General features: G+C 35.9%; 2 protein-coding genes across 3 annotated transcripts; one reads left to right on the plus strand and one right to left on the minus strand.

Annotated features, from left to right (window-relative positions):
• The first annotated feature begins 12,184 nt into the window (after positions 1 to 12,184).
• On the plus strand, positions 12,185 to 30,776 carry LOC131062874 (uncharacterized). Of its 2 annotated transcripts, XM_057996612.2 has the most exons (9): positions 12,185 to 12,626; positions 12,708 to 12,818; positions 12,918 to 13,740; positions 14,268 to 15,586; positions 16,054 to 16,319; positions 28,429 to 28,495; positions 28,614 to 28,664; positions 28,820 to 28,881; positions 30,446 to 30,574. In XM_057996612.2, the coding sequence occupies exons 1-8, from the start codon at positions 12,531 to 12,533 to the stop codon at positions 28,838 to 28,840; spliced, it is 2,754 nt and encodes a 917-aa protein (XP_057852595.2). In that variant the 5' UTR covers positions 12,185 to 12,530; the 3' UTR covers positions 28,841 to 28,881; positions 30,446 to 30,574. The 2 variants fall into 2 exon arrangements, with proteins under 2 accessions (XP_057852595.2, XP_057852594.2); XM_057996611.2 differs by lacking the exon at positions 28,820 to 28,881 and having other exon boundaries at positions 12,186 to 12,626; positions 30,446 to 30,776.
• Positions 30,777 to 67,345: 36,569 nt separating this feature from the next.
• Positions 67,346 to 69,471, minus strand: LOC131858515 (uncharacterized). Its single transcript, XM_059211769.1, has 3 exons — positions 68,724 to 69,471; positions 68,400 to 68,621; positions 67,346 to 68,196 (listed from the first exon to the last, which is right to left on the minus strand). Exons 1-3 carry the CDS (start codon positions 69,469 to 69,471, stop codon positions 67,346 to 67,348), a joined length of 1,821 nt encoding a protein of 606 aa, XP_059067752.1.
• Positions 69,472 to 72,089: the final 2,618 nt, after the last annotated feature.

Genomic DNA, 72,089 nt, shown 5'->3' on the forward strand with positions numbered 1-72,089 from the left:
TACATTTAGTGTATGGTTTTATGTGCTTTAGATGTTCAGAATCTTAAATCTTTGGCACATCGCCTTAGCTAGTTTAATTTCAACATTTTCTTTCCCCTTTTCCCTTTTCAAATGAAGAGTTGGCTTTTAAAATCTTGAAGGTTATTTAGTGATACGCAATAGGTTCCCCACTCACTAAACTTCCCATAAGGTTGTTGTTCTAAAATAAATTTAGGTATCAACATTGCCAATGAGGAATTTCATGCGAATAAGTTGGTGATTTGGCACTTTGGAGATCGTGTGCCAGAGGATGTTAATTCCTTGATGAGATATGATAGGAGTCATGCACGAAGTGTCCAATTCCCCATTATTCTATGATGTACTTATCAGTCTTGATATTCATTTCCATTATTGTGTGAAGTTGGGTGGAGGTAAGGAGAATTTCCATATTTTATTTTTTTCACCCTTCTCACGCTTTTTGGGTGTTCATTGCATTGCTTGTGTTTGCCCTAGTTCTGCTCCACCTAGCCCAAACTATGAATTTTAGTGACTATTTGAAGATGGATGGAGAAAGGAAGAGGATTGAACCCATAAACTACGAGGAGTTCAAAAACAACACAACAATATGGAGAATTCTAAAGAGGGTAGGTGTTTCAACCTACCTTGAGAGGCTCCATGGTTTCGACCCAAAAATTATAGCTAGATTTGCTAAAGGTTGGAAATATGGGAGGATTTCTCTCTTTGGACAAATATTTGACATTGATGAGTAATTCAACGCTCAAGTCACTGAGTTGTCTACTGAAGGGGCCAATGTGTTTAGGGGTCCAAGAAATTCTCAGAGGTGATCATCGATAAATTCCCCAAGGAGGAGAAGGAGAGGAAGAACTTGGTTAAAGCATTAGAGGTTGTGCTTAAATTACTCATGCAATATTTTTCCATGGATGGTCATTACACTAATGCTTTTTGTCATCATAACCATTTTAGACATAAAGTGAAAATATATTTTCCATTCTATTTGCTTTCCTCTGTTAATGCTGATATTAAGGATCACATAAAAGATCCTAAGAAAAATCTAGTGCTCCATGAGGGGTTGTTGCTTTTAATTTTTGAACATTGCAAATCCATTCTTTCCCCCTCTAAAATATTCCCTATCTCGTCTAATGAGGAGATGACTTCTGAGGAAGAGGAATCTGGTATTCACTTCACCAAAGAGGACGATTGGCAAACGAAGGATGATGATGCTGAGCCAGTGTTTATGCCCAAGAAGAAGGAGTCTACTTTGTCTAAACTTGTGAAGATTAAATCCCCTATTTCTGAGAATAGGTTTGTGACTGATCCTTCCATTCACAACCTTTCTAAGGAGTTTGTGCTTGCTACCAATAGGGAAGGGAGAACTAGCTTCCCTAGGGATCTCAGTGCTACTCCTCCCCTCTTTAATCTTGATCAGGAGAACCCTAATGATGTGTTGGCAATAGCTCGTAAAGTTGTTGTCATAAAATTCAGAATGAACAAGTGGATATTTCATGAAATTAAGGACATCAACTTCAAGCTCCATCCAATTAGCAACAAACAAGATAGAAGTAGTGAGGGGCTGTGGAGTGAGGATGAAAGGAAATCTATCATCGATTCTCTATAAAAGACTGTGAAAAATGTTGAAATTATGAAAAATGATTATGAAGGGATAATTCAATATTTATAAAATAAGTTTAAGAATATAAATGATAACCTTATCTCTCTTGTAACCTTTAGTCATAGAGTGGTCAAGAATTCTACTAATATTTTCAATACCTTGGTAGAGAAACTGGAAAAATCTTAGCATAAAGGGACTATGGTGGATATTGAAGCATTCAATAAGATGAAGATGTAGGAGGAGGATAAAAGCCCGTGCAAGCGTACTAGAGCCAATCTGAAGAGATATGTGGAGCAACCCTCCCAAGGCATCTAGGACCTAAAGAAGATTGCCCTCAGTATGACTCTTGATTGGAAGTTGAAGCTACCGAGGCTCATAGAAATTTGAACTAGGCTATTTTGGTCTTTTGTTGTTCAATGTTTTTTGTATGATCTTTTGCTGATGGTTTGCTATCAGTTTGCTGGGTTTTATCTCTTTGGCAGCTCAATGTAAAAAAGGTTTCAGGTCCCTTCGAAACCTGTTTGAACCTTAATAAAAAACAACCCAATGAATCAAGTACCCAAATCAATCCTGCAATGGCTCTCATAACTAGACACAAGAAGGAATCACACATCTCAATGCAACACCATCATCAAATCACCATGAAGTTATCGAAAATATCATTGGTCTAGAATGGTCCTAAGCATATATATCAAAGTATGACATAAGATAACACTCACGATCACATACAATGCATCAATGAAGAGTCCAAAGCAAGATCAAGCACCATAAATAGATCCACATCCAACTTCAAAAGACACAATCCATGATCACAAAGCCAAGTCCACATAAATAAGTATAAAATGTAGAAAAAAAGACGATAGGGACATTACATAAGTAAGCAAGGAGAGAGAGAAATATTTGAGAGTGATAATGGATTAAAGTGTTGAGATTTCATTATGTAATGCTTATAATCAAATAGTTGAGGCCTAACATATTGGTAGCCCATTATATCAAATTATAATTTATTATTTTGTTGTTTCATTGAATTCTCACTGTGTAATTTTGTGTTGTTAATTTCACTACATGGTTGAAAAATCCTTCATTAGATTTTTTGTTCTTGTCTACATCACCACATGAACAATGTGATATCATTTATCACATATCAAGTTTTCAAAAAACAACAAACATAAGAAATGAAATATTGAACAATGTTATAATAAAAAATATGAGATAAATTTAACCTAAATTTACTATTTTAAAATCTCTCATCCCATTAGATTTAAGATAATATCCAAGACAAGATGTTAAATCTGAATCAAACAATATGATGATAAAAGAAACATAATTCCACAAGGACCACTACTTCAATGAAAAATTAAACTAATACTATTACCAATAAAGAAAATAAAGCACTATTCATGCTAATTGAAATAATGTCGACGACATTAAACCATCTTTAAAGATGCATGTTGACACATGAACATTTATTTTTATTATATGATCTCTTTTGTTTCTTTTTTCTTTTTTCTTTTTCTTTTGCATTTATTTAAACATTTCCTCTAAGGATTTGGAATGATGTATATCAAAGTGAGTGTCTTCATCAAACTTCACTTTGTGACCAAAAATGTAGATCTATTTAATTTTTTGACTAGATTGATTTGTCATTTATTATGTCAAGATTGTGGTGGTTCTCCTTTAAATGTCATTTTACCAATCTTAATAATTTTTACATAGCTTGCTTGGTATTTTTTTAACTACATGTCTTGTTTGTTGTTTTTCATTTCACATTCATTTCTTATTTTTTCATTCATTTTTGCATGGGTCTTGCTATTACAATTTATTTTCTTCATGCATCTTCTTGCATGCTTACTTATGTCTCTTTTACTCTTATGACACTTTCCACCATTACACACAAACACATTTCTTGGCTTCCCTGTTTTGGGAGCATTCATTTGGGGATTAAAGAATAGATCTCTACCCCATAGGTGAGATATCTTTATTTTATCTAAAATCACCTTTTTAAAGAATTTTTTTTATTTAAGTCTAAACGGTTTCTATCTAAGGGGGTTCAGTTGATGGGAGTTAGATTAAACCCCCTTGGATATAACTCCAAGGCTTAAATTAGACTCTCGATGGAATCTCATTCACACCTATCAAACTACTAACAAAAAAATGATTTTCCTTCACCTTTTGGGTGATTAAATGAAATAATTTAAAAATATTATTTTGCAAGTATGTAGTCCTCGTTGTTAGCTTTTTAAAAAGTATATGGTGCGTTATGGTTTTTTTATATTATATGTATATTTTATTTTATTTTAGAATGAACACAACACCATCACAAAAAAATGATGACCTTTATTCAAGACACCAAAAAAATAATAAACATTGCTAGAAAAATAAAAATAAAACACACTATTCTATATGTGAAGGGCTTTTTGGTACAAGCCTGAATGTAAAATCTACAAAAGTTCATTTGTAATCTATAGTTTATTAGGTCAACTGGACCAATGGTCCCAGGCAAGGCCGGAGGTTTTCTCCTCTCTGCTCTAACAAAGATTGTAACTTTTTCTATTAGTAAAATATGGCTATGACCTTTTTACCGAAAAAAAAAATAAAACACACTAAACTCTACATGAATGATTCTATCTCAATGAAAGAACTTTTTTTTTTTTAATGTATACACCAAGACAAATGTGAGATAATAAAATATAGGTGAAATTTTTGTTAGTATCAATTCAAACAAATAATAAATAAATATTCATTAAAAAGCTACAAGGCAATATCTATGCATGTTAATTATCTAATTTCAAGAAATTGCAAAAATAATTTATTTGTAGTGAAAGCTATGCTTTTCATCAAACATAATTATTGTTAATATTTTGGACATAAGGTGATACAATTAGAATAGTAATTAATATATTGATAGTTGACTTTACATTTATTCTGAATTTAGATTATTGATCAATTACTTATTATGTGTATTTAGAAATACATGATTTTTTTTTATGATGAATATTGGTTTTTGTATATAGATACGCTGATGTAAAAATTGAGTTTCATGAATTGATGATAAATGTGAAGTCAAGAACATGGTTGAGCTATTCACACACACACATAATTCATTATAAATGCAAGCTTGATCTGAATGGTTAACTAATATTGAATTGTGAATATATTTTTCTTTAGTAGTTTGATTTCAATTATGCATGCTTTATTAAAAATTGAATGCTAACCAAATGTTGTTTTGAGAATTTTATTTCTTGTTTGGTTAGATAGAGATATTTGCATGATTAAATTGTGGAATATAACTTAAACTAGATAGCTAGAAATATTTTATTATTTTACAAAGTTAAGATCAAGAAATGAAAATGGTTTGATTTAAAAATGATATCTTGTTAGAATTATAAAACTTGATTAAATTAGCTTAATTTTTTTTTTTATCGATAACCAGGATATTATATTGCTTAAAAGAGGAAAGTTTACATCCAAAAGGTTGGTAAACAACCTGCCACTACATGGGGTCTCGCCCCTACAAAATCAATTGAACCCGAATACGACACCAGACCTACAAGACCAGCCACCACAAAAAAAACCACCCATACATTCACCTAACCCCCACAAACCCGATAGTCCCGAAAGACCTATCTAACAAAACCATCCCAAGCCCTCTTCCCTTGAGAAGTTCAGAATGTCCTGACTGGGGCCTGTGCCATGCAACTCCCTCCCTCCACCTGACACTGTACCCGGTCTGCCACCCCTCAATGAATCGCACTCCACCATCTTCACGTGCTTCCGTGGAATCTGATGGCGAACCAGAGGCCTCCCCTCTTCATCTAGAGGTGCTTCAGACTGAATTGGGGTCTTCTTCCCACATATCTTTGCCCTCTTAGTTGGCCCCAACTCATGCACAAAATTCACCACATCCCTCCAACCCTTCCTTGCATTCTCAAGTTGAATCTCAACGGGTCGAGACACCGACCAAATCACGAACGACTGCAGCCCCCCCATTTCCACACCAATCCTCCCCCAAGGTTCTTCCAGCATCCTCATCCCTTCACCAACAACAGCTCGAGCCACCACACCATCCAAACCACTCGACCATTTCGATCGCAACACCAAGGACGCAACTCATTGCATCTCCTCCGTTGACCCACCCACCAACAAGGCCAAAGCAACAAACAACAATGAAATGTCAAGGTTAGTTCGAGGGCGACAATCAAACACCAAAAATTCCTCCTCGACCATCAACCGCACTACCATCCAAAAAACCTCCCCATCCACCCTGAACACATTCCTCAGTCGATTACTCAAAATCAAACCGTGGAAGATTGGCATCTGTCCATCAGTCAACAGGGAACAATTAGCCTCCATTTAGCCTCTCACCAAAACCTGCACACACTAGCTAGCCAAAACCCAACAACTTTGAACTGCCAGGGAAACCACATCCAAAGCCTTTAAAAAGCCAGCTCCATCACATGGCATAATTACTCCACACGAAGCACACCAATCCATGCATCATCCCCAAGATAGCTCGCCGATAGCCTCCATCATCACTCTGTCGCCTCTAAAGCCACTTGCAACATGATCGTAGATCACAATCCATGAGGGACATTACATCCCACAAGTCTAGTGTCAAAATTAACCACTTCAAACACAACTCGGGTTCTCTTCCCTATCTTTAAGCAGTTCAACCAAATTCATGAGAACATATATTTTGAAAGTCCTCAAATAAGCTAAAATTGTTATCCAAAGACCCATTCACTCCCACATTCGAAAGCTTGTCAGCCTCGACATTAGCTTCCCTGAGAATGTGTGTCACTTTAAAGTCTTCAAACCCACACAGAAGAAATTTCATTCTTCTAATATATTTGTCTAGATCCCACGCCTCCATTCGACCTCTAGCTATCCCATTCACCACAATCTGAGAGTCTCCCTCCAAGTGGAGTTTCTTCACTCCCAATTTCTTAGCCATCAGAATAGCTTCTAATGCCGCTTGACACTCCGCAACATTGTTTGACCCATCCACCAATCTTTTAGCTCTAATGGCTAGAATGTTACCATAGTCGTCCCAGGCTATGACCCCAGCACCAAAGACCCCGGGATTTCCCCTTGAAGCGACATCAAAATTGACCTTAGTCCAACCCATCTCTGGCGGATTCCACTCCTGTCTTACCTCGTCCACCCTCTAAGGATTAACCCTCAAAAGCCCATTAGCAGGCCTAATTAGCTTAAATTTTATTGGTTTAATTCAGATAGAAAAAGAAATTAAATGTATATGTATTGTTTTATATAACTAATTATTATTTTTTGACTAATTACTAATATTAAATAATATTAGTAAATAAAAGAATAATATATTGCCCTTTTTATACTTTTCACATGCTAGATTATTTTCATGTTTTAGTTATGTCTCAAAGTTTTTTAGTTAACAAAATGTAGAACACATGGACAAATCGCACCATTTTTATTTCAAGAGCGAGAAAGAAAGTCTTGCATTCTTTGTTCACAAAGTTTTTCTTTATATTGGAAAATGATTTTTGACAAGGGGGAGGCCTCTAAGTTGAGAAAATTTTACATTCTCTGAAATTTCAACGTAATACTGGAGGGATAGTGGAAGGAGGCCGATCTAAGGAAAGTCGCAATAAATTTTAATGCACCAAGCTTGGGAACATAATTTTTTGAATTGTTGAAAGATTGAAGGCTATGCAAATCAGAAGAGAATTTCGATCATAGTGGATGATCATTTATGAAGAACAATAACAAAACGTTGCCAGGTTTTCAGTTGACCATACTATCCTATTAATGCGTGGTTGTTTTGAAATAAATTTAATTCCATACTTATCTTCCAAAAAAAATCATTGTAATTATTAATAAAAAAAATAAAAAAAATCCACCTTCATTATGCTTCGACAAATGTTCATACCTTGTTCTTTAGCTCCTGTCATACTAACAAAGGTTGTGGAAATTAGACTTCATTTGCTTGAAGTTTTCTTAAGCATTTTAACCCAATCAATTTAGTGCATTTTTATTTTTAAGAACATCTTTTGATTATGATTAGTCCATGCTCCTATAGAAAGAAGGATTGGTGCCACGTATTGATATTCTTAAAAGGAATTATTTAAAATAAATAAAGTTTTAGAGTAAAACCCATGGTAAGGGGAGGAGGGCGCATCCAAATTCCCTTAGGAGAGGAATCTAATTTTTTTTTTAAAGCTTAGCTTTTTCTTATAAATACTATTTCCCTCATTAAGTCTAAACTAACAAAGGAAAGATTAAATGAAAATAAAGAATGATTATTTATATGTTAGAAATTTAGCATTTATCTTATAATTTAGCTAACTTTTAAATTATCCCATTTTTAATGGACTTACTATTAGTTATAAAAATACTTTTAGATTTAGTTTTTTTAATATTATTTTATGAGAGTTAAAGGTAGAATAACTTAAATAGTAGTATCAAAAGTTTTTAATTAATTAATTTAATTTATATGAGTTATAGATCATTTATCATTAAATGATTAATCATAGCAAGATTATAGCAATTTGTATATACATATATACATATATATGTATATGTATGTGTATGTGTATATGTGTGTGTGTGTGTGTATGTATTGGATTTATTTATTTATTTATTATTAATACAAGAGTATATCAAGTAACTAATGAAATGATCAATTATTTTGCATTGAAATTTGAAGAATACAAAATGGAAGCTTAAGGATTTGCTTCTTGGAGTTTAGTGATTGCTTACAATTTTCTTATCCAAAGATAGTTGTCAAAATTTGTCTATTATTAATGTTGCTTTGGTTTAGTGGTAATTGACATTGCATGAGATGTGACTTAGAAATTAGCTTGCAACTTATGTAAACATACCGAGAAGGGTAGTTTACTTTTCTTCCAAAAAAAAACACCATTTTTACATGGAAAATGATTTAATTTGTATGTTTATGGATGAATGCCAAATATGGGTAAACAGAGAAGGATAGGTCGCTATTTTAGATCTACCTGCCAGTACTCGGCTTAAGAGATGCTTTGGCCAAAGCTTATGAAATCATATTGTGATTGATTGTGTTTCTTTTACTCTCTGCCATATCATGATGATAGATGCATATATTTTTTTATGTGTGTGAATTAGCATGTTAGATGCATCATGATGCACCAGATTCCATCTTGCCTGTCGGTTCTAAATTGGTAGGTACCTCATGCAAGGTCAAGTATTCTTCTAGTTGAGAAGAATTTTAGGGATGCTTATGCTTCATAGTTGGGTGGAAACACCACCTAAATCATGTTCTCGGCTCACGAGTCGCATGTGAAGGAGAATTTGTGGCAACCAGAGACCTTATAACCTTTTTGTATCATTATATTTATTTATGTGACGAGATGGGCTTAATGCCTAGATCACTTGTTAGATAGTGATGAGATGGGGCATAATACCTAGGTCGTGCAAGAAAATAGTTAAGTGTATGAACTTTGTGAACCCAATTATTATAATACCTTTATGGAAAGATGAGCTATGTAAATATATGGAGATGAAATTATATTTTACGTTGTATTATTGACTCATTTGGAGAAAATTATGAGAAGTATGAATTGAAAATTTCCAATCTTTTACATTAAATTGTTCACGTCTTTACATATGCAAGATGGTAAAATGTTGGTCATTAAAAAATATAAATATAGAAAAACTTGATTGAAAATATGATAAAATAGTTAGTTTAAATTTAAAAAAATTGAATCCACATAAAAAATACCACAAATAATTATTTTATATCATCCTCAAATTCTCTATTGTTTGTTTATTATAACTGAGATAAATTCAAAATTACTAAAAATTTAATTTAATTTAATTTTGGTGTCTCAATTATGTTGAAAAGTGGAATACAACTTCATGATATCACCCTTGACCATCAACATCCAAGACAAGTAATTGCTAATCTTCCTTTGGAGACATAAATAGATATTGTACTTACATACTCATATCTTATACACTATTACTTGTCTTGCTCTCCAAAATGAAACTTCTAGAACATGACCACCATATTCATGTTAATGCACACTAGGAGTAACATTTGGGGCTACTATTTGTCTCTCATTACATGATAATCAATGATCACACCATACAACTTATATCTTTGGCTACCATACTTGACAAACTTAGTAATTACATCTTTTCACATATCCTCAAATCCAATCCATGACAATATCATGCACTCAAATTGGGCAAGGATGTACTATCTCTTGTCTCTATCATGTTTTTGCACTGTTTTATGCTTGGATACATCGTAGGGGTCAACTTAGTCACAACTTGATGATTTCACCTACATCTTAATTTTATTCTTTTCTTTACATAGCTTTTTGGTTACATACATCACATGGGTCAAATCAATCGCAAGCTCATGACAATATTTGATGCCATAACTCCATTTATTAATTTAACATGGCTTCATGTTTACACACACATGTGATCAAGTTTGTCACAACTCTGTGATTGTCTCATACATTGCGATTCAATTTATTAGTCTTAAGTTTACTAGGCTTCATGATTGCATTTGTTATGGGGAGCAAGTTGATCACAACCCCACAATTACCTCATGCATCATATTTTTCCCATCAAATGTCATACATGATGTATATATTGTGGGATCCAACTTATTCACAACTCCACTCTAGAATAAACTACACATCAACTTTATATGTTATCCACTTCATGCTAATAACATTGTGTTGTTTAACATGATCATATGTTTTTTGTGCACTAATACAATTATATAGGCACACTAAATAATGCGTGTGTAGGTATGGATGACATCTTCTCTATAGGAGCATGAAGAATCACAAGACATCACCCATAAACTATATCCTAGATCTATTTTTTGTTTCATTTACTACATATCTTACTTTGGCATGCATGATGATATGTACTTTCAAATGCAAACCAAAAGGGAGAAGTTATAAATGATAAAGTTGCACACACTACACTTTTACACCTTTATTTTACATTTATTTGGTATTTTCATAGGTGCACATTCATTGTCCTCAAATTAACATGTTTGGCACAACAAACTAATCTTATTCTTGAATCTATCATGAATTATCCATTGCCTCAGGACTAGATGATCTTGAAGGAATCCTACCTTCTTAAAATAGGCTACATGTAGTCTTATCCTTGGGTTTGGGTTTACTGTGGTTTACTCCACCCAAATTCCAACTTTAAATCTCCCATGACATGAAGTTGATTTTCCTAGAATTTAATTTTTACTTAATTAGATGATATGTCAAATATATTTAATTGAGTGACAAGGATCTTGTTCAACCAGTGGAACCATCATTAGATAGTCGTGGAATCACTCGTAATAAAGTATTTGCGCTTGAATACTATATTAGCACCACATCAATAATTAATCATAGTCACTGCATCATCTACTTGGCATGTCATAGTATATTATGTAAGGACTTGACTTATATCAAGGAAATTGATTATCTTCCCTCTTGCACATAGTAGTTGCCATTGCACTTTTTATCACAACCCTCTATTTTAATGTAGGTATCAAATACAAGAGTGCAATATAACCACATTAGCATTATACATATCTATAAAAATACTAGATCTTGTGCCAATAAAAATGTCGACATTTCTTGCTATTACATTAGTCATATCACACTCATGATACATCACATATTCCATATTGTATAATGATAGTCAAATTTCTAGTTATTATTTTTGATCACAACAATCAACATAATCATCATTCATAAACACAATCAAGAAGAGTTAAACCCTCTTTATCCTCTAAATTTAATTTATTAATATATTTTAGTTTCAACTTTATTAATTTAATTGTTATTCCATTTGTTTCTATTTATTAGATTAGATTTGGATTAAAAAAAACTAATGAATTTATTTCAATAAGATAATAATAATATTAAACTGTTTAATTAAAAATTGCAATCTATTTTTAGAGTTTTATAGTTTATATTATTTAGACATAAAAATTTACTAGATTTAAAATACTAAAATAATAATATTTTTTTTGTAGAGAGAAAAGTATCAAAAAATTCTAGAGAAAAATAATAACACAACATTTTAATATGATTCTAAATAAATATAATGAATTGATTACACAACAAGTTAAGTAAATTGAAAATTAAAATAAAAAGTTAGAAAGCACTTAGATTTTGATAATGGTACTAGTTGGTATCACTATTTGAATTGTACATGAGTGTGAATATTATATCTAAATTATATCTCTCATGTACTAAATGAGTCCTTTAAATGTTTGCAAGAGTGTTGGACATAATCATGTCTTACTATGTTTAGAGCTCTCATAGATTGTGATTGATTTGTCTATCTTTGATAGTTTTGTTTCTATTGAGATATTTGAATTAAGATCAAGGTAATGCAAAAATTACTTTTAAGGGAAAGGTTATAGCTCAACAACACAATTGATGAGAATGATGGCACGTGATAGAATGACCATTCATCAAGATTCATACCTCTAAAAGCACTTCTTAACCAGATATATAAAGATTGAAATCATTTAACCTTCCCTTAATCACAATTTCTATATAAGATTTTCTTCCAAATTTTGTTATCCTAAGAGATTTATAAATTAGCTATTGCTGAAAATAGAAGGGAAAAACAAATTGAGACCCTGCTGTGATCATTGTGGCTTTAGGTGTCTTCTGCCCCATGATTTCGATGCAATGGAGAGAGGACATATACAATTAATTAATTATACCCATTCCGAAGGAAATCATGAAAGCAAAGCTGTCATTTCAATAATTTTAATTTAAATCATCATAATGGCATCGAGAAAGGTGGTGAATGCAGCAGGATTAAGCATCACATGACACGACATTACTGGGTAGTGGAGTAGAGAATGTGAATTGTCTGTGTAAAAATCGAAACCCTCACACTGATTCCTCACTGTGTGACAATGGGGAACGAAAAATTTAATAGAGCTCTGAGAGCTATGAAGAATATTGGACTCAGCAGTAATACCGTCAGTCCTGTTCTGAAGCGTCTTTTGAAGGTTTGTCCCCTGCTTTTTCACATGTTATTGCCCCTCTTATACAGCGCCTCTAACTTACATTACCCTCTTGTGTTTACACAGTTGTATAACAATGAATGGGAGCTTATAGAAGCCGAAAGTTACAGGGTTCTTGCAGATGCCATCTTCGAGAATGATGAGGTTGAAGAAGAAGAAGAAGACGAGGAATTGGAGGTTCTGTTACCACTGCATTGCATATGAAAATTCAAGCATTTAGGGTTTGAATTGACTGTAGTAGTCTGTTTGTATGAGTTTTTGTGAATTGTGTTTCAGGTACAAACAAAGAAATCAAAGACGAAAAGGAAAAAATGTAACGTTGTGGTGGATAGCGACAGTGAGAATGAAGACGAAGGGGAAGTGCAGAACGAGTACGAGTATGTGCCTCCTCTCACTCGAGCTCGAAGCGTGGTGGTTACCCGTGTGGTTCGCCGTGAGAGAGAACGAGAGTCAGAGCCGGAGCCAAGCGAGGATAAATGCATCGATGAGGCTTCTCCCTCGAGTAGCAACAGAAAAAGATGCACTCCCGTAAAAAAGAAATCTAAAGCAGAGCCTGAGGTGGAGCTCGTGGATAGCAAGAGAAAATTGGTTGATGATGAGAAGGGTAAGAGAAAATTGGTTGACGATGAGAGGGGTAAGAGGAAATTGTTTGACGATGAGAGGGATAAGGAGAAATTGGGTGACGATGAGAAGGGCAAGAGAAAATTGGTTGATGATGAGAGGGGTAAGAGAATTGCAGACGAAGAGCCTATGTCTCCTGCTATGCCCCTGGCTCTGCCACCCCCTTCGCCTCCGCCTCCGCCTCCGCCTCCGCCTCCGCCTCCGCCTCCGCCTCCGCCACCGTCGCTGTCGCCGTCTCTTATTTTGAAAAAGCCTAAGATGGAGTATGAAGTGGAAGTAGACCCAAATAGTGCCATTACCTGTTTTGGAACCCCCATTGTTGAAGACAAAAGTATGAGTACTGAATGTGAAGGTGAGAGTGAAGCGGGGCTTCCCAAGAGACAGAATGAGCATGAGGATGGGGAGAGCAGGAGCTTTGGCATCATCAGTGTGGCTCCAATAGCCGCCGTGAACATTGATTTCGGTACCCAACAAAATGGTAAGTTTAATTTTCTGCCTTCATGTAACTTGCCTTATATGCAGCGGTGAGGGACTAGTCCCGAATGCCACACCCATATGCGGCACTGGCTGCATGTGTTTTCTTAAAAGTACTTTTAAAACAGCTTAAAAAAATGATACCTTTACTTAAGGCGTGGGTTGGATTATTCATAAGTGTTCTAAAGTTTGTGATCGTTTCGATTTTGTTGGCCTTGCATTCCAACTGCCAACTTTTATTCTAAACATTCAAATGTAATTTAACATCATTTTTGATTAATTTATGGGGTATGTAATTTTTTAATTAAAAAAAAAATCGCAGAAGTAGAGTCATTTGAATGGGTTTCTGAATAGTAGTGAGTATCTGCAATCAAGTCAAAATAAGGGACACATTAGTGGGTGGTGCTTACTGTTTGAATATCCGCTCGTCACATTTGCAGTATGTTGTTTGCTAGGATAAGTCTCTGTTTGCCTTTATCCTTGGAGGTGCATCATTCAATATGTTTCTGACTGTATTTCTTTCATAAGCAGTACAGTACGTCTGTGATTCTGAACAACTACAAAGAAATGAGGAGGAATCGCATGAAGTACATGGTCGTTCAGAGCAGTGTGACGATGCCCTAGAGGCACTCGCTGAAACATATATGGAAATGGACAACGAAGAAGATTTGACTTCAGAATTTCTCTCAGAAAGACCAGAAACTGGATTTTCAGTGATCAATAACGTTGGAAATGCACCACATCTTAAAGAACCTTTTTCACCTTACAATAGCGACCTTGAAGGATCAGGTCATAGTCATACACAACTTTGTCTAGAATACAATAATGGCATTGAAAAATCAGGCCATATGCAGCCATCTCTAGGATGTCATAAGGATTTTGAAAAATCAGAGCTTGAAACGGCATGTCTCAAGTGCCTTCAAGCACCAGGAAATGCACAAACAAACTTTGATTTAAACACTGGTGTCACAGAAACAGATATACCACGGCTACTAAGCACAGACCGGGTCCTCAAAATGATTGAAGTCCAAACACAACAATTATTCAAAATTCTTCTACCAAATTTTCCAGCTACAAAGTTGATGGAAATGTTTGGCCAGCAGTTGTTGAAAAGGAAGGATGGCCAAATTTGCATTGAAAACCATACTCAGGCTGTCTCAGTGGCAACCAATCATTTAATGCCAAATGACGAAGACAGAGTTTGCAGAAGTCCAAGAACCATTCAGAAAAGCGGGGAATCTCCAGTATCCTTTGAAGATGATGATCATGCCGAATCAAAGGATAATGCTGCCACGTGCACAACATTAATAAGTCTTGATCGATGCAGAGTAGATGATGAACAATCCAGACCAATGCATGATCCGAAGGACATATCTAGGGGCGAAGAGGTCATCCCAATACCAATTGTGAATGAGCTATCCAGTGAGAATGTCCCCACTCCATTTCAGTATATACAAAGGAGTATTGTTTATCAAAATGCATATTTGAATGTTTCTCTAGCTCGAATTGGTGATGATGATTGCTGCTCAAACTGCTCTGGCAATTGCTTGGAATCTCCTATAACATGTGCATGTGCCAGAGAGACAGGAGGTGAGTATGCCTACACAAGGGATGGTACTCTGAAAAAATACTTCATTGAGGATGCAATGTCTTTACATATGAAGCCTAAACAACATCAATATTTTTACTGTAAAGATTGCCCTACTGAGAGGACAAAGAATGAGTGTAAACCTGATCCTTGTAAGGGGCATTTGATTAGAAAATTTATAAAGGAGTGCTGGAGCAAATGTGGTTGCAATAAGCAGTGTGGAAACCGTGTGGTACAGAGAGGAATTACTTGTAAGTTACAGGTAAGAATATCATGTGAACTATGCAAATATTTTAACTATCTATTTATGGTTGGAAAAATATAATTACTTGCTTTTTTAGTGAAGGTAGTGTTAAGAACACTATGTGGTGATATGCCTATTTTAAAACATAGGAAAAGACAAAATTATCATTCTTTTATAGAATGATTTGTTTTTTGAGAATTTTGCAAAACAAGGTGTACCTTTTCGTGTTTTAGCATGAACAAAGAATGGAAAATACAAAGTGATATTTCTATTATTGGTGAATGAATACAGCATAAGGTTCAAAGCATCTAGCCACTGCATGAATATTTTGGTTGGGTTTGTGAGTTTGGGAGTTAGAGAGAAGGATGACCTAGAGACAAATTTGGAGATTTTGTTAATATTTTTAATTATTGTTATGTTAGTTTTGGGTCAGACACATTAGAGAGTAAGGAGATTAAGGCACTGCAACTTCAACTTCTGTGCAGGTTTTCTTAACTCCAGAAGAGAAGGGATGGGGTGTTCGCACTCTTGAAGAAATACCTAGAGGTGCCTTTGTGTGCGAGTATGTGGGGGAAATTATAACAAACACTGAGCTATACAATAGAAACAATGAAAGAATGTGTGATGAAAAGCACCACTATCCAGTGCTCTTGGATGCAGATTGGTGCTCTGAAGGTGTCCTTAAGGATGAAGAGGCTCTTTGCTTGGATGCCACTCATTATGGAAATGTTGCAAGATTTATCAACCATAGGTAACTAAGCTTCATAATATGTTCTTTTGCATTATACAAAGACCAACCTTTCTGATTTTGTTGGTTTTCAATTAAGTGATCCGACCTGAAAATGAAATCGCTCCATATAATAGAACATAATGATGTTTACACACGAGTAATGTGAAAAATTATTTATAGCAGTGTTAATTGTTGTTTTTCCCGTATTAATGTTTTGTAACTTGAAGCCTATGACCTTTGTCATGACACAAAGGTTTTATTAATTTTCACCAAAGTGAACCTGTCCTGAAAATGAAGTTACTTCATATAATAGAACATGATGATGTTTATACACAAATAAATAGTCTGAAAGGTATTTACAAACAATCTTAATTGACATTTTGAATTTTTCCCTTATTCAGTATTGTAACTGCAAGCCTCTGATCATGGAATGCTTGCTTATTATCACTTTCTGTGTTTTCTAGACATTCATTTGCTAACACTGCTTTTGACTGACTTTGGTGGATTATTATTTTCCACATGATACCAACACTAGCCTTTCTAAGTTGATGTCATTTTACTCCATTGAAAATCCAGAAATTAAAAGTGGATTCTTATCAAGTCAACAGTTTAGTAGTTTTTTAAGTAGTAGTATCTTCTGATCTTATTTGTCATTGGAATCTAGTTAATCTTTTTGATTCTTCTCATGTTTATTACCTTTATTTCACCACGACTTGTAACTAACTTTGGGAGATTGTCGTCATCTGTAAGACTGCATGAAGTAGTGTTGCTTAAATTGCAAACTCAGACTATTAAGTTCTTTGCAGAAATTCAGAAATGGTCTGAGGATACATAAGATCTTGTCATTTGTTAAACAATTTTTAAATGTCAAGAAATGTTTTTATCTATATCAGTAGATTTCCACAATAAGAAGAGGTAGAGAGAGAGAGTGTCTGGTCTGCAACATTTTTTTCATTTTTCCTTGTGCTCTCTACTTTCATTCTGATGATGGATCACAGAGTGTGATCTGAAACGTTGATGTAAAAAAGCTCACACAATCAAATCCAGAAGCTCAGAGACATGTTTTTATCTGTTTATAACTTTATCCATTGAAGGGTCTTCTGGTTTCACTTCTTTGCTATTGATCAGTTTGATCAAATGATGATCTGACTTCTTTATATACCTAAGTTCAAGTGGTTGATAGTGATCTATGTATGATATAGGAAAACATCTTATAACTCATTTTATTAAGTCAGATTGATGGTTGAGTCTTTTTGGATGATCAAACTCAATAATGGATTTTTCCGACCCCCTTTGACCTTGAAGAATGAAATTTTAATGGGGTCTGATATGGATTTTATGTTTATTTTGAAAGGTTTGTGATAGTTGGGTGTGACTATTTACTGAGTTAATTACAATCACTTACTAGCATACATATTCTTGTAAATGTTTCTTCTACACCTTAGATGAACCCGAGTTATTCTGACTAGACCTTAGTTGAATCACTAATTAGTAACCACAGAGAATAACTAATTTCAGTGAATGCTCTTTTGCGGTGAATTATTATATCAGTTAAATACACCTCATGATGACGGACTATGATTGAATGCTAATCCGTAATCACACGTGTATGGCAATGAAACTCCTTTGAGTTCAAATTTGTCTTGACAACAAATTGCTGGAAATTTACAGTCCGTTGAAGCATTGGAATCTCAAATAGTTGATGCTAAAACACCAGAAATTGGATTACAAACTCTTGAAGTAAGTGTTTTTAGTACTTGTCATATAGCGTCTTACTCGCTTTCTTGAATATGTCATTCTCTAAAATCTGTTTTTTTCCCTCCCATTTTGCTTCACTACCTTAAATCTTCCCATAACATCTTTGAATGGGCTGTATACTTCCAACATTGCTTTTGTGTGAGTTCCATTTTTTGTATGAGACAATTGTTTAATTTTAGGATAATAAGATTTGGTTCTCAGTACTTTTTTTGGCTGAAAGTTGTCAATGCCAAAGTCTCTTGAAATACAGAACAATCTGGTTAAATTACTAATTTGTTTCAACTTTCCACACCTTCGCAATAAACCTATTATAGAAAATTTTAGGTTATTTTAGTGAAGCAAAAAAATTATAATTGTTCCCACATGTATTATGCCACTGTATGACTCTTTTGCTTTTTCTACCTTTTAAAGCAGGTGGTTATGTTAATGTATGTAATTCTTCATGTTTACGTGTCATAACTAGTTTTGGAAATTTTATCTTCAAGAACTCTTATATATTTAGAATGGAACCGTGCGACTTGTATCATTTAGGAAATGTCAAATCACATGATTAATGTTTGATGCATCAACATGAAGTGTCCTTTCAATCGTTGAAGATATTATTGGGTTCCTGCCTTTTGTAGAGTATTGTAAATTATGTTTCCTATGTAGAGATTGACTATGAATCAGTACCCACATTCGAGTGAGGTGCAAAAAGGAAGCACTGAGTATGGTTTGAGTAAATACTTTAACTAAGTTATATAAATGAGTATGATTTGAATGCATAAGTGTTCTCCTGTTTCTGTCTTTTGTATTTTCACATTTTAAATTATATATATTATAAATCAAGTCAGCACACATAATCATTTATGTTCAGGAGTTCTATCTGCAGTTACATTCATCTTTTACTGTAGTGCTTAATTCAGGTGAAATAAATTTTTAAAAGTATATGTGCTTCTGTTAGCAAAATAAAGGACAGAGTTTTGGCAAAAGATTCTTTAAGAAAATTATCAGCCATGGAGCCCATGAAAAAATGGAGCTATGAGGACTTTATTGGTGTTCACAACATAGTGTCAACTTGAACAAGACAAACAAATCCGATTGAAGGAATATTTTGTAATCTTGTAATCAAATACAACAATTTGAATTCTTTTTCTGAAGCTTGGTAAATCATGGCTGAGGCTATGGGCTACTTTTAATATAGTGTGAGGAAGTTTAGATCATATTTTTAAGACATGTCGACATTGTGCACACTTGAATGTTTCCCGTAATTGTTTTAATTTGAACTAGACAAAGGAATTCATTTTTGGGAAAGGTTCATAGATTTGTATCAAAAGGCAATGACTTAAACTGCTATTTTTCTTGGTAAATATTGGGTGAAGATATAGGCCACTTTTAACATGGTGTTAACACGAGTAAGTTTGGACCACATTCTTGAGATTAAAACATTGGGTACGCTCATATATGACCCTAATTGTTACACTACAACCTTGGCATGTGTCAACTGAACTTATGGGTCACCATCCTGTGATGGAGAGATTTGGAATTGGGTCACTATGATTCTCGCACCGATTACCAGTACTACACAAGCCCTTATACAACTATTTAAACATGTTTAAAGTACGTAATAGTTAGTGAACTCATCCATTTCATAAAATTAAGATTTTAAAATTAAATTCCAGTAGTTGATAAAAAACTAAAACCGTGTAATTTGCTATTAGTAATTGTCTAGGTTGTGGAATCAGAATTAGAATTGGGTATGGGTACAGGTATGTGTGTATGATATGTTGGTACAACAGATTTTTTTAGGAGGGCTGGGTACATTACAGGTATGTCTGTACAAAAAGGTCCATCGAATATGCAGCCGGATCTGGCTTCTGTGGAATATGCTGCTGGATCTGGGTACATTCCATCAGGGGTTGACAGACAGTCGGCAGGCTTGTCTCGGACAAATCTAGGACAACCCAAACCAAACTTGGGGGAACATTGACTAGTCCATGTGAATCCACAGAAAAAAAAGCATTTTTGAATTTTTTTCAGTCTGCAAATAATTTTTATTTAACCTGCATATTATTTCTTTTGGAAGCAAATGTTAGTAGCTATTCATTTGGTATAACAAGAGGGGCAGGCATGTGGATTACTAATTTTGTATTATCCTCGGAAAAGAAACCGCAATCTTTATAAATACAAACTGATTACAAATTATCATTTATCATTTCATATTTATGAAGATTACTGTTTTAATATTTTCTCAGTTTATTTAGTAGAGTAAAAAGGTAGTGATTTTTATTTGGTAATTGATATGCTATGCGGTAATCAATATGATTATTTAAACAATATATAAATATTTATTAAATTAATTTTATAATTATAATATGTAGTAATTTAATTAATATTTTATGGAATAATTATTTCTCTGTGTAAAAAACAATATGAATTATCTATTTTGTTCATAATATCCCTATTTTTAGTATATATATATATATATTGCTATTTAAATGTTGCAGATCAGATAATAAATTTAGACAAATTTAAACATCAAATCAAATAATTGTTGAAACAGTCTAGATGTGTTTTTTGAAAATTTGAAATGCCGATCATTTGAATCATTTAATATTCAAGAGATAATAAAAATGCAATTGTACATCATGATCACTTTTTTTTCTTTACATGATCACTAAGATAAAGAAACAGACATCATTGACTATGGTCAAATAGCATGTGCCCAGTCCTCTTCCTTTAGGTGACTCAGTATCGCTTGATATTTGGTGTCTCTATCAATATCATCGTTGGCTTAATATACATATTTTAGTGTCACAAAACTAAGCCTTTAGTAGGTAAAGGTGCTCCTTTGATTAATGAGGCATCTTTCAAGTCCACATCCTATCGCAGTGCCAGTGCTCATCCATTCTTTTATCTCATGAGTCTTTTGTGAGTTTGAAAATGAAGTGCTATGTAGAGAAGCGAAGCTTCTCTCCTTTCTTTGGTAAAAATATGCTTCTCTGAATAGTAAGTGAAGTTTTAGGCAGAGGTTGCCTTCCAACAATATGGGAGTAAGAACCATTGGACAAGGCAAGTAGAGAAGCAAAGCTTCTCTCCTTTCTTTGCTAAAAATATGCTTCTCTGAATAGTAAATGAAGTTTTAGGCAGAGGTTGCCTTCCAACAATATAGGAGTAAGAACCATTGGACAAGGCAAATGGCAAGCTGTCAAAGCTCTAGAAATTTATCTTTATAGGTCTCTGCCATCCAATCAGATTGACTATGGGACCTTAATAGCACTTGTGATGTTGATGAATTCTCCAAGTTTTGCCGTAGATACAAACACTTGGTGAAGCACACTACCCTCATCTGTTGTAAACATCTTTGTGGTGAGCTTGTCCTTTACTTCTTGGTCATCAGTCAAAGGTACTATCATAGGCTTTCTATATAGAAGTTGTGCTCAAATGTATGGGTTATGGAGAAACATGCTTTTCCTTTCCCACCTTCCCTCCATAATGGTTTTAAAGTTCACTATAAGTATCCAAGATTCTAAACTATGATCCTTCTCACAGATGATTGACTGGATATGCATCAGCTTTATTTTCATATATGTTGTGTCTCTCTAAGACTAAGAGGAAATGAGGGTTACATTATCACCAACCTTCTTTACTGGGGTGTTGGGTGCAACCTTACAATTAAATTTGCTTACATGACCTTATCGTGCCGATTTCCAGATTTTCTTTTCATCAATTTAATTGTAATTCTTGTATTTTAATTACTCACTATAGATTGTTTAGTCTAGAATTTTCTTTATTATAGATTGTATATTTTCTTGCATCTGAACTATCTTCTGATTCTTCTCCAATAATATCAAGTAATTGGCATATGTTTCTGTAGGTTTGATGAACTCTTTCTTTGATAAGACCTATTAGCAGCTTCTAAATGTCCCTGTTGATCACAATCAATTTGAATTTGTGAAATCCTTCTAATGTCCAATAAACATGATATTACTTTCTCCTGACAATCATGGCTGCTTAACAGACAGTAGCTGTAGTGGTGACTGTCTGAACTTATATTGGACGTTTTGATCGTCTTTGGCACCTCAGAAATCTGAAATTGCAACTTTTATTATTTTTATTTTCACTATTATCAAACACTCAATTTGAAGGGATTTACTGGATAAGAGATGTATAATGTTTATAAATGGATAATGATGGATACTATCTTTACCCAGAACATGCATAATTATTGTTAAGGCCTTCAAACTGAAGCCTTAGTTCCATAAAACAACAAACATGGAGTTGCATTTTATACTTTTCTCTGTGAAACGATTTTTTTTTCTATTGTCTCCAGAACTAGACTTTCCAATCGTTTGTTTGATAAGCTTTCTAAAACTGACTTTCACTATTGTGTTGAAGTGGACTGGGAAGGAATGGGAACTGTTTACTGATAATTTAGCTGATAATAGAGGATGTAGTGAACATGGCTAAACTTACTTCTTGATGATTCCAAGGTGGTGTATTTCAGCCCAAAATGCTTTGGTGAAATTGTTTTTCACAAGAGTGGCAGATTCATATATTATCCTGTTGTGACATATTCACACATCGCCTCATTGCAAATGGGTACCCCTCTTTTTGCTGAATAAACCAAGTCTTTTGTACTTCATGTCAAATTTTGAACCTAAGGAATGAGTTATAAGGTCTTGTTGGTCTGGATTCTGGCCTTTGGAGGTGATGAAATGCCGAAGTATGGAATGGATTTTAAAGAGTATAGAGCCTTGACAGTTGTCAAGTCAAGAATTAGGATTTTCAAAATATTTTTAAATTGCATTGTATTTATTGATTATCCTTTGAACTTTGCATTTTGTTAACTTATGACTTGATTGATACTTGTAAGATTACAATGTTTTCTTGTCGTTTTAGGACTGATGCGAGAACAAGACTTTGGATGTTGAGAAGAGGACTTCATTGAGTGGACGATATCATCATCCAAGGAAGAGATTGCAATTATAGAACAAGGAATTTACTAACAAAATGATGAACTTATGCAAATTTGGCTAAGTATGGGACAAAATCCTCCTCAAGGTCTTATTTGCACTCTAAGAGTCTGTGCAAGGTAGGAAGTAGGAATTTCTTCCAAAACAAGGAAAAATCCTTCATGGGGCTTGGTGGCGGTGCTTTTTCGGTGCTTCTGGTAGAAGTTTCTATTTTTGCAGTGTCTATTTTTAGCACTTACTATTTTAAGTAAGTTTCAGCGCGTCTTAGTTTTGGCCAATTTGGAGTTTGGACATGCTATTTTTAGTAGTGGCTATTTCTAGTAAGTCTATTTTTAGTAAATTTCATTGGGTGCCCAATTGGCCTAATTTTGAGTTTGAACAAATTTACTATTTTTAGTAAGTTTCATTGTGTCCCCACTTTCCTTAATATTGTGTTTGGAAGAACTTACTGTTTTTAGTAAGTCTATTTTGGAAGTTCTATCCTTGGCAATAGGAGAAGCACTAACTAGGTTTTGAGCATCCAGTTCTAAATTCGAAAAAGCAAATGAGCAAAGCAGGAAAAGAAAATGAGTGAGCAGGTGATCAAATTTTAGCTGTTTGGAAATCCTCCTTGGGAGCACTAAGCACAATGAAATCTATTCTTGGGCACAAATCCCAAGATAAGGAGGAATTTTCCAAAAATCCAAAAATCCTTCTTTGCCACTCTAATGCTCCAGGAAGACCTCCTTGGGCGCAAGTTCGAAGGAGAGGAGGAATTTTCCAAAAATCCAAAAATCCTTCTTTGCTACTTTAGTGCTCAAGGAAGACCTCCTTGGGCACAAATTCCAAGGAGAGAAATTTTCAAAAAGTCCAAAAATCCTTCTCTGTGTTCAGAATGTGCCCAAGCATGCCAAGAGTCTTGGAATGTGTGAAAAACGGTTGAGTATTGGAAATTTCCTCCTTCGTACTCCAAAGGCACCCAAGTCTTGGAAATGGCAAAAATGGCTAAGTGTTGGAAAATTCCTCCATGCCATCTCATGTGCGCCCAAGCATTCTCAAGGCATGGAAACTCAAAAATTTGACTAAGTATGGAAAAATTCCTTCTCCAAGCTCCAAGTGCACCCGAGCATTCATGAAGTCATGGAAATTGAAATTTTGGCTGTGTTGGAATAATCCTTCCACCTGTCTCATATGCGCCCAAGGTGGATCAATGACATAAGGCATGGAATTTAATGCTTAAGGTAATGTCTTTGATAAAATATGGCATTTGGCAAGTCAAAGGGAGAAAAGAGGGCATCAAAGATTCATCTCTCTAGTTCAAGGGCATCATCACAAGGAATTTCGAAAAGTATAAAAGAATTCTAGTTCTGGACGTTCAAGGAAGATATTCAAAGTTCTCGAGATCTAGTTCAAGTATGAAAGACTTCAAGAATGATAGAATCATCGACAAGGGAGTCCAATCCATTTCGAGAAGGTGAATTCTCGAACTCAAGTACGCGGAAAGAAGAAAACGATCAAAGAAGGATTTTAGAAGAGTTGATCAAAGTTAGAACCTTGGTCCAGATGATGCAATTTGGGAATATACTCCATCACAATCAGTCAAAATGGAATATTCTTTGTGATGAGTTAGTCCACATGGCGTCCAAAATGCTGAGGTGGCGCCCCGACACCTTCTCTGGTCAATCACGTGTTTCCAAACCACATTACCAGATTTATTACATTTGTCGCCAAGGAGAGGGACAGTGGGCATGCTATTTTGGGCGATGAGCTATTAAATGCTTAGTGGGCATGCTATTCTAAGTGATGGGCTACTAAATGCTTAGTGGGCATGCTATTCTAAGTGATGGGCTACTAAATGCTTAGTGGGTGTGTTGCCTCATTAATTGCCAAACCCACTACTTTGTGCCTCAAGGGTTATTCTTGGTCAAACTCTAATTAGGGTTTGCATGGTGTAATCTTGGCCGTTTGTTTGTGGGAGGATCTCTATAAAAGGCCCTGCCTTTTCATTTGTAATTCATCAGATAGTTAGCTCATTAAAAGTAGTGAGCTCTTGCTCCTTAGAGTAGAAGTAGACTAGGAGAAGGAGAAGACATTGTTGCATATGACTTGGAGAAATAAAAGTTGATTGCATTGAAGTTATGGTCAATTCTTGTCGATTTCAACTTGTTGCATGATGTTCCTTCAATTTCTCAAATTGTTAGAAGTACATTGATGTTAATGGAGAATGTGACAATGTTAGATGAATTTCAATGGTTCATACTTTTTGCACCTAGATTATTTCTATTTGTAGTGTAAAGTTACCCTGAGCCTTTTTTATATGGATGCTTAACTTCGATCATTGAATGTACATTGTTCGTTATGATGGTGTTTATTATGATATGAAAATTCTTTGCATAACCCTTGGAAGATTGCATTGGTCTTGTGGAGTTGTTGCTGAGCTTGGTGAAGCTAAACTTGGTTAATGTGGAATTTGTCCATTGGAGCACTATCCATTGATATCATTGTCCTTAGGAGTAGAATAGATTCTCTAACCCTTTCCCCTTTAATTTCAGTTCATTTCAGTTGTGTCCGTTCGAAGAAGAAGCATCTCAAGATTGTAACATCCAATGAAGTTACAACCAGCATTGCAGAAGAAGTGAAAAACAATTCAAACGTAAGTCCCTTTGTGTTACCAGCATACATCAAGCCAAACGAGCTCATATCCAACATAAAGTTGCACGTTTGCAGTAGGAACCTTGGAGTCACTTGTATGATCTTTCACAATTTTAGTATTCCCGGGATTTTTCTCAAGAGGGGATACAGTGTCCTTTGGAAACTTTATTGTGTTGGTGTGGTCACAAAACACCCATCAACGCATCATACCACTGCCTTATGGTTTGTCTTGGGCTAATTATGATACTAACATCAAGGGGATTGGGTTTGAGACAGTCATTTGTCTGCGATCTTATATTCTTCTTCAGTACTAGAAGAATAACTTGTGTTGAGTACCAAGGTTTTGAGGGCCAAAGAAGAGAACAAAGAGGAAATTCTAAATACTGCAGGAAAAGGGAAAAAATGAAACCACTCACTATGCATTCAATTCACTGTTCAATTCACATAACTCGAGGATTTGTTCTTCAAATGTATACAAATGTGTGTTTAAAGACTTAAGTACCTATATCAAAGGAAATCAGGAAACTCTTTTTAAATAGCTGCAGATGCATCCCTATGTTTCAGAGATATCATCAGTATAAGATGTTTGCGGATTGTTTAATGGATATCATTAGGATAATATGGTTTGAGGATTGTTTCATAGATATAAACTGCACAATATAATTGGGGATGAATATGGTGGGACTTTTTAATGAGGTTATCCTAATGCTGAAAGGGTTTCTATGAAATGCTAATTTATATGTACCCTTGGAAGTATTAATTCATGTAAGTGCTAAAAATTTTCGAAATCAAATTTAAAAATGAGTGAATTTCAAGCATATCCAAACTTATGCTGAATGATTCTTTGGGAAGCTTGGTCAAGTCTTGTGATTAATAAGAAATAAAAAATATTTAGACATCTGATCTTCTCATCTTTTACATATTCAGGAACAGAAAATCAATGATCACTTCTGATTTTAAATCTTTATAATTTATATAACCATGCCAGTGATAGAACCAGGAAAATTATTTATTTTGTAACCGTAAGAGTTAAGAAAAAATAAGTAAATGCTTTTGGGGCACTCCTTCAAGGTAGTGTAAGTCACCCTTAAGAGAGATAGCTTTCAACTGGTGAAGTCATTCAAATAATTTGTATTTGTTTAAAACTTAAAACTTACAATTGTTTACTTTTTACCACAGTATTTTTCTTGAGAATCTCCTATAACATTCATGCCCAATATCTATTTTAAGCAATTGCATAAATTGTCTGAATATATATATGGATTTTAATATTAAATAAGAGCACAATAGCTAAGATGTATAAGACACAAGTCAAACTATGTTCGTTGTGATCTCCTACATCTTTTTTGGGCACTTCGATTGTTCTGGGCCAAACTAGGTTCATTCTGATCTCCTATATCTGTTTTAGTTACCTTGAATTTAACGAGAACTTAAACATGTGTATAGATGAGAATTTGACACATTTGAACCTCACCTTTGAAATTTCGCTTTGCAAAACTTGGATTCACATTTGAACTTGGTGATTCATGCAGGCACAGCTACCATATATTATAGGGGTTTGTTGCAAGGATGAAAATATCAGATAAAAATCGGAAAAATCGCAATATAACGGGATCCAAATGATTGGCCGATTTAATTGGTGTTAAAATCGGCAATTACCTAAAAAATTGCAGTTTTTTTCTAAAATAAATCGGGGTTTTTTCGGTTTAAATTGCGATTTCAAAATAATAAATCACGCCTTCTAATTTCGTCGAAACCCTAAAAGTAAAAACCGAAATACAATAAATGCGGGCGGAAAAAATAAAGTGACAGTTGACACTGCATTTCCCGACGACGCCCGACGCTGCATTTCCCAATGGCCGATGACGCCCTACGCCCGCCAGTTTTAACATTTTTAACATTTTAATTTAAGTTTTTAAGAGTTGTAAATTATTAAATTTAAAAATAGTGAGAGATTTAAATTTTAAATTACAGAGCTTTATCTAATAATCTATCATGAAATTAACTGAACAAACCCTGCTTTTTCTGTATTTTTAATAAAAATTTCATGTCAAACTTTCTGTATTTTAGTAGCTATTACAGAGATTATTAAATTTAATAGCTCTGGTTACTAAAGTGAGATTTTTTTTAATAAAAAAATCGTGTCAAATTTAAATGGTAATAAAAATCTATCATCAAAAATTTATTAAACTGTTATATATTTGTAATTAGTTATACGTGTTTTTTTAGAATATTTTAAGAAATTATATATTTTCAAATGTTCGATAATTTTGCTGATTAATTGCCGATTTTTTCTCGATTCCCGATTTTTAAAAAATTTTCGGACAAAAGATTTATTGCCAATTAAGATATTTACATCTTTGATTTGGAGGTATCCACATGGATGAACTCTTATGTGCCCTTAATAGCCTCATTTGTTTGCAACATCTGAGACCAGTAATCTTAGCATATGCCCTACTTAACATCATTTGTCAGGTCAAATTATGCCCTGAGTGTTGCACTTAGATGGTCATTTGTAACAGTGTCCCAGATAGACTGGGTTGAACTATGAAAAAAGATAGCTTACAAAGTATAATTATACTTGCGCCTTTCAATTTCTGCCGATTATAAATTTCAATTCATGGGTTGTTCCTCAAATTGAAAATGAGATGAGAGTTAACTTTTCTTTTCTAACTAAGATAATTCAATAAAAGAATTGCTGTTGCATGCCATTGATAGGATACAATAATTGAATAACTATAACATTTTTAGATTTTGCTAATTTGTAGACTGGCTTTCACTTTCAGGTGTTATGATGCGAACTTAATGGAAATTCCAGTTGAAGTGGAGTCCCCAGATCGTCATTACTACCATGTATGGACATAAGAAACTTTCTTGCCGGCTGGTGGCATTTTCTGGACTTACATTTGCTTTGTAGCTTTTTACAATAGTGTCTCTGATTTGGTATTAATCTATACCTTCTAAATTACAGCTTGCGTTCTTCACTACAAGAAAGGTAGAAGCACTTGAGGAGCTCACATGGGTATGCAAAAAATCTATACTTTAGCTTTTTTTTTGGCATATTTAAACCTGTCTGTATTGTATTCTATCTACATTTTTGGCCATATTCAACATTGAGCATGAATACTTCACATTATTTGAATCTTCTATATAACTTCTTTGTTGTGCTTTTTTCAGACTAGAGAAAATATGGTTTGAGAATGTCATTCCTTGTTATGCTAAATTGAGACAGGCAGGAGGTGCATATGTCTCCATTTTTGACTTATAGCTCACTTCTTACCAAAGCATACATGCAAGTCTTTAGATAGCTTCAATTTAATAATGGTGTAAATAAATTGATGTGCCAAATTTGAATTTGTTTGGCATCAGGTTTTTGCATGTTTTCAATTTGTTATGGTATTGGACAGCCAAATGAGTCAGATTTGGATTTTTTGACACTGGGACGTTTACTTTTAAATCCCTTTTGCTCAATTAGTGCAATGTGTGAATTTATTACCAAATTCTAATGGTGATTAAGCCATAAGTTTGGAGTGCTAGAAGTATGGCCGATGCAAACTTCTCTTAGCAATCTGTGTCTCCTGGAGTTAAGTGCCTTCAAATTTTGATTTTCTTTTATTATTTATATGGTCATACATCTATGTAGTTGGTAATATTGAAGTTTTTATTTCAATTCCATGTGCAACATTAGTTGTTTTCAGTCCAGTCTCGCAGTGGCGAAGGTGCCTTAGAAACATGGTTGGGTTTGAATTTATTATGTGTCCTTCACTTTCGATGGTACAGAAACTTCAGTTTCCTACAAATATATTGTCATAGCATTGAAATGTAAGGGCTATCACACCTCTATAATGGAAGGGCCTCCTTAATGACATATACCAGCCCTGAGTGCAATGAAGCTTATTGGGAAAGAACTCTACCCTCAGTATTGACAGAGATCTAAATACCAGCATATGAATTTTTGAGAGGGTGTTGTTTTGATTGTAGTGCAATTTTGATTGAAGCAACTCATTTTTATATTTAGTCATCTGCTCTTTGAAATATGTTGATGACATTGCCAATCAATTTGGACATCAAGTAATATACACATCAATCAACTTTTTCTTTGTATTGTTACAGATTCAGCAGAGTGCCTAACAGTCGGGAAAAAGCACAAGAATAACTTATTTGATTTGCAATATGTGCCAAAAAGATGTCAATGGGATTATAATCAATCATGTATAGAATTTAACTTTCCTGGCACATGTGATATGACATGAAGTAGAAAACAGTTCACAAGTAGTCCCCTGCTTTATCAATAATTACATTCTCTTCTGAATACACTTGAGTATGTGTAGAATCTCAAGTTTCATGGGTTCTGGTTCCTAGCATAAAATTCAGTCACATCGCCATGGTTGTTGCCTACCACAGCCTTCACACTTTACAGGTTAATAACAAAGGATTGCATGTAAAGCTTTTGGTTCTGGTTTCACTTGTGGACAAACTTTAGTTTCGTCTGCATTATCCCTGATGGCAATAAAAATGTGGCATTTATTCTTGTATGAATTGTGTCTATCAGGGGCTTGGACATGAACTTGAAGGCAGTATGCAAGAAGCATTAATTCTGTATTTTACCTCATTTCATTAGCTGAGCCACGATATGGTTCAACACTTTCTCTGGGTGTCTGCAGTATTTTTTTTTGTCAGCAATTTTAATGTTGTCTTGTAGTGGGGCCAGTTTGTGATTTACATCTGCAACTAGTTTCATGTTATAGCTGTTTGCCTGTTGGGTAAATGTAAATTTAACTTTCTGGATCATATGTAATGCAGGATTATGGAATCGATTTTGAAGATTTGGGGCATCCTATTAAAGCATTTGAATGCCGTTGTGGAAGTGCAAAGTGCAGAGATGTGAAGCCATTAACTCGCCGCAGAATTTTGCGTCATTGAGAACAACAGGATGCATGAAAACTGTGTGTTTGTACAATGTCTGTAGGATTTGGTAGTCAGTAATAGTAATATGTGTGTAAATTCACTCTGGAAACTTCAAGTTTTTATTTTGGTGGCACATGTAGAGCTACATAACTATGCTAAACATGCCTTGAACTTATCACATGGTAATGTGAATTTTATTGATTAGCTAATATCTGTTGCATCTACACATCCGTGTATTACAGGTGTTTTGTGCTTGAAAGATGTCACGACAGAAAATACCTCCACACTAATTCATGTTTTTCCAACCATAATTGTATCCGTTCAATGAGTCTCAATCTTGAATTAGCTGAAAATGGAATTTATTTGTTGAATGCAAATAATAACCAAAAGAAATAACAATCTTCTTTAGAAAACAAGTGTAGACTGAGAATGTAAATAAGAAAGCCCCACATTGTTCATTATAGAATGCTCTTTTACTTAAGAATATTCTAGACCTTTTCAAGAAAAATAGTGGAGAGCATGAGTTGTGTTAGCTACAAGATCATTTTATTTTTGCAGTGTTGATGTCCTTTCTAATCTAATAACTGAAGTTGCTCAAGAGGCAGTTATGTGGCATTTATGAAGTCTTCGTGGCTTTTCATTTCTGTTGAATGAGGAGAAGTGGGACATTATTGCTACCGCTTGAAAGCTTTATGTGACAAAGCAATTTGTCACTGACACTACTCATAAATGTACTACTAGGAGTTCCACAGCATAATTTGACAGTGACACACATACAATTTTAGTGCTAGGAGTTCCACACCAGGTATATTTGTAACCTTATTCTGTAAGCAGAATGGTGCTTTCGTTAACCATCACTGTGCTGCATTATTTGAGAAAATTCTAGTTTTTAAGAATCCTGTGCTTTTTATTGCCCACTGGAATTTTAAATAACACCTGTTATTTTGGCATGGTGTTATTGTGAAGAACAGAAGTTTTACATTCCAGATCATTATTGATTATTCTGAATCTGTAGTTTCTTAAGTGCATTCTCTGTGCAGTCTGCTTGCTTCCTCTGGGCCACATATTTTCCCTTTGTTGAGAGAATTATTTATTAATTTTACATGGTGACATGTTTCCACTTCTCAGACTGGTGTTCTCATCTCCCCGGGCATCTCCTAGGACTTAAGGATAGCAGGGGATGTTCCTTGGCCATCCCCAGATAACTTGCAAATTGGGGATGGGTTACTGAAACATCAGATTCAGAGACCCTATATTCCTGCTACAGTTGGAAATGTCTTAGGCATCCCTTGACCATCTCGGGGACAACCAGATCTCCTTGACGTCCTTGTAATTTAAAAAAAAAAGCAGTTGAATTAATAAAAAACTGAGAGTTAAAACGTAAAGATGTGGGGGCCCCACAAGTGTTGGAATTTATTAGTATTACACCTGAGCTTGTCAGTCAATCACCTGTCAGCAAACAGCTCATTCTAAATATTTTTTGATTTCATCCCCTCTTTTCCCCTGACAGTGCTGAATTTGAATTTTGAGTGAGGGAATTTTGACAGAGACAAGAAGAGACAAAAGGGAAGAATGTTCTTGCAACAGTAAGAGAGAGTTTTCTGAATAAAGTAGATAGAATGTTTTTGCAGCAGCAACAGAGATTGTGAAGGGAGTGTTTGCGGTAACAGGTAGCTCCAGACAAATAGAACAGTGTGCAGCTCCAGATAGTTGCAGAAACCAGCTGATAGCAGCTCTGGATAGCTGTAGAAAACTGTTTGTAATCATATTGTAATCTGAGTTTGAAGGTTATTTTGTAAATGCCATTTATGATTAGTAAAAAAATGTTTCATGCCTCCAGTTGTCTCTGTGTTTGAGTTTTTTTTTTGTGTTTTGCCAACTGGTTGGCAACAGAACAGCATCTCTGTGTGTCTAGTCTGGTCTTTATTTCCAATAACAAGCCCCCTCATGCCCCTCTTGCAACTCTAAAAACACAACTAAGTCAACTTTTAGCCCCTCTAATATTATTTTGGTATATTTTGACTGGAACAGCTGAGAAGAAGAAAAAAACTAGAAGGAAAAAAGAGAAAGCAAGTGCAAAAGAAGCAGATTTAGTTGCGCTTTCAGCCTCTATGAGGTAAGCTGTGCTCACCTTCATGATTTATCTGCAGTTTTTTCAAATTTGTTTAGTTTGTCACTGTCAAACATCTTAGGTTTTATTTTTTTTCGCTGTCTCTGTCACAAATGTCAAATTTCAGTTTTTTATTTTCTTGAAGATTAATAAAAATGAGTGGCAACAGTGACAATGAAATGGGGAGTGAGGAAATATGAAAGAAGCTGAACAAAATGCTGGGGGTTCTTTGGAAAATGCAAGCCTTGCTACAATTGCACCACATCCTTTTTCATGCCCTTCAACAATTGTAAACAAATATGCAAAAGGCCCTTTCAATCCCATGAAACCCTTCTATAATATGCCAATATATTGGGCAAAACACAATCCAAAAGTTCAGAGGGGATTAAACATTGGTTGACATATATGTAAAACTGAGTTTCATGGGAGTTATAGCTGGGTGGCACCATTTATTAGGTGAGAATGGACATGCGATAAGGGTTTTTGGTGCCATAACTTTGGAAGAGGTTTGAAATGGCTGGATTGGTTGTGGAGAGTGATGTAAAAATGAAAGATATATCTGTAGAATGTATTCCAAAGTATTCCAATGTGTCATCCATTGCTAGTAGTGTTGAGGGTTCTACCTGTGATAAAGGGAAGAGGAAAGCCACTATGATTAGGGGTGAAATATAGTGGTAAGTTTGTTGAATATTTATGCATGAGAAAATGCCATATCATTTCATATGTTATGCACTCTACATTTCAAAGATGTTTAAGAAATGAAATGTAATTAGTCCATCTTATGCCTCCCCCAAAAATGTAGATTGCATATCTCACTTTTTTACAAACAATATCTTAAATTGAATTTATTGATGGAGGACATGAGACAAACATGGAGCAGGATAGGTTGCTTCATTGTCATGGATGGGTGGAGTGACATTGGCCGCTCATTGATATTGTTGTTACATGTGTAGTTGACTCTTACATTTTTAGAACCATTGGTTGCTCTGGGAAGCAAAGATGTAGATTACTAGTTTTCAAGGCTACCTGGGGATGCATCCCTAGGATTTTGCAATGTTGTGATGTCCCCTATGTGAAGGGTGGCCCTATGGGCCCAAGCAGTGTTCCTTAACACCTAATGTTTCTCTGCTTTTCAATTTTGCTAACAAGTGGAAAGTTTAATAAATGAAATTATTAATATTTTCCCTCTTTATTGGACTTGAGCTGACCTTTATTAAGTTTTTTATTTTTTATTTTTGTCTTGGCCGACATAAGGTCGGCTATCTCCATAAAATGGCACCATGCTCCTATAAAAGGGGGGATTCTTGTTGAGAAAAGATAGGCTTGGTTTATGAATTGTGAGTCTGGTGCACTACGTGGTCGTGGTAGATGATCAGTGAGGTGGGATGATACCCCCAATCTCTCCATACTTAATCACAAGCAGTTTGTTTAAACTAGTTAGCTCATATCGACTGTGTTTTGCTCCTTACCGTGGCACAGGTATTGTGATACAGAGTTCGTGTGGAGTTGGATGAAGATAAGTGTGCTTTTCAGACAGAGATATAAGAGATCGAAGCTAGGTGTTGGATACCCAACTTGCCCTCGCCTTTGTCTCCAACAGGGCTCGAGCTTCCTGCATGGCAGTAGTAAGGTTTGATAGTCAAATACCAATTGAACATCAATCACAATATTTGGCAATGGAGTCCGCTATAGTTACCAGATGTAACAGCATGTGTTTTGATGCTTGGGGGTGAAGATTGTAATGTTTTAGACCAATAATATCATTGGATTGCAAGCTCATATGTTCTGTAAGTCATCACGCAGTGTTGTGCTATATCAAATATTAATATTAGAGATTGAATCCCAAGTTTTTGGATGTATGTTGGGCAAGCATTGGTAATCGTTGAATGAAATATTGACAACAGACTGGAGAATTATTTTGTTCTAAAAAGTTTCCTTAAAATCTTTGTTTTCATTCCGTTATTCGCTAAGTTACCGGTTCGGGTTCGGAGAAGCGAACCTGGTTTGTGGGTTCAAGAATTTTTTTTTTGGCCTTTTGGGTTCGTGGGTTGGGTTTGTCCGTACATGTATATATATACATATTAGATGCAAAAATTTAAAGAAATATACAAAATTACAAATCTAAATACATTTAATAGTATGCTACTTCATCATTGATCAATGCCAAATGCGGATTAGGGTTTTTGGCCTCAAAAAGGCAAAAAAAAAATTAGTTTTTAAATATATAAAAGTCACTTTTTGGTGACTTGATTGGCCCAGCCTAGTGGGTTCGCCTGGGTTCGTTCGGGTCTGGCCAGGGTTCACCATTTTGACTGTGTGTTCCCCAAGGGGAACCCACAGTGAAAAGGGACCCGCGCGAACCCGGTTCGCATTTGGAGCCCAAAACCGGCGAACCGGGTAACTGAGGTTATTCGAGTTTCCATTCTAGATTTCTTCATTAGATGCAAAATAGAGATATTTTAGTGGTATCAGAGCTTTTGATCCCGCCAGCTGTGGATCTTTTTGATGAGTGAGAGAGAACCAAGGTATCAATAGAAAGAAAAGAAGAAGGGATACAACATGAGTGATCCAGTGGATGAAGATGCAAGGGCCTTATTTAAGAAATCTGAGGAATTTCACCTCAATATGTCTGAAACACTAAAAGAAGTTGATCAGCTCTTAAAGGGACTCCCTCACAATCAAAACAATGGCAGAATTGAAAAGAGCGAGGGAAGCCTTTCCAACAATGGAAAAACTGAAGAATTAAGAGTGTCAAATACTAGGTCATTTAGGGCTAAGTTCTTGTCAAATGAGGAGAGTGGTGAAAGTCAGCCCGATTAAGTTAGTAAAATGGATCGCCTCCTAACGGAATATAATGCTTTGAGTGAGTCTGTTAAGAATAACATAACCTATGTGGAATATTGTGAGCTGAAATCAAAACTTGGACATAGGAGAAAGGGGTATGAGGATAAGAAAGACATCCAACACTGATCGGGAAAGATCACATTCCCAATTTTGATGGGTCTAGTCAAATATCAGCAAGATCGTGGTTACAAAAGCTTGATACCTATTTTTCATTGAACCTTATGACAGAGGAAGAGGCCATCAAATTCGCCACCCTACAATTGGAAGGAGTAGCTCATGAGTGGTGGTACCATGGGTTAGTGACCCAGGGGCATGATTCTATTACCACCATTGAAGAATTCAGTCAAAAGTTAATTGAGAGGTTTGATAGGAATCATAGGATAGATCCAAAAATCCATTTTAGAAATTTAGCACAACTCAAACAGGATGGTAAGATCGAAGGCTATGTGGCTGAGTTCCAAAGACTTGTAGTTATGGTGCCAGATGTGACAGATAGGAGGCTTATGGTGCTTTTTTCTGAAGGGCTAGCCGAGCCATTCAAAGAACTCCTCAAGCCTTTAAACCCTGCAATATTCCCTGAAGCCATCACTACAGCTCTTAATTTGGAGGACTCAGTTGTAAGAGATAGCTTTAGTAGTAGGTGGACAACACCACCTACGCAGTTTAAAAAGCCTTTCCAGAAGAGTATAACACCTCCTAAAGTACCAACAACAAACCCTGAGTAGATGGATGTAAGTAGAAGGGAGCCAAGGAGGAGAAAATTGTGTTTTACATGTAAAGAGTCTTGGCAGCCAGGTCACTGTTGTCTTGGTAAGGGGCAAGTGCACTATATAGAAGTCATTTCTGATGAAGACATAGGAAGTGGCGGTGCTGAGTCTGAGAATGAAACAGAAAAAGGGCCAGCAGGAGGCACTATTGCAGCTGTCATAGGTGAACCACGCTATAATGCTTCCGTCTTAAGGGGGTCATAAAAGGACAGGTTGTAACCATCATCATTGACAGTGGAGCCACTTACAATTATATAAATGAGGAAGTAGTAAGGAGACTTGGTCTGAATACAACCCCAATTGAAGGGTTTGAGGTGAAGGTAGCTAGTGGAACAGTCCTCTTTTGTACCCAGAAAGTACCCGAAATGAAATTAGCAATGGGAGAGTATGAACTCAGGGACGATTTTTATGTTATTAACATGGAAATGGAAATGGTCTTGGGATGTCAATGGCTGTATGCAATTGGTAAGTATGAAACCAGCCATTGAACCATGGAGATTTCCTTCCAACATAATGGGAAAAAGGTGGTATTGTGTGGGTTATCCGGGAAAGGAACAATGGAAATATCCGCAAAGAGGATGGAGTGAGTTTTTCGTAAAGGGTAAGTAGCGTGGGCAGCAGAATGTTTAATCTCCAATGCAAGTGCTGATGGGAAAAAAGGTATGACTAATGAGCAGATCCAATCTATCTTGGACAAGCGTAACAAGGTATTTCGAGACATTCCTCCAGGACTGCCCCCTGATAGAGGCTTCCAGCATATTATTGAGCTTGAAGGAGCTAAATTGGTGATGATTACTCCCAATTGTCATCCAAAGGTGTGTAAGGAAGAAATTGAGAAAACAGTCAAGGAATTGTTAGAAATGGGACATATATGACCCAATTCCAGCCCTTTTGCATCTTTCGTAGTGCTGGTCAAAAAGAAGGATGGGACTATGAGAATGTGTATTGATTACTGGGCCCAACAAGAGAACAATTAAGAATCGATACCCAATACCCTGAATTGATGAGCTACATGGGTCCAGGTATTTCTCTAAGATTGATTTGCATTCAGGATATCACCAAATCAAGGTCAGGGATGAGGATGTACGCAAGACAGCCTTTAGATGTCATTATGGGCACTATGAATTTTTGGTGATGCCCTTTGGTCTTACAAATGCCCCAACCACCTTCTAGTCGTGCATGAATCAGGTATTCATCTAACAATTAAGGAAATTTGTTTTGGTTTTCTGTGATGACATTTTGGTCTATAAAAAGACTTGGAAATAACATTTAAGACATTTGGATGAGGTGGTGAGCTTTTTGGAGCAGCAGTCTTTCTAAGCCAAAGCATCTAAGTGTGAGTCTGGATTGCAAGAAATTTTTTATTTGGGATTCAAAATTAGTAAACATGGAGTGAGTGTAGATAAAGAAAAAATCAAAGCCATCCAAGATTGGCCCAGGTCAAGCAATCTAACACAGTTGATAGGATTCGTGGGGTTATGTAGCTATTATAGAAGGTTTGTGAAAGGTTTCTCACAACTTGCTGCCCCCTTAACAAATCTCACAAAAAAAGGGAGAATTCGTTTGGACACCTTCAGCCCCAATTAGCCTTTAAAAAGCTCAAAGAGGTAACGAGTTCGTGCCCTGTCTTGTCAATTCTAGATTTTTCACTTCCTTTTGTTTTGGAATTGATGCCTTTGGTGAAGGGATAGGGGCTGTTTTAATGCAAAATAAACATCCAATATCATATGAGAGTAGGAAGCTCAAAGAGGCTGAGCGGAAACTCTCCATTTATGATAAAGAGATGTTAGTCATAATGCATGCCTTGATCAAGTTTAGGCAATATTTGGTTTGTAACAAATTTTTGATCATAATAGTTTGAAATACTTAACCAAACAGATTTGAATGATAGGCAACAAAAATGGGTAAGCAAGATTCAGGCCTATGACTGACATTGAATTTGTAAAAGGGAATAAGAATGCAGTCGCTGATGCTTTGTCAAGAAAAACTCATTTGCATTCTTTGCTGATATTTCTGCCGATTGGAAGTCATTAATTACAGCCGAGTATGTAAAAAACCCATTTGCTAAGGATGTCTTGGAAGGAAAGGTGCAAAATGAAAGGTTCAAAACAGCGAATGAGCTGATCCTCTACAAAGGCCAAGTTTACATCACGCTTGGAATTAAGATGAAGGACAAAATTCTAAAAGCTTGCCACGATACCCCGCTTGCCAGCAATCCAGGTTTCTTCAAAACTTATAAACAAGTGAAGGAAAGTTTCTCTTGGAAGGGGTTAAAAGAAGATGTGATGAAGCATGTAAGAGAATGCAAGGAATGTCAACAAAACAAGGAAGAGCATGTGTTTCTAGCAGGACTATTGCAGCCATTGCCCATTCTAAACTAGAAGTGGGAGAGCATATCCATGGACTTCATTACCAGATTGCCAAGGGCCCAAGGTAAAGATTGTTTATATGTAGTGGTTGATACACTCACAAACTATGCACATTTTCATGCTATATCTTCAGATTTTAGAGCACCTCAAGTGGCAGATCTATTTTTTAAAGAGATTTTTAGACTTCATGGGTTACCAAAAACAATTGTCAGTGATAGGGACACCGAGTTCCTTAGTATGTTTTGGTAGGAGCTTTTTCATTTATCAGGAATTGAGTTAACACCTAGCACTAGCTATCACCCCCAAATAGATGGACAAACAAAGATAGTGAACAAGTGGATTGAGGGCTATCAAAGGAATTATGTGACAGGTCAGCAAACAACATTGGGTAAGTGGTTGCATTTGGGAGAATATTGTTACAACACAACCTCTCATATGTCGATTGGTATGTCTCCTTTCAAAGCACTTTACGACTATGAAGCTACTTCCTTTGTGGATTTGATTTTTTCTTTTAGTCGAGTTCCTAGTGCAAAAGACATAGTTCAACAAAGCAAGGATATATTGAAGGATTTTAAAGAGAACTTGCAGCGGGCTCAAAACCAGCAAAAGATGTATGCAGATAAACATCAAATTGAACGCTCATTCGAGATGGGAGATACGGCATTTCTAAGGGTACAACCTTTCCAACAATCCTCAATCAAAGGAAATGGAGTAGAAAAGTTGAAATTATGCTTCTATGGTCCCTACCAGGTGGTAAGAAAGTTGGACAGGTTGCTTACGAACTCGTATTGACATCTAATAACAGGATACACTATACATTCCATGTCTAGACAACAGATTACCCCTTCATTGGAATTACCACCTCTTGACTATGTGATAGGGAGTGGTGCAAGGTGGTTGTTAAGTGGCTAGTATGTTTGCTAAGTGATAGATCCTTACTGTTTTCAAGGTGTAGTCACCAAGGACAGAGTGCAAATAGCTCAAAGGCAATCTAACAACTCACCTTGTTCCACCTCCCTATGTCAAACTCTCCTTGGCTACTCAAGGGCTTCAACTCCATAGTTGTTGTCCTCCTTTCAAGTGCTCCAAAACCGACTTATGAAGCCAAACTCACCAAATAGGTTGAATTCATTTTAGGTTAACTTGTTTCAACTTGATTTGTTGGGTTTCATGCTTTGCAACCTTCTCTGGCATACCCGATTTGACAAAAACTTGGTTTTAGGCCTAAAACGGGCTACTAGGCATTAGCCCTCCATTTGGGGTTTTGTGCTCACCCTGCTCAAGCGATGGACTTCCAGACTAAAAGCTTCACATATATGGATACCCTTTTGGGAATACTTGAAGATTTTCAAAGTCTCAGGGTCTCTCAGGCCTTCTCCGTGACTGTCCCAAAAATGGGTGAAAAAGGAGGGTTTGGTAGGGTTTTGATGGTTAAAACCAACATTCAAACTAGAGACCTCCAATATGAAACAAGAAACCTTAGTTCTATCATACTACTGACTAATTAGGCCACAATAAAGAAGATTTTCACTTCAAAGATTGGAGAACAAGATTTTACAAAAAGTTGCTCATAAAGGGAATGCAACAATTTACACCTTTTCCATTATTGCCTCTTACAATCACATCATTTGCAAAGAACCAATTACATTCAAACATGTAAACATGTCTACCATTTAGAGTCAGAGGAGAGTCATGTTAGCCCTGCACACAAGCATTAGGCAATTACAAATAATGGATCATTCACTGTCAAAGCTAACTGTCACTGCACTTTTGCCCTTTCACTGCTTTTTTTTCCTTTTGAAACTGCACTTAACCATTGTTAAAACACCTTTTAAAAGGTCTGTTTGGTGCTTCCTATCAATGCCCTGTCCTTGGTTGCTTGTTGTTCTTCTAACCTGCTATTTAGAAGAGGAAGATTACAATAAACCATTCATTTACAATGCAAAAATCAGTTATAAATGACTGTGACAGCCTGCTGGGCGTTACACTTTGCCTAAAGGGATCATTGCTTGATCTTGGCAACACAAACCCATGGGCAGGGTCAAACACCTTTCCTTACTCTTGCTTGCAAACAAACAAAGAAGATGCAAGGTTTTACACACACCAATAAATGGCGGAGAGCAAACAAATGAAGGGAAAACTAATACCAAAACAGCGACTCACTGTTTTTGTTTACAATTAGCACAAACTGAAAATGCAACCTTCCTTCTTTTGGATTAGAAAGCCTCTTAGCTTTCACTTACAATCTTGGACAACAAAACAAGTCTGTCCACCTGAAGAATGCATTTGCTATGGAAGAGCAAAGCATCAAACCTTCACAAGACCCTAGCCAAATGGCACACTTGCCTAGGGCTCCATGGCCACATAACTCCTTGCACCTGCATTCTTGAAGACAAAACATGTATTTACATAATTTACAAGTTGACCAACTGGTTCTTGGGAAGCCATGAACATTTTAGGACTTCAAGAAGCCAAGTTGGTCAAGCATCTTTGCCAATTCCTAGACAAGGCAGTGAAACTGTCAAATCAAACTAATTTTACTACAAACTCAAAACTTGATAAAATTAGATGCCACCAAAGGGAAAAGCTTAAGAAAACATAATAGAATCTAAAAATGCAAAAACAGTACGGCCAAGTACAGCAGGTGTACGGACTGCTGTTCACATGGAGTTAAAAACTAGAGAAAAACCAAGTAAAACTAGTGCAAACTTGGAAAATGCTTCATAAATCCACGAAATCAACCCTTACAATGGTTCAAGCAGGAGATTAAATACCTTTCCCAGTTGGTTAGCCTCCTGTACGGACAGGTACATGTCCAAGAGCACTTAAATTTGACATTTTGATGCCTAAACGACAATTTTTGGTGCCTAGAAAATGCAAGATTGACCACCAAGACTAACAATCACCTAAAAACATTTCTCACACCTAAAACCCAAGCATAAAACATGTCTAAAACCTTTTAAAACAAAAACCACATTAAAAACTCATTTTTCCATCATTTTGCCAGGCAACACCAAACTGACAACTTTGAGTAAAAAGATGAAAACAAGAAACCAAAACCACACAATGAGTTCAAAACTCATCCAAACAACCTAGAACAACTTCAAAAACATCTAAGACAACTTTCCAACTTAAAACTAACAAAAATCAAACCTGTGATGAGAATGAAGCTGAGAATGAAGCTAGGTGCTCCTACACCACTATGAAGGTAAACTAGTTCTAGGATCGGAGTCCGTGCTGAATGTGAGGGAAAAGAAGCTTAAGAAAAAGGTAATTCTAGAATATTTGGCCATATGGAAGGAACTTCCTCCTGAAGATGCAATGTGGGAGGGGATAGAAATATTCGAGCATCCTAACTTGAAATTGCTTGAGGTCAAGCAATTAGAGGGTGGGAGGACTATGATGTCCCCAATGTGAAGGATGGCCCTATGGGCCCAAGCAGTGTTCCTTAACACCCAATCTTTCTCTTCTTTTCAATTTCGCTAATAAGTGGAAAATATAATAAATGAAATTATTAATATTTTCCCTCTTTATCGGACTTGAGCCAACCTTTATTAAGTTTTTTACTTTATTTTTGTCTTGGCTGACATGAGGTTGGCTATCTCCTTAAAATGACTCTACGCTCCTATTAAAGGGGGGATTCTTGTTGAGTAAAGATAGGCTTGGTTTATGAATTGTGAGTGCGGTGCACTATGTGGTCGTGGTAGACGATCAACGAGGTGGGATGCTACCCACAACCTCTCCCTGCTCGATCACAAGCAGTTTGTTTAAACTAGTTAGCTCATATTGACTATGTTTTGCTCCTTACCGTGGCATGGGTATTGTGATTTAGAGTTGGTGTGGAGTTGGATGAAGATAAGTGTGCTTTTTAGACAGAGATATAAGAGACTGAAGCTAGACGTCGAATACCTGACCTGCCCTCGTTGTCTCCGATAGGGCTAGAGCTTCCTTCAAGGTGGTTTTAAGGTTCGATAGTCAAATATCAATTGAACATCAATCGCAATCTTTGGCAATGGAGCCCAATGTAGTTACTAGATGTAACAACACGTGTTTTGATGCCTGGGGGTAACGATTGTAATTTTTCAAACCGATAATATCATCGAATTGCAAGTTCATATGTTTTGTAACTCTTCATGTAGTGTTGTGCTATATGAGATATTAATATTAGAGATTGAATCCCAAGTTTTTGGATGTATGTATGGCAAGCATTGGTAATTGTTGAATGAAATATCGATAGTAGATTGGAGAATTATTTTGTTCTAAAAAGTTTCTATAAAATCTTTGTTGTCATTTTGTTATTCGAGTTTCCATTCTAGATTTCTTCATTAGTTGCAAACATGGATATTTCGAATGTCCCTTTTTGGGAATTACCCTAGATTTTGCCCTAGATTCACAAGTTAAATAAAATAATAAAACTGACATGATTAGAATCATAATTTTACCAATAAAATGTCTTCATCAAGGTAAAACCTGCAATCATGTTAGACAAGTATTGAAAATACAATTCATAGAGAAATTATTTCAACTAGGTTTAGATAGCATATATTCATAGCTATTTCAAATCTAGGTAAACTACACTATTTCTACGATGCATAACTGGAGTTCAACAACCATTACAGAGCTTGGATAAGGAGACATGATAGGGTGTCTGAAGTGATCTTGTACCCTAGGCCCAAGAGTGGATATACCACCCCTCTTGGCCTCATGTGGCCTTCCGCCATCCATATGAGGTGTACCTAGTGAGGTGTCGTATAGCCATTCTTCCTCATCATTCCACCCTTACTCTCCTATGATTGAGACTTCTTTGAATCCATCCCAATAATTGATCAATGTAGAGGTTGGAGGAGAAACTACAGTAGGGTGCCTAAAGCATTTAATTAATCTAAACAGTAGTTCATATGGGTAATAGTACTTGGCATTATTGTAGACCAACCATCTTAGAAATGGTATAATTATTAAAGTATCATTACTTTTACTGTAGCATTATCTAGTAGCATCATAGTATTAGTTATTAGCATTACTAGCACATTTAATAATCTAAGAGGTGTGATATAAATTTTGTTTAAGGGTAGTTCCTCTTGTAGGGGAAGGTATGAGATGTAATGGAGGGGTGATGAGGGACTCGTAAGTAGGTTGTTCTAGAAGGACTCAAGCGGTGTTGAGGACCTTGAGAAACCTTATCTTGAGGAGTTAAGTAACCCGGTTACATTCTCTACCCAACCTCACAAGGCATTATTAGCCTAGGAGAAAGAGGACTTGATGATTAAGCAAGTACAGGCCGCCAAGTGGAGCAAGAGGGTTGAAGAAGGCAAACTCTCTTGGGCTTGGTGTAGAAATGGTTCCAAGCGAACTCTTCATGTCTCTTTCCCCAACTTTGATGTGTTGTAGAATTAGTATTTGAATAATAATGAAATATTGTCTAACCCTAACAATAAGTTATATATGTATCTCTATATATATGCTCGTATGCTTTGTGTGCAGGGTTTACATACAAGTTCGTTACTTTAAGCAAGATATTGTTTGGTAAGTTTAAAAAACCCTTACCCTAATTTGTGTAATTTGTGATTTTAGGTCAAACTTTAGGGCAAATCAGGAAGGGGATATTACAATATAGCTTAATCCACTTAGTCAAGAGGAATATGTTTACCTTTTAGATGAGTGGAGAAACTAATTGTAGTTCTTAGTGTCGAGTAACTCCAAGATTGACACTCTATTATATCAACAAACTTAGTTGCATGTTAGTATGTTAATTTTGAATATGCTAGATATATTGACAAGGAGGAGGTGCAGTCAAGATTAATTGGAATTCCAGTGGACGGGACAACTTGATATGTATAGCAACTCAACATTACATGACTCTCTTGATATTTATAGTCAAGATGAGGTATGTGTTGTGACCTATTCACATGTTGCCCCATTTCAAATGGGGAACCCCCCTGTTTTTGCTTTTTGGGGTTTTGCCTTGGTGTCGCAACAACGAATCACCAGTATTTTTACAATGAGGAGTTAGAGTTTTTAGGAGGTCACCAAAGTCAATTAGGGAAATCATGATCAAAACAGTGTTTGGACACCATCAAAGTGCTTAGAGGGCCTATAGGGCAAAAAATGCAATTGATTTGGGTTCAATTGGACAAATTTCTATTTTTAGAAAGTTCGCATTTTTTGCTTTTTTGTATTTTTTAGGTAGTTTTGTTTTTGGCTCTTTGGGACCGATCCCCGAATTATCTATTTTTTAGGAAGTTTTCCCTATTTTTTAGGGACTCTTTCTTTTTCTATTTTTGGAAAGGGGGATCTAGGGTTTGGTCGGTTTGCTTAAAGTGATGAGGTTTTTGGTTTCAAAGGCAAAATTTTGTGTCTTTGCGATGAAAAACAAAGGAAAAATCTCATCCAAATCCAAATCTATCCGAAAAGCATTGATCTCCAAAATTTGTTTAAATCTGTAAAGAAAATTTCTTGAGAAGTTGAGGAAATTTGCAATCATGGACAAGGAAAAGAATTTTCAAAGTCCTACACATGGTGATGAAAGAAATTTTCAAAGTCCTACACATTGAGGAAAAGTTTTCACCAACTTTGCCTTGTTAAGGAAAATATTTGGCGAAGTCCGATTTGGAGAGGAAAGAAAATTACAATCTCCGCCCAACAATGAGGAAAGAATTTGGTAAAGTCCGCCTTGATATGGAATGTTTTTGGTGAAGTCTGCCATGGTGAGGAAAATGATTTTCAAATTCCGCCTATAAGAGGAAAAGTTTTAGCAAAGTCTGCCATGATTAGGAAAGATATTCACCAAGTCCGCCATGATGAGGAAAGATTTTGGTCAAGTCCGCCACAATTAGGAAAGAAAGTTCCGATTTTGGACTGGGAAAAGATTTCATGGAGTTCGATTTTGATGAGGAAAGTATTTGACCAACTCCGGTTTTCATTGAGGAAAGTTTTTGGTGGAGTCCGATTTGAAGAGGAAAAGATTTTGCCAACTCCGATTTGGAAAGATAAAGATTGAGTGCGATTTTGGAAAGAAAGGTGACGAGTTCAATTGGAAATAGAAATAGAAACTTACCTTGGGGACTGAATTCATCAAGGAAACAAGACCATTCAACTAATGACCAAGTTCGATGAATGTGAAGAAAATGGAAACAATCAAAACTGAATTTGGAAAGAGAGATTGAGTTTCTAAAATGCAGTTCGAACTTTTTTGAGAAGGTTTTTGCTTATAAAGAACAAGTTATTCATTCATTCATTCGAATATCTTAGAGCAAGGCATTTCGCAGGTTTCAAAGCGAACTAAATTTTTTCAGACCCAAGCAAAGATTTCCCATCTATTTCTCATCTCATTTTCAAGGTGACCGGGCATTTCAGTTCATTTTCTGCCTTTTTGATGAGCATTCAAGGCATGTTTTTGGTGGATTTTGGTCAGCTTTGTAAGTTTTGAGGAAAATTTTCAAGGGACTTAGTTTGATTTTCACATTATTTTCCAGAATTTGAGTCTGATTCCATCATTAATTCACAGATTTTGGGACTGAGTTTTTTATTTTCAGATTGCTTGAGGACCAATTTCAGTCCCAAACTTTCAAATCAGATCAAATCTTACTAAGTTCTAATCATTTTCACAGTTCTTTTTCACACTTGAGGGTTGGAAGTTAAGTCAAATCCATCCGCTCAGAATCAATCCATTAGCAAGCGCCATTTATTGTTGAAAATACCAGCCCTAATCCATCCCTTTCAACAAGCTTCTAGATAGACTTCCACCTAATAAATACAAGCAAGAAACTCCCCCCCCAATCATGAGACTGAACGACCCCACCTCGAAAGCATCTATAAGATTCCATGATACTGAATGCGGAACCCCGCAGCCTGTTGGTTATCTGAAAACTTAAATGCTGAAGGGATGAAATGAAAAGGGGGCCAAAATCAGAACCCATAAATACCACCAAAACTTTGGATTTATACTCAAAGTATGGATCCTAACTTAATTTTCTTTTGGTTTTGCAGACTATAGATGACAGCTGAGGCAGATTCATCAAGGAAAACATAAATGAAGTTCCAAGCAAATAAAGACTCGCAACCTGAATCAAAGATGAATTCAAAATGAAAGAAGGTTGGAAAGAAGGTTGGTGATACCAACCTTGGACATATTGATCTCAGACAATTCAAAAAGAGAATGCATGGACTCAACGGACAGTTGCCTACACCTATTGTCGGGAGGAATTTCAAGGCATCAAGAAAGAAAGTCCTCAGACTTGGTGAAAATATAGTTAAAAATTTTGGACTTGTTGGGGGATTTCATCTACAATCCCAGACCTATTGAAGCAATTAGGGCAACTTCTTGAAGGATTTCATCTCCTGAAGAATTAAAGATAAGTTCTCAATCAGAATCAGATGGTGACAATAAGATTATTCTAAACAAATTTTCATACTTAGACAATTTCTTGACACAAATTGGAGAATTCAAAGAGGAAATCCAAAGAGATAACATCAATTCAGCAGTCAGGAAAGAAAATTTTAATAACTTCGAGTCCAGACATCTGCTCCAAGGGGAGACTTCTAGACCTCAAATATTCAAATATAAGTGAGAAGAAGAGATCAAAATCTCGAAAGGAATCCAAGATCAAAGCTAGGAAGAAGCAAGCACAAAGGATAGAGTCGTCGGCAAGGAAATGTATTCTAAGGCAAGTACGTGGAAGAACAAAGTGACCAAGGAGGACATCTAACATGTTGAGGTGGCGCCTCGTCATCTTCCAACCAATCAGATTGTTCCAAGTCAACATGTCCAAATTCAATGAACCTGATTTATCCACGAAAGCTTCTAGAAGGCACTTTCCACAATGCAACAACCTTTTTATTATTGGTTTATATTTAGCAGAAGGATAAGTGTCCCCAAATGTAATTTTCTCATTGGTTGAGAGGTAGTTAGTTGTAACAAACCCTAATTAGTGTTTTATTTTGTAATCTTGGTTGTCGATTCGAAATCAATCTTGACCATTGAATTGTAATTGAAGAGCCTATAAATTGAGATCACCATTTGTAAAACATGGGAGCATGTTGCAAAACATGTTGAGATAAGCAAATTGTTGTTTATGACTGCCAAAGTAATAAGTAATGCATTGTTCGAATTGATGGTAATAACTTCTCTTATTTTGGAGTTTGCATGGTTCTTATCCCTCATCATAGTTTAGATTTTTTTTCATATGTTAATCGAATATAAGATCTGAAAAAGTATTGATTAATGGTGAATCTTCCGCTCATACTTTTGATGAACAAATGATTTTTGTTCATTGTTTAAAGTTAGTTTGAGCTTACTTTGTGGATGCTTAACTTCTGTCTTGATAAATATTGTTCGATTTGATGGTAGTTATTCATGATGTGAAAATCATAAGCACACCCCTTGAAGATTGCACCACTTTGTGTAGTTGTCCCTAGTGTGGCGAAACAAAGCGTGGTTATTGGTTTCATCTAGTCTACTGTCTCTTGAATTCTTAGGAATAGATTAGAACTTCTAAACCCTTAGCTCCTTTTCAATTTTCTTGAAGTCCATGATCCAAGACCCAAACAATAGAGCTTCATTTTGAATCGAACAAGCCAAGTGTAAGTCCCTTCATGTAATACCAACATATCACAACGCCCATTGAGCTTATCCACATGTCAAGCCTTGACAAAAGAAACCTTGGAATTGCCATATGATCTTCTCACAATCTTAGCATATGCGGTGATTTTGTTCAAGAGAGGATAGAGTGTCTTTGGCATTTTATTCTGTGTTCGGTGGATAATAAAACACACACCAACAGTATGATGGTGCATTTTGATTATCATTTTCATATTGTCTATTGAACAATGAAACATCAAAATAAAATGGTTTATATTTGTATTTTTTCTATTGCTACACTTGATCAATGAACATACCTTATATTGTTTTCGAAATAGTGTATGTACCATATACTATGAATTATTGAATTATGAAATGTCTTGATTCAATTTTGATGTTGTGTTGAAATGATAATGAACCCATAATGAAGCTACACATACTTCAAAGGATCAACCAAAAAACATGCCTCCCACAAGAGAATGTTGCAACATAAGCTTGCATGAATATTGAGAAATGATAATGATCAATGCAAATAAAAATGTGATTCAATTAATATGTTACGATGTACAAGTACCTTGTATATATAGGAAATGTGTGATGTTGTTGGGACAACTACCCTTTATACAAACATTAAATGCTCAATGCATAATAATAAATGCCTAAAACAAATATTAAATGACCTATGTGTATAAAAGTAAATAATTATGAGACATGACCCCATTATAAGAAAACTTTTAGAATGCCACCTATGATACAAGGATAACTAACATGATCCTTAGTTAACATGTGAATAGGTTCCCACTAATGTGTAGATAGGAAATAACCTCATTCGTATTAACACTCCTCACTAAGTGCAACTTAGGGAGTGAAATTATTATGCAAATAATGCAATACTAAATGAAAATGCAATATATGTTAAGTACCCATGCACAACTAATCATGCAACTAGTCTCTTACAAACGAAGAAAAGGAGAAAATTTTGTGGGACAAAACTCCTCCCCCCAAAAGAAAGAAAGCAAATCATGTACACGTGATAGAAGTGGTGATGTATGGAGGTCTCAACATCAATTACCCCCCATGAACTACATCCTTTACAAGAATACAAATGATATCCCTCCATAAGAGGGAAAGAGAGAAACTATGTAGTCTCCCATAATGAATAACTGCTTGCAAGAATGGTGAGTGTTTGAAGGCGAAACATAATCTAATGTTTACAAACAACTTGTCTCCCCTTAGGAAGAAACAAATTCAAGTATAAGCGTAGGAATGCTTCCCATTCAAGATATGCTTTGAAAGATGGAAGCATGAAGAATGATGATGTCTTTGAGAACTGCTCAAATGTCTCCTCGAAATATTGCAAGCCAATCACAATAAGTTAACCCAATAATTTAATAGCTAACCATTGAAAAGAAATATTTACCAACCAATAAACAAATAGCCACCCAACATACGTTGTCACCAATTAAAAATTCAGACCCCTCTTACATCGACAAAATAGAAATTTGTTTTAAAATTTCAAGCACCGACCAAAACCAAAACGTATTGATTGTACCTTCTAACAACGATAGATATGTATGTAAAATATTGATAAAAGCCAAAAATATTGGCTGATTATACCCAAAATATTGCCAAAAATATTGTTGGATAGGCAATTTTTTTTTTTGATTATATCCAGGGAGGCTAAATATTTTTCCTCACCCCTTTTGTATGGATTATATAGACTGTATAGAATTTGTATGGATGTACAAATCCGTATAATCAGCCAAGGAGCGGAAAAAACCTCTTGTGACCTCCAAAAAATGTGTTGAAATTTGATGAATTAACAAGCATTTCTAAGGTTTTTGGGCCTTCTGGACACAATGGCAGGGTTAGATTTGGTGAAAACTTCTCTCCAAATGATCAGCTACCTTCTGGAAATAGCAACTAGCCCATCTTGAAGACGTCGAAACTTCGGTAAAAATGTTTGGATCTAGATGAAACAAAAGCCAATTTTGACTTTCTTTAATGCCCTAGACTTAATGGTGAGCTCAAAGTCCCTCCAATGCTAGCCAAAATCAACTTGCATTGAAAATCTCTATTCTAGCAATAGTTCAATTTTTCAATACAAGAAGGGGATTACAAGGCCATATAGCTTTGATAATAGGTTGAAATGATAATGAATCCATAATGAAGTTGTGCATATTTAAATGATCAACCAAGAATTATGCCTTCCACAAGAGAACGTTGAAACATAAGCGTGCATGAATATTGAGAATGATATTGATCAAATGCAAATGAAAATGTGATCCAATTGATATGTTACAATGTACAAGATCCTTGTATATGTAGGAAAGGTGTGATGTTATAGGAACAACTGCCCTTAAATAGGAACATTAAATGCTCAATGCACAATAATAAATGCCTAAAATAAATATTAAATGACCTATGTGTCTAAAAGTAAATAATGAGACATGACCCCATTATAAGAAAACTTCTAGAATGCCACCCAAGATATAATGATAACTAACATGATCCTAAGTTAACATTTGAATAGGTTCCCACTAATGTGTAGATAGGAAATAACCTCCTTCACACAAACATTGTGTAGATAAACTTATAAAAATTTGAGTAATATTTAAAATATATATATATACACACACACACACACACACACACCCCTATGATCCCTAAAAAATGTCCCCTCGTGCTGCTGTATATATATATATATATACACACACACACACACACACACCCCTATGATCCCTAAAAAATGTCCCCTCGTGCTGCTGTCCCAGAAATGTTTGTTTAACATAGTCAAAGTAATTTGAAGGGAATTCTTGTGATTGTCGTTGGTGTGTCTTTTTGGTTTTCTTGAAAGCGCCTTTGAGATGCTAATGTGTTTTTGTTTGATAGAAAAACTCTTCTACAAGGAAGACCACCTTGTTTTTCTTTTTCTTTATGTTTTTTATATCTGTTTATGCTCTTACCCATGATTGGAAAAATCTAGTGTTCCACGGCCGTTGGGAACGGGTTTCGGGGATGACGGGGGAGGTGGGGGGGGGGGGGGTGGCAAGGTGGTGGTGCTGATATAATTATACATATACTTATAGTACTTGAAAAACTAGTTGTGAAAAGAAGTATAACAGTATAAGAATTACTTTTCAAATGAACTATTAAATCTAAATACAAAGATTTCTTGAATGCTAATAGCTAAATAAAATTTGACAAATGAAATTGTCAAATTGGAGATTTCTATTATTAAAATATAATATTAATATCTGATATCACAAAGTCGATAACGATGATTACATGATACATCATTACAATAAGTAGCAAATAGCAATAGCATTAAAAAAGACAAAATGGCAAAATGCTCAAATCGCTCAAAAAAAAAAAAAGAAGATTTCAATTGCTTTGAGTTTGACGTGTTTGAACGGGAGACTCCTGCAAGTCTCCTTGCCCCTCAAGAGATGTTTGGGAGTCTCCCAAGGAGTCTTGGAGACGTCGGATGGGAGATTCCTGCAAGTCTCCTCGTTCCTCAAGAGATGCTTAGGAGTCTCCCAAGGAAACTTGGAGACGCTTGGGAGTCTCCCAAGGAGACTTGGAGACGTCTCCCAAGGAAACTTGGAGATGCGGAGACGTTTCCCCGTCTTCGGCGGAGCTTCGGTGGCGGTGGCAAGACGACGGGAGACGTCACATCCCCATCCCCTCGTCCTGAAAACGTCCCCGTCTCCGAGACGCGGCCCAAAAGGGGGGTGGGGGGAACGTGTCCCCATGGAACATTGGAAAAATCAGACTTGGAAAAAACTCAACAAGACCCAAAAATGCGACTCAGCAATTTAAAAAATTGCTTTGTTGAAACTTAGTAGCTTCGGTAAGATAAATGATTGAATGAGAGACTTCATTTATCTCTCATTCAATCATCTACCTTATCGATATAACTACAATCTAAATGTAGACCTCATGATTAAATAAATGAATATGTTATAAACATCTTATATGCATAATCGATCATACTATAATCATATTACTCATGCTGTGATTGTAATAAGATCACACTAGACTTATGATAACTATCATAGTTATCACATGACAACATCGATTGATGCTTTCATATGATAACTGTAGATGTCCGCATACAATAACTATAATAGTTATCATCTTAATCTCATATTATACTGATCGGTTATCTGACGATTATATTATTTGACATAACCCGATTGTTTATCGGGTGATTATATTACTTGACGTTACCCGATTGTTAATCGATTAATTATACTATTTGACGTGACCTAATTGGTAATCGGTTTAATATGTTAAATGACGTGACTGATAGTTATCGGTATAACACTTAAGTGAAGCGATGCCTATGCACCGATCAAGACATGTCTTGATCGGGCATGTCAAAAGACATGACCGGTCAAGGCATGCCTTGATCGGTGGGCATTGCCTATAAGTATATGTCAATGAAATGCTGTAGAGGCATAGAAATAATTAATATTATCTTCAGCACCCTGTGACATAAGAAGCAACAAAAATATCAGTAAAAGAATAACAATATCATACAACTTCAGACTTGAACATAAATTTGAATATCATTTACATGGTATCAGAGCCACGCTGATCAAACCTAAGGCATTCAAATTTGAGAAGTTCAAACCGAAGATATAAACATCATATTTCCCATGGCTAATGCTATCAGATTTGAGGACAGACTTGAAGGAGGCAACAATTTCTCAGCATGGAAGTTTAGAATTAAAATGATTTTAAAAGAAAATAAAGTTGAATCGTTCGTAAGAGTTGAATCTAAAGAACCAGAGAATGAACCTAACAAATCAACATGGATTGAGGGAAATGAAAAGGCCATGAAGATCGTAGTCGATGGAGTGAGAAATCACATCATGCCAATAATAACAAAGCATGAGATTGGCTACCATATGTTCAAAGCTTTGAAAGTGCATTTGAGATGAACAATGCAAGTAGAACCCTGGCTCTAAAAAGGGAAATAAATCATTTAAGTATGAACAAAGGAGAGTCAATCAATGCATACTTTATGTGGATATCAGCCCTAAGGGATGAACTGGCAACACTTGGATATGAGATCTAGAGCAAAGAGCTAACGCTCATTGCTCTAGATGGGTTGCCTAGTACATGGGAAACATTCGTTCAAGGCATTAGTGCAAGAGCTAAATATCTGAAATTTGATAGGCTAAGAGCAGATTGTCTTCAAAAGGAGTCAAGGCTAAATAAGAAGGGGATCAAACAAAAGAACATAGATGAAGATCTCCATGTTCTAAATACCAACTCCAACAAGAAAAACAAGAAGAAATATTTCAAGAAGGGAAAGAACCGACATGAGAAAAGGTCATCTAAAAGAGACAACTCTCACATTCAGTGCTTTAGGTGTGATCATTATGGACACTATGCAGGAAGATGTACGTATAGAATCAAACAAGTAGCTACATTTGCAAAAGTTAAAAGGGAAGAATATGACTCCGAGAAGCATGTATTCTACTCTGCCCTCTCCAGTCAAGTATCCAATAAATCTAACACCTGGATCATTGACAGTGGGTCTTCAAGACACATCACTGGGTATAGAGAATTATTGGATTCCATGTTAGAAGAAACTGAGGAGGAAGTAACCATTGGTGATGACTTTGCACATCTAGTGAAACGCGTCAGTACCTGCACCATTAAGCTGAAGACAGGCATGTCTCTTCAACTCACCAGAGTTCTATTCGTTCTTGGCATCAAGAGGAACTTAATCTCCATATCTGCACTTGAAGATGATGGGTACAAAATAACATTCCTGAATGGTAAAGTCCTAGTATGGCCACAAAACTCTTCCATCAAGAAGGCTACAACCCTAGGACATAGAAAAGGCTATTTATATGAGGTATGTACTGAATCTAACCTAGCTCTATTTCATGAGATTACAGATTCAAATGAAATTTGGCATAGAAGATTAGGTCATTTAAACTTTCATGCTTTATGCTCAATGGAAAAATTAGTAATTGGTTTGCCTAAGTTAAAACAATACCATTCTGGTACATGTAAGGGGTGTGCCCTAGGCAAAAATATTAAGAGTTCCTTTCAAAATAGTTATAGGAAAACAAGCAATGTTTTAGAACTAGTTCACTCTGACCTATGTGGGCCAATGTTTGTACCATCATTAGGGGGGTTCCTTTACTATGTAATATTCATTGATGACTTCTCTAGGAAGACCTGGATCTATTTTCTTAAACGTAAAGAATCTAAAGAGATTCTCAAGAGATTTAAGGAATTCAAATCTCTCTCTGAAAACTCTTCCGGAAGGAAAATAAAAACCTTAAGGACTGATAATGGGAGGGAATACACCTCAGACATTTTTAGGGAATTTTGTAAAGATGCTGGGATTAAGAGGGAGTTCACTGTCCCTTACAACCCCCAACAAAATGGGGTTGCTGAGAGGAAAAAATAGAACCATTGTAGAGGCAGCCAAAGCCATGCTTCTTGATCAAAACTTAGAAACCCATCTTTGGGCAGAAGCCTCCAACATTGTTGTATACATACAAAATAGATGCCCTCACTCCCACATTGAAGGTAAAACTCCTGAAGAAGTTTTCATAGGTATAAAACTTGATATCACTCGCTTTAGGATATTTGGATGTCCTGTCTACTTTCATATACCTAAAGAGAAAAGAACAAAATTAGAACTCTCTGGAAGAAAAAGAATCTTTGTTGGATATAGTGAAACCTCTAAAGCCTACAGAATATTTGTGCTTGGACATAGCAATATTGAACTTAGTAGAGATGTAATATTTGAAGAAGACAGCCTTCAAAAGATCCAAATACTCTATTGAGTCAGAAATCTATGTTCCATCTTCAGACATAGAAGAGGATTCCACTCCTGAGATTTAGAGGGAGTGCTTAGAAGAAAATGAAGAACAAATTCGTCCCCAAGAAATCACTAAGAAAAGAACTCTATGGGTTCACAAAACAATGGAACATGCAAGGGATTTTGTAGCTCCTTCAGGGACTTTTAGAGAAAGTAAGAGGCCCTGAAGATTCACTAGCTATGTAGCCCTAATGAATGATCTCTCTAAATCAGAACCTTCTAGTGTACCAGAAGCTCTTAAAGATTAAGTTTGGAAAGATGCCATGCCAGAAGAATATAAATCCATCCTCAACAATCATGTATGGAAAATTGTTCCTAGGCCAAAAGGGAAATCTATTGTCTCATCCAAGTGGTTATTCAAAATCAAACATGCTGTAGATGGTAGCATAGAGAAACATAAAGCCATATTTGTTGCCCAGGTGTTCTCACAGAAAGAAGGAATAGACTATCATGAGACATTTGCTCCAGTTGTTAGATACACCTCTGTCAGAACAGTACTGGCCATTGCAGTAGCCAAAGGTTGGAAAGTCCATCAAATGGATGTAAAAACTGCTTTCTTGAATGGTGAAATTGAGGAGGAAGTTTGCTTAGAACAACCAGAAGGGTTTGAGATCCACAATACAGAGACACATGTGTGCAGATTAATGAAAGCTCTATATGGTCTAAAATAGGCTCCCAGGGCCTGGTATGAAAGAATTGATAGCTATCTGCTGGGATTGGGATTGTCAAAGAATGATGCAGATCTGAATCTTTACTTCAAGAAAGTCAAAAGGGACATGTTGATATTGATCTTATATGTTGATGATCTTCTGATTACAAGAGAAAATCATCTTATTGGTCAATGTAAGAAAGACCTTGAAAAAGAGTTTGATATGAAGGATTTAGGCCTTCTACATTACTTCCTTGGATTAGAAGTTTGGCAAAACTCTAACAACATTATACTTAATCAAGGAAAATACACCTTAGACATATTGAAGAGATTTGGTATGATGAACTGCAGACCCATGACTTCTCCCATGGAAACTAATCTTCACAAACTGAAGGAGGTAGCAGCAGATTCCCCATTGGTAGATCCTACACTCTACAAACAGATGATTGGATCATTAATGTACTTGGTCAATACTAGACCTGATATCTGTTATCCAGTAAATGCCTTGAGTCAATTCATGTGTGAACCTAAGGAGATTCATCTTATGACAGTAAAACATATAATGAGATACCTTCAAGGCACTCTCAACTATGGACTCAAGTATGAGAATATTGATTTGAATCTTCATGGGTTCACTGATTCAGATTGGGCTAGAAGTGTGACTGATAGGAAAAGCACCTCAGGGTGTTGCTTTAGCTTGGGTTCAACCATGATATCTTAGATTAGCTGGAAATAGTCTTCAATAGCTCAGAGCTCTACAGAGGCCGAATATATCGCAGCTTCCATGGCTGCATGAGAAGCTGTATGGCTACGGAAGCTATTTGTGGGATTAGTTGAAGAACTAATGAAGCCTACTATAATTCATTGTGACAATCAGAGTTGTATAAAACTCTCCGTGAACCCTGTATTTCATGATAGATCCAAACACATTGGGATCCCTTACCACTATGTGAGAGATATGGTGGATAGGAATGTGATTTAGTTGCAGTATATCAGTACAGGAGACTAGACAACAAACATACTGACCAAACCTTTAGCCAGAGTGAAAGTTGAACACTTCAGAAAAGGTCTTGGTATGATTGAGTTATAATCAGTTTTGTAATCTGTACTAATATATGAGATGTTTAATGTGTAAACTTCTTTTGTTGTGTTATGACTTTATGGGCTCCCCCCCTGTGTACATTTTTAAAAGGTGACGATCTTTTAGACTATGAACACCTGTATTAAACATTATGAGGTGACGATCTTGTAATGTTGATATCATGCTGACTTGATATCACTCTGACTCATGGATGTGCCATGATATGTTATGGTAGACATTATGTGACGTAATGTCAGTGCACATACCATTACCTGGATATAAGGGAATTCAACATTCTCAAGTATTTAATATCCAAGGTATCGCGTGTTATGCGATACGGATATCACGTGTTATGTGATATCTATATCACGAGATGATGTGATATATTCCTGTGTCACTCATTACGTGATGCATCATGTCACGAGCATATATGATATGATCCTTTGTATTACGAAGTTGTGTAATACATTTTATTATGAGAAATATGATGCTTATTTTTACATAGGTTTCCAGTTATCTTCCCTAACTAAGAGGGAGTGTTGAAACTTAGTAGCTTCAGTAAGATAAATGATTGAATGAGAGACTTCATTTATCTCTCATTCAATCATCTACCTTATCGATATAACTACAATCTAAATGTAGACCAGACCTTTTCACACATCGCCCCATTGCTAACGGGGACCCCCTCTTTTCCAGCTTCCTGCATTGTTAGGTTAGGGTTTTGGTTGCTTAGTGGGCAATTTTGTGTTTCCCGTGCCCGAGTCTTGGAGTTTTGATCATGCCTAGTGCCGTCTAGGGTTTTTGAAGTGTTAGGATCAAGTTGCAAAAGATGATATTTTTAATGATCCTAATTTTTGCTAAGTGTTTGAGCATTTGAACGTTAACGTGTTTTTAAACACACGCATCAATGATTTTAAAGTGCCAAGATATTCACAGACCTTTTGGAGTTGTTTTCTTGCTCCTAAGGTATTATTTATGTTGATTACGCACTTTATTCCAATATTTTCCTAGCATTTCGCTCATATTTTTTGAAAATTAGTATAAGTCCAATCAAATTTAAAGTCGCTGAGTGATTTTGAGTGGTTAAAATGATAAAATCCTAAGGGAAATTCATATTCCAAGGGTTAAAGGGTCAAAATCCATGCTAGAGGTGTTTTTCCCCTCACATTCTAGACTACCCAACCCATTCCCCCACTCAAAATCCATACTACACATGGGTTTCCCCTAGAATCCATACTGGCCACTAATTTCCCCCATTGTTTATCCACACCTGAGCGATTTTCCCCTGGAGATGCTAAAATTTGGCTAAGTGTCAAGATTTATCTAGACTGCCATCGAATTTCCCCTGGGAGTGCGGATTGAAGTGTGGACTGGAGTGCAAGGATAATTCCATGCCTGGGTCGATTTTCCACCAAGATTTTTGTGACAACTAAGTGAAGATTTTTGTCCGGATTTTTATCCAGACAGGGATCGAATTTCCCCTGAGCATTTTTGTAAGGATTTTTGTCCGAATTTTTATCCGGATTTTTATCCAGACAGGGATCGAATTTCCACTAGGAACATTATGAAGAGTTTTGAGTCCGGATTTTTGTCTAGATTGAAGTCGATTTTCCACCAGGGAGGTTTTTTTCCAAGCTAAGTGAGTTTTGAGTGTGGATTTTTGTTCAGACACCCATCGAATTTCCCCTGGGGGGAGATTTTTGCAAGTTGAGTGGATTTTTGTTTGGATTTTTGTCCAAACTCACATCGATTTTCCCTTGGGATGTTTTTTATGTGCATTTTGATGATTTTGAGCATGGATTTTTATCCAAACATGGGTCGAATTTCCCCTATGGGGCGAATTTTGACACTTAAGCGACTTTTGAAGGGATTTTTCAATCCCAACCTATATCGATTTTCCCCTGGAGGCTTTATTTTGGATTTAAATTGCAATATTTTAATAAATAAGCCCCATTTTAATTGCTTTTAAATAATTATTAAATGATTATTTAAAATTTAAAAACAAATTTAATAACTTGCAATAATTATTAAATGTTTGAACCTTCTAGAAGCAAGTTAGGGTTTCACCAAGCAAGTATTTATACAAGTGTCTTTTATCCCACATTGCTTGTGTGGTGAAATTGAAGTATGAAAGCAAGTATATGAGAGGAACTTTAGCATTATTTTATTATTATTTCTGCCAGGTGTCTCCATGAGAGCGATTTTTTTCCAAGTTGGGCGAATTTTTTAGCAAGGCGTTTTTGTGAAGTGTGGGATTGAAGATTTATTTTCCTCCATTTTTTCCAGCTTGCTGACTTATTCTTCCTTGGCTGCCATTAAAGACCAGTTTCAGATTTTCAATTTTGCTAAGTTTGGCGATTTTTTTCAAATTTAGCAATTTTTGATAAAAGTTGGCAAATTCATGTTTAGAGACTTGGGCGATTTTTCCTCCACCATTTTTGCTGCTGTTCAGACCTTCATTGGTGCAGATTGCTGTCATTAACAACAATTTTCAGAATTTTGAAAATTTTGATTTTTTGCTAAGGCAGGCAAATTTTTGTGTTTGGGGTATTCAACCCCAACTTGGGCGATTTTTTCAGATTGTTGCCATCCTCCATTGCTGCAGATCTAAGCTACCATTGGCATCAATTTTCAAAATTCCATTTTTGGCGCTAGACTTGGAGAAAATTCGATTTTGCTTGGAAGGTGTTTTGGTGCCATGTTTTGATGATTTTCATGCATGTTTGGTGGTTGCCATCACTTCTAGCCTATTGATTCGCTTCAGATTTGGACCTCCATTAATGGCTGCCATTAATTTTCAGATTTAAGTTTTTATTGCCCAGCCAATTCCAATTTAAACATCTAGCATTTGGAGGCATTTTATGGAGTTTTCTGTGCACTTTTTAGACCATTTTATCACTGTTGTAGGTCTGAAACTCCATTGTTAGGCGCTTGTCCTCAGAAATTTTCATTTCCAGCCACCTAAACAATTTCGGTGAATTTGCTTGGGGCTGTTTCTTTAGTGATTTTTCATCATTTTTCAGGGATTTAAACCACTTTGCAAGGTGTTGGTAAGTCAGAAGTGTTCGATTTTCAAACTCGTCCTCAGAAAACTAAATTTTACCAGCCATACTTACATTCTAGAAAATGATTGTTTTCATCAATAAAACTGATTTTTATTGATTTCATGCACATTTTGAAGATTACAACATGTTTTGAAAGTCTGATTTTTCAGGTTGTCTTTAGAATTTTGACCTCCATTGTTGACTGTGGAAGGTGTCTTCAGACATTCATTGTGTGAAAACACAACCTTTTACACCTTTCCTAAGTCATCATCAATCCGGTGTGATGTCAAAATCAGGATACAAGGAAAGGAAAGAGCTGCTGAAGACGTTGGAGACTGGATTTTATCCAGAGTTCAAGATTTCATTCAGATGGAAGGAGATCACTGATACCAACATGCATTTCCTGGACTTCGACCAGATGCAGTGTTGGATGTTCGGATCTAGAGATCAGGTTCCTTCTCCAGCATATGCGAACATTATGAAGAGTGGCATTTTCCATGCAGCTGGGTTTCCACAATCCATACAGTGCAGTGAGTTGATCCTAGAATGTGCATGATGTTACGATCCACTCACAAGAATGATCAAGAGTCCCAAGGGTGTTGTCATCGCCTACCTTGCTGAGGATGCCATTGCTAAGGTATTCAGAATTCCACGTAGTACAGACATGAAGGATGTGACCAAGGAAGATTATGCAGACAGATACACGAAGAAGATGGGTGTATGCAAGAATTTAATTAATAAAGAGTTGATGATTGAACCTAGGAATCATCATTCCAAGGCTCCCATGACACTTATGTGCCTAGATTTTAAGGAGGAACATAGTGATTTGATATTCCTACTCAATAGAGTGATGGGAATGCCGCAGGGAGCAATATTTCATGGATGGATGTTCTACTTCATCCAGGATTGTCTTAGAGGAACACTAGTATATTGGTCCAAGATCATAAGTGACAACCTGTATTTTCAGTTGAGGAATGTAGAGCGGTCCAAGTCATTCACCATGACTTCCTACCTGGTGTACTTGCTTGCACGATTTGTTTCATACAGAGGATTAATATGCAAGGGCGAAGTCGGGAATGGGCAAGGACAGTTTAAGAGTTATGAATGCTACCCCCAATCGAAGCATGCACAAAATTGAAGACTATAAGAGAGTGAATGATGCATTCACTATATACATCACACGGATGCTGCAGGGCAGAATCCACAGAAGATTGTCCAAGGAGGCAACAAAGTTAATAGAAAAATATGGATCGTGGTATATACAGTTTCCCACTTTCACATACCTCAGGATTCATGGGTTTCAATCTGAACCCTACAGACTTCCTAGGTATCCTACTGATAGAATGATATTGTTGGAAGTGGTGAGACAGCTTCTAGAGTTTGATGTTATCCAGAGAGAGAAGCACAGGACAGGAATGACATTCCCTATTTCAGTTGGGAAGACGTCAAAGGTTTGCCAATCCGCCATAGTTGCCAGCATTGCAGGTGAGGAGATTGCATTCTACAGATTTGCTACCTATAAGAAAAGAGAAAGATTCGATCCAGACAAGAAGGTCGGAAGGATCAGAGGAGAGAAGTTCACTCATAAGGTTGACATAGAGGATTATTGGGCTAACTTAATGGACGAGCAAGCAGTGAAGAGAAGAATGTGGTCTAGGATGTCAGTGGATTTCATGAGGAAGTGTGGACTTTTCCTCATCCCTGATCAGGTATTAGATGATAGAGATCATACACACCCACATTATGAGAATGAAATGAAGAAGACAATCCTATTGCCAAATTGGTTAGAGTCAGAAGAGACTGACCTAAATGTATTGATGAGAGAAGTCTTGAATTTCTCCCACACATGGGTAGATATGCAGACGAACAGATTAGTTGACATGGGTGTTCCCTCCACTTATGAAAGGATGAAGCCGAAAGAGTCTACTTCTGAGGATGATCAGAGGACTGTCAGTGATGTCAGGATTCATGCAGACGAAGAGAGTCAAGCTCCCAAGAGAAGGAAGAACATGCCTGGAGAAGTCAAGGCTAGAGGGAAGAAGTTTGAGGATGTGAAGAAGAAACAGAAGACTATCATTCCTCCACTTATCATTCCTTCACCCCCTCCCAGTGTCTCATCAATCGAAGTGATTGAAGTAACATAACAGAATAAGGAGACTTAGCAGTGTTCCAACACAGTGATACTACCAGAGAATATTCAGGAGTTCCATGCCACAGCAACATCTGCACCTCCTGATGAGAATGATGACCAGCCGGGATCCCCTACTGTCCTTTTGGAAGTTAGTTTGGGAAAAGATGTATATGATTGGACCAGGAATAATCCTGATGATAATGATGAAGTTATCTCGGCACTGAAGGACCTTGATCGAGAAATATGTCTCGATGATGGTATGGAGATGATCGCTATTCCTGAATGGTTGAAGAAGAGAATGAAAAAAGTAAACAGATGATAAAGGTATAGCCTATTGATGATATTGATGACTACCTAGCTAGGAGTGCTACGAAGAAAGAGCCCAAGAGAGCAGAGATTTTGTTGCACATTGCTAGAGATGAGACAGGAATGCGGATTGCGCAGATTGCTGTTCCTAGAGCCGGCGTGACAGTGGACACTGCTACTCCCATGGATTTCCAGATCACTTCAGTTGCCCTTGGTCGTCCATCCGCAGGGCAGGAATTCTAGGAGATTGGTGACAACCTCCAAGCAATCAATGCAAAGTTAGACACAGCGATTGCGGAGAATGAAAGGTACAAAGAAGAAAATATTAGACTCAGAGAGTATATTGCAGGGACAAGGCGTGGAGATCCCACCCTTATTTCCTCTATTGCAGTTGACCATGGAATACATTCACACTGCAAGGTAGCGAGAGGTACACACTCAGAGGTGGAAAAGTGGATTGAAAGCACAAGGAAGCAGACAGATGATTTCCTTACTCAGTTTGTCCAAGCATATGATAAGACAACAACGCTTGTATTCAGAATCTAGTATTTGGAGGGAGTTTGGGAAGAATTCCAGCCTATCCAAGAGAAGACTATTCCACGCCTCTTGGCATTGAAGAAGGTTCCTAATTCCACCTTGGTCAACGAGAACATTGTGCATAGTGGAGACATATATAATTTCCATGGTTGGTATTGTGCACTAGCCTTGAAGAAATCAGCTTATGAGAACGCCCAATCGAGTTGTATGGAGATGGAAGGATTAATTCAAGACATACAGATGAAGATCCTTGCCTCGATTGAGGAATTATTGGGTGTTGATGTTAGTGATGCTAGTGGTTTACACTTAGCCGAATTAAGAGACAAAATGAAATTTATATATTTTTGCCAATTGGACTCTTTGCAGAAGAGTCAGATAGATGACTTGGTCTCTTTGTTGATTCATGTTCATAATTCGCAGAAGCTCATGCCAGAATGGGATAACACTTTGAATGCTTGCTCGGATTCATTGGATGTGATTGATTTACAACAAGATACCTTGCATAGCATTTCCATGGAGGAGTTAGATTCAGTATTGGCTAGATTCTTGGAGTATGCTAGGAGAGAGAGAGATGCAGGGAGGAATCTTCTAGAAGATTCCCTATATGATGACTAGGTATCTTTCTATCGGGCCATATGTTGGTGACACCATTTTTGATGTAACCCTAATTAGGGCAATTCTAGGGTTTTGTTGGCATGATCTCGACCGTTGATCTTGGATCAATCTGGGCCATCCATTTTGTAAGAGACTCTATATATGCCCCTTTGTCTCTCATTTGTAAGAGAGGGTTTTTGTAGAATTATTGGTATATGCTATAGCTATTTGAATTCTAATCATTGTTCAATTGTTGGTGATTTTGCTCTTCAAATGTTGTATTTGCATTCATGGTTCTCAATTCCTCCAAGTTAGATTAGAATTTAGATTAGAATTTATTTTCATGTATGTTAGATTGAGTGAAAGATTTGTTGAATTCATTTGTGTGGAATCCTTAATCCATACCACTAGCCTCTTTCCGCTGGTAAGTGCGCCTTGTGTGGTCAATTGGAGTTTGAGTAAGCATAACTTCAACTATTATGCGTCCGTTGACAAGCATCAACTTGGATGGTGTCTTCATTTGATGGTAATAGTTTGAAAATCATTAAGTATACCTTAGATGATTGCACTAAGCTTGTGTCAATACCTGATTGTGAGACCTTGCCTGGTTTGATTCCACTAGATCCATTCATCATTTCCTACATTCTTAGTTTTAAAATAGATTTCCTGAACCCTATCCTTTTTCCCCCTTTTTTAGTAAGAAGTAAATCCAGAGCCTTATTGATAAATTTTAAGTTGTCAGCACACCTATTCCGCATCATTCATGATAATCCAAACATTTGCGTAAGTCCCCAAAGTGAAACACAACAATTCACATCAACCATTGAGCTTACCCACTTGTCAAGACCTGACATGTAGAAACCTTGGAATCATTTTAGTTGATCTCATTCTTAGCATCTGAGGTGATTTTGTTCAAGAGAGGGTAAATTACTTTGGTAATTTATTCTGTATTGTTATGTGCATAAAAAACACATCAACAAGACCTCATGATTAAATAAATGAACTTGTTATAATCATCTTATATGCATAATCGATCATACTACTATTATATTACTCATGCTGTGATTGTAATAAGATCAAACCAGACTTATGATAACTATCATAGCTATCATATGACAACATTGATTGATGCTATCATATGATAACTATAATAGTTATCATCTTAATCTAATATTATACCGATCGGTTATCTGATGATTATATTATTTGACATAACTTGATTGTTTATCGGGTGATTATATTACTTGGTCACGATTGTTAATCGGTTAATTATACTATTTGACATGACCCGATTGGTAATGGGTTTAATATGTTAAATGATGTGACCGATAGTTATCGGTATAACACTTAAGTGAAGCGGTGCCTATGCACCGATCAAGACATGTCTTGATCATGCCTTGATTGGTGGGCATTGTCTATAAATATATGTCAATGAAATGCTGTAGAGGCATAGAAATAATTAATGTTATCTTCAGCAACCTGTGACATAAGAAGCAACTGAAAATATCAGTAAAAGAATAACAATATCATACAACTTTAGACTTGAACATAAATTTGAATATCATTTACATGCTTAAATTTCATTCGCATTTTTTTTGCAAAATTCAATGAAGAGATGCATCTAATGAGTCAATAAATGAATACATAAAAGAAACAAGTTGAGTCTAGTTATAATTGATTGATTTAAAAACTAGAGAAAGAACTATGGCATGTTGTTCACAGTTACACAATTAGGAACTGCACGAAAGAACTAGATTCAGCTTATAATTTAGATATTGGTCTAACTCTGTAGTTAAGGTTTCTAATATAGCATTCCAGTGCCTTAGCTTAAGCCAAATTGTTAGCATGCTTAAGATATTGGAAGTTGTGAAGTTTTTGCTCAGCAGATTACTGGAGGGTTAGAAAACAAATCTACCCAAGGGTTGTTTGGCGTACATTGTGATTGGGTCTATTAGTCTATCTAATATTTTGACATTAATGTGAGGTTTCATTATGACAGACAATCATGTTTAACGCAAAAAGGGCTAAATGTTTGGAGTATATTTGATTTACCGTATACATCTCTGTTTCTATTAAGAGGAAAAATGTGTTAATGTGTTGATCATCAGGGGTTAACATATGTGTAATTTATTTCAGTTTAGATGGTTATGGCAGTTATTTTGATTTCCTTGCCTATAATCTGAATGTAAATATTCCTTTGTAATGCTAAATTCATATGCAATAATAATATATTCTATTCTACCATATAGTGGTATCAGAGCCATGGGTAGTTACACATCCATTGTTCATTTGTTGAGATCATGGTGAAGCGACGACAGATTGTTGATTGCTTGAGATTGAAGTATGCAGATCCTTAAAACAGTGTCTTTTTAATGGAGGTGGTTAATCCCTGATTGTTAAGAATATGGAGATGTGAAAACATTTTGCAATTAGTTGGACAAAGGATTGTGTTGCTTAATCTCTACCATTGATCATGCATTTGTTACAACAAGAGAGAAGATTGTTCTGCTTGTTGCTGCCTCTGTATCTGCTGATTCAAGTCGTTTCCCTGCATTTTGTAAGGTTGTTAAGTTGATTACAGCCTATGTATAAGTTTATTGAGGCTGGCGATCTGTTGCAATATGTAACTTTAAGATTTGTCAATTCTTTCAACCTGTGCCATGTCCCCCTTTTTTGAATTAAGATAATTAATAATATTATTTAAGTTGGGTCCAATAATCTTTAATTTTAATTATAATTTAATAATATTATTACAATTAAAATAAATAATGTTTTTAAACACTTGTATTATAATAAAAGTGTTGGTTCAAAATTTTCAACCAACAAAAAGTATTTTTAAATACTTAAAATCAAGGAAGCAAAAATCATTTGGGGAATTAATCGGCAAATCAAAAGTATATAATTTTTTCAAAAAATCGGGAAAAAATCGGGAAAAAATCGGATTTACAAAAAAACGTAAACAATTGTAGAAAAACAATAAAAAACTTCTTTTTTTATATATATTAAGGTATTTCCATAGCATAAAGATATTGTAGGCAAATAAAATAGATACTTGAACACATGAATTGCAGGAAATAGATTTCCGTTGTTTATATTCATATCACCGATTACGTTGCACAAAATATACTACACCATAAATAATATCTAGATGGTGATAGATGTCAAAATGTCAATTACAATATAGTTTGTGACTTTGAACAAAGTCAACTTGTAAACTAAGTACAAAATTTCAAAATATCAAATGTAGGCAATGACATGCTAGAGGGTAGGAGGCTCTGATGATGAAGCTCCCGGGTGAGAGCCTGTCCTAATTCGATCAATCCATTGAGGAGCAAAGTTGGCTTGCCTCATGATATCAAAATCGTCAGTCTCAAGTGGATGATCAACAACATCATCATCATCATAAACATCATCATCATCATCAACATCTTCAGCAGCAATCAACTCACACTCTGGATATATCTCATCGAGGTCAATTGGCATGCCATCCTTAATAGTTCCTGATTTTGGTCATGTAGAAATTAGTGTTTCCCTTGCAAGTGAAAAACACAATGAATAGTGAATAGTGAATAGAATTTCAAAAACTGCAACTGTATTTTAATATTCTCACCTTGAGCTTTCCTTATCTTCAAGCGAAGGTTGTGATGAACAAATACCAAGTCATTCAGTCGTTGTTGTGATAGGCGGTTGCATTTTTTGGAATGTATGTGTTCAAAAACACTCCAATTATGCTCACAAGTTGATGAGCTGCACGGTTGGCTCAAAATGCGCACTGCCATCCACCTTAAATTTGGTATTTCATCTCCAAAAGAAGCCCACCATGCAGCTGAAAAACACATTAGATGGAGATGATATTGTAAGACTAATAATCTCTTATAATCTTAACGAGCTTAATGAGCATGTTGGCAAAATAAAGAGATTCTTAAAAGTTTATAGTCTACCTGGTTGAATAGTCTTTCTGCTTTGTATAGCAGCCCTAGAAGAGAAAAAACCGTTAGCATGCTTGTACACTTCCAACTTTACCGTAGCCGCATCAAATTTTTCCAAGTCAGGAAACATTTTTTCCAAGCACTTGAAAAATCCTCGTTTGATCTCAGCATCAATTTCCAAGAAGTCAGTCTTATAGAATAACAAAGGATTGAGAAAGTATCCTGCAACATGGAGAGGAGTGTGCATCTGTCCATCCCATCTCCTATCAATTATGTCCCACAATGGCATATACCTATCCTTGTTATTTTCCAGCTCACTCCTTATCACCTCCTTGGCCCTATCCATGGCCTCATACACATATCCCATGGGGGGTTTTTCCCCATCCACTAGTCTCAAGACTTTTACTAAAGGCTCTAAAAATTCTACAATTTCCTCAATTGATTCCCAAAAGGTGGTAGAATACATATACTCTGCCACTGCTATGCCATTTGCTTGAGTTGTGAAGCCAGACTCCATCCACTCAGCTAAAACAAACATTCGCCTCAAATTACCTTTCTGTTTACATAATGTTTGTAATGCAAGGAAATATGTTGCAAATCTTGTCACCCTTGGTCGAACTAGCTCCTTGCCTCCTGTTAAAGATTGCATTATAGCCAAAACCCTCATGTGATTATAAACAAATTTGGTAACCTTGTGAGCCTTCTGAAAGGCCGCCTTAACCCATTCTATTTTTCCAATGTCCGCTGCACATGGTGTAAAAAACACAGAAGGGTATTTATTTGTCAGAAGTTTCCCTGCAGCAACACAAGCAATAACATTGTTTGTGATAAATTGAACCACATTTTGTGGCCCTGCATCCATAACTACCACGTCATACATCTCAAACAATGCATTTGTGGATTTCATATGCCATTTGCTTGAGTTGTGAAGCCAGACTCCATCCACTCAGCTGAAACAAACATTCGCCTCAAATTACCTTTCTGTTCACATAATGTTTGTAATGCAAGGAAATATGTTGCAAATCTTGTCACCCTTGGTCGAACTGGCTCCTTGCCTCCTGTGAAAGATTGCATTATAGCCAAAACCCTCATGTGATTATAAACAAATTTGGTAACCTTGTGAGCCTTCTGAAAGGCCGCCTTAACCCATTCTATTTTTCCAATGTCCGCTGCATATGGTGTAAAAAACACAGAAGGGTATTTATTTGTCAGAAGTTTCCCTGCAGCAACACAAGCAGCAACATTGTTTGTGATAAATTGAACCACATTTTGTGGCCCTGCATCCATAACTACCACGTCATACATCTCAAACAATGCATTTGTGGATTTCATCATATGAGATGCATCCACATATTTTAGAAAAATAGTGCCAATCTCACGAGAGACAAGGAAGTTAATGAGAGTTCGGTTCCTTCTATCTGTCTGACCATCTGACATGATACTGCAACCAGTTCTAGTCCACTGTAACCGATGTTGTTTAACATCTTGAACATTGTCTACTGCATCTTTCAACATACCAACCCTCAATGACTCATAAGATGGGGCTTGAAACTCAAGTCCTACAGTTGTAATAGTATCTACCATGGGTTGCCAATATGGATTTCTCAAAGCATGGAATGCCATGTGAGAGGAGTACCAAAAATTACCAATTGCCTTCTTTGCTTGTTTAGTGACAGTTTTCCTCCATCTTATACTCTCCAAAGTGGTTTGTGATCCTGGTGTAGTATGAGGTTGGAAGAAAGTATTAATGTTTCCTCCACCTGTGTTTGGTCCACGTGCTATAGAATTAGGAGTTGACCCACATTCCCTGAAACTCCCATCTTTGCCATCCTCCTCACCCAAATGCTTCGACCTGGGATTTGCAGAACTAGAACCTAGTTCAACCCCAATTCTTGCCTTTTTGGTCCCACTCTCAGCAATCCCGTCAAGAGATTGCTTTGCTTGATACGAGACATTTGTAGGGCATGCTTTGCATATCGCGGTGTTATTTCCTCGTTCTTTGGACAAATGCCACTTGAAACGATAAATTCCACCACTGATCTCTTCTAGACACCAATTGCACTTGACCTTCGTGCTGCCAGGAACTGTTGTGCAATGTGTCCACGCAAAGTCTTTTTGACGCGGCATTCTGATCAAGAATCAGATCTGTAAAAACATTACACTTAGTCTTAAACTTTTGAGGGATCTAGGGTTGGGCTTGTGTATAATAATTGCATTTTAATTACATTGACATGGGAAATTGGAAACCTAAATGTAATTGAATTTCAAGTTTACACCAATGGTATACTTCAATCATTGCTCAATACATAATCTAGTAGATGACCACAAACAACTGGGACATTAATTCATAAATTTACGACATCAAGACAAAGAATTAATAGTAGAAGACACACACAGTTATATGGGCACCTATATTAGACCTTTGACACTTAAAGAATCAAAGATATGTAAGGTAGATGTAAGAGCAATGTCTGTGACAATGTTAAGACCAGTGTTAAGAAGAGTAAAATGACTATTGGAGGAGGATGCCATGCAAAGTTATATCAAAATCAAGATCAAATAGAATATTAGTTGGGCAAAGCTAAGACTTCATATTGTCATGAGTCATAATAAAGACGCAATTTCATAAGCATGTTAAGTAGATTGGTTTCTAAACGCCCTATGACAAGTAATTCCCCATCCTTTGTCAGGATTGATGGTTAGGAAATAAGGATTGGGGCTTAAGTATAGTAACTGCCAAATGTATTATGAATCCTAATTGTTCCTTCATTTATGAATTGTTTTCTATCACAAAAAACCTAAACAAGGAAATTCTTAAGTGATATGGTTGAGCAGTAGGGTTTTTGTGGTAGTCTACCCAATTTTATAAATAATATATCTCTATTTTCTGTACAATTTAAACTGTATAAATTAATAAAGAAAATGGAGTATAATATGATTTTCATTATATAGAAAATAGAGCAAAAATATATATACAAAAAATATATACATAAATTTTTTAAAAATATTTTATGTATAAATTTCCTATATATACTTTATTTTCTGTAAAAATTTATACAGAAAATATAGCCACTGTATAAATTACAGTGGCTATATTTTCCGTATAATTTTTTTATAGTGGCTACATTTTCTGTATAAATTTATACAGAAAATAGAGTATATATTTTCTGCATTAATCTATGATTCTATACTAATACAAAAAATATATAATTACTTCTGTATACAACCATTAATATAGAAAATTAATACAAAAATATATAATTACTTCTGTATCAACATTCATTCTCAGACTTGGGTTGTAATCATAAATAAATTTTGGAAATCAACCTTCAAGTGCATGATTGATATGATATCATCCTTGCTTATCAGGTATGTTGATATGATGTAATGTTACTCAAATCTTCAATTTGAAATGGTTTGTTGATGGTTTCCTGTTAATAACAGCAATCTGATTTATATTTTCAGTCATACATATATTTTGTTTTCTTGCAATCATGTTTCTATATTGTCATTATATCATTGCAAAAACATACAAGCATTGAAACACACAAAAACCCTTTCAATCAAACAAGTAGTCAATCGGAAAATTCAGATCAGACCTCATAAATTGAATTCAAAACTCTTAGAAAATCAGGAAATAGAGGGTTGCATGACAAATGTTTGTCATAATGTTAAACTATCAAAACTGAAAATTCTGGGCAAAATAAGCTGTTCTTACAGTGGTTTTAGAGTGCAAATCATCCTGCCAGGCTGTGTATTAAGATTGATTTTTGGTTGGAGAACAAAGTTTTGTCTCAGGTAAAAAAATAAAAAAAAATGAAACCAAGAGCAAATCAAAACATGGGTCCATTCTCAAAAGATTTCAATGATACTTTTCAATTTAAGCAACAAAGGAATTTGCAGAAAGAAAGGGAAGTGGGAAGTTGGCTCTATATACCTAGATTAGAATTGGAGTCTTGGAAACTTTCAGATGATGTTCTTTCTAAGTTGGAAAAATTAGATTCTTACTTGTCCAAAGTAGATCAATCTGACTAGAGGATTTTAAATTGGGCTTTGAAGCCATCAATGCTTGCTTTGGTCCAGCACAGGTTATTGGAACATCCTTGTGAAAATGTGAGACTTGCAGTTGTTTCTTGTCACATTGAGATCATAAGAATAACAACTCCTATAGCACCCTACAATGATGACATATTGAAGAAGGTTCCCTAGCTGATTGTGGAGAGCCTTCATGGGTTACATGATGTCAAAACCCCTACTTTTGGTAAGAGGGCTAAGATTTTAGAAATTATGGCAAGAGCTAGATCATTTGTCATTATATTGGATCTCAAATGTGATAAATTGATTCTTCAAATGTTTAAATACTTTTTAATCAAAATCAGAAAACAACATTCAAACAATGTTAAAGCAAGTATGCAAACTATTTTGTCTTCAATTGTGGATGAAGATGATGATATCTGCAAGCAGTTGCAATTAGATCTGTTAGCCATTTGGAGAAAGGAGCATAATATCTCACCTATGGCTTATGAGTTCTCAAAAGGGTTGATTGAGCAGAAAATTGAAAGGTTCAAGAAACAGATGACTGAAAATGAACTAATCTCGATGGGCTTACAAGATACAGGGCCTCCCAAAAAGAGTAAGAACCAAATGAGGAGAGAGCAGATTTTTTTCGCATGTCAGGAGACTTGGACACCTGATCACAACTGTGGGGTTAGTAAGGAGGATAAGTTAGGCAAAGGAGATGGGCC

This window comes from Cryptomeria japonica, chromosome 9 (genome assembly GCF_030272615.1).
Source record: "Cryptomeria japonica chromosome 9, Sugi_1.0, whole genome shotgun sequence".
In the NCBI taxonomy this organism is placed as follows: domain Eukaryota; kingdom Viridiplantae; phylum Streptophyta; class Pinopsida; order Cupressales; family Cupressaceae; genus Cryptomeria; species Cryptomeria japonica.

Bases quoted from the DNA above. Each gene is read 5' to 3' on its own strand.
- LOC131062874 (XM_057996611.2), top strand. From the start codon at position 12,531: ATGGGGAACGAAAAATTTAATAGAGCTCTGAGAGCTATGAAGAATATT. The intron at 12,627-12,707 runs GTTTGTCCCCTG...GTGTTTACACAG, and splicing joins TTCTGAAGCGTCTTTTGAAG to TTGTATAACAATGAATGGGA. The intron at 13,741-14,267 runs GTAAGTTTAATT...TTTCATAAGCAG, and splicing joins TTTCGGTACCCAACAAAATG to TACAGTACGTCTGTGATTCT.
- LOC131858515 (XM_059211769.1), bottom strand. From the start codon at position 69,471: ATGCCGCGTCAAAAAGACTTTGCGTGGACACATTGCACAACAGTTCCT. The intron at 68,622-68,723 runs GTGAGATTGGCA...TTATGGATGCAG, and splicing joins CATTAACTTCCTTGTCTCTC to GGCCACAAAATGTGGTTCAA. The intron at 68,197-68,399 runs GCAAGGAGCCAG...TTATGGATGCAG, and splicing joins AATGCAATCTTTCACAGGAG to GGCCACAAAATGTGGTTCAA.